At 44.3% G+C, this 71914-nt stretch overlaps 2 protein-coding genes across 2 annotated transcripts in view; one reads left to right on the top strand and one right to left on the bottom strand.

The window, feature by feature from the left end:
• Nucleotides 1–9104: 9104 nt before the first annotated feature.
• LOC139367471 (SRC kinase signaling inhibitor 1-like) lies at nucleotides 9105–51734 on the top strand. The gene is made up of 20 exons (XM_071105688.1): nucleotides 9105–9131; nucleotides 10482–10801; nucleotides 18686–18712; nucleotides 27129–27330; nucleotides 27774–27903; nucleotides 28184–28355; nucleotides 31312–32282; nucleotides 32447–32536; nucleotides 32641–32681; nucleotides 32866–32889; nucleotides 33913–34073; nucleotides 34842–35017; nucleotides 35179–35309; nucleotides 36015–36162; nucleotides 36414–36738; nucleotides 36957–37272; nucleotides 37365–37501; nucleotides 37821–37976; nucleotides 44948–45091; nucleotides 51560–51734. The coding sequence occupies exons 2-20, from the start codon at nucleotides 10505–10507 to the stop codon at nucleotides 51695–51697; spliced, it is 3786 nt and encodes a 1261-aa protein (XP_070961789.1). The 5' UTR covers nucleotides 9105–9131; nucleotides 10482–10504; the 3' UTR covers nucleotides 51698–51734.
• Nucleotides 51735–58356: 6622 nt separating this feature from the next.
• LOC139367472 (formin-like protein 1) overlaps nucleotides 58357–71914 on the bottom strand; it is a 51998-nt gene continuing 38440 nt past the window's right edge. The window contains exons 10-26 of the mRNA XM_071105689.1: nucleotides 69604–69678; nucleotides 68970–69080; nucleotides 68412–68561; nucleotides 67978–68079; nucleotides 64627–64879; nucleotides 64203–64502; nucleotides 63967–64091; nucleotides 63414–63616; nucleotides 62071–62305; nucleotides 61852–61920; nucleotides 61653–61733; nucleotides 60751–61044; nucleotides 60439–60540; nucleotides 60145–60249; nucleotides 59900–60017; nucleotides 59420–59530; nucleotides 58357–59186 (exon numbers count right to left, since the gene is read on the bottom strand). Coding sequence (XP_070961790.1) covers nucleotides 59439–59530; nucleotides 59900–60017; nucleotides 60145–60249; nucleotides 60439–60540; nucleotides 60751–61044; nucleotides 61653–61733; nucleotides 61852–61920; nucleotides 62071–62305; nucleotides 63414–63616; nucleotides 63967–64091; nucleotides 64203–64502; nucleotides 64627–64879; nucleotides 67978–68079; nucleotides 68412–68561; nucleotides 68970–69080; nucleotides 69604–69678 — 2415 coding nt within the window. The 3' untranslated portion in view covers nucleotides 58357–59186; nucleotides 59420–59438. The remainder of the gene's footprint in view (nucleotides 59187–59419; nucleotides 59531–59899; nucleotides 60018–60144; nucleotides 60250–60438; nucleotides 60541–60750; nucleotides 61045–61652; nucleotides 61734–61851; nucleotides 61921–62070; nucleotides 62306–63413; nucleotides 63617–63966; nucleotides 64092–64202; nucleotides 64503–64626; nucleotides 64880–67977; nucleotides 68080–68411; nucleotides 68562–68969; nucleotides 69081–69603; nucleotides 69679–71914) is intronic.

The following is a 71914-nucleotide window of genomic DNA, read 5'->3' on the forward strand; positions in this document are numbered from 1 at the left end:
GAGCCAGGCAGTCAGCTCGGCTGCGGAGCAGACCTTCTTGCAAAGCTGCATGCACCAAGATTATCTGTCTTTTGCATAACCAAGGAGAGCGAGAGGGGCCGGATGCTCAGAGTGTAGTGGAGCCCAAATCCTCTGCCCTGCCGCCCAGGGAGAGAAGTATGCGGCTGCAAGGCACATCAACCTTAAAGGGGAATTGAAACACTTTAGTAACTTCCCTTTTAACGTGGATTGACCTTGAGTAGTTAACGGACTATTAAAAACCATATTGAGCACTAGCCGAGGTCTCACCTTTTTAAATGGCACAGTTAGCCTTCTGCCAGTCCATTTCTCACGTGACTGGGGCAACCATGAATATGGATGAGGTTGTAAGCTAGCAGACATGTCAGGGCAAAATGCAAATAGTATAGGATATATTCATCTTGTGCAATTAGCTCATATTTTGTTGTGATGTCAGAGGATTTGAAAGGGAAAATTAAGACGAGCCTGTTGGATGATGCCTTGCACCCCTCTGGGTTTTGACACTGATTACTTATGATTACTTTGTTTTTTACTTTAGAGTACGTCAGAGGTTTTGCGTCGTATATCGGAAGTAGCTGCAGCTCCGGTGACATATACTCTATTTTCTAATACAGCCGGGAGAGGATTGTTGACTCCGAATCAATGTGATGCTTTTGAAGTTGTGTTGATCAAATTCCACTAATCTACAACTTCAGAATCCCTTTGATGTTCGTTTGATATCAGTTTGTAAATCCCAGGATATCTAGGGCTTTCTTTTCTTGAAAAACGTCTTTCAACGAAGAGGTACTGTACTATTGCAGGAAGAATGTCACCGGTTGAATTTAAAGGGAAGGGGAAAGGGGGGTACCTAGTCAGTTGTACAACTGAATGCCTTCAACTGAAATGTGCCTTCTGCATTCAACCCAACCCCAATTACCGTTTTGTTGTCATTTTTTTGATCCAGCTTACATTTTTTTAAAGAATTGCCTCTATGACATAATGCCATCCATCTCCCAGAGCACTTAATTATGTTTTCACTATGATGGCTTGCTTAATTTCTCTGGAAATGTCTTCATCTATTTTTTTTATAGCCAGCTTTCCATCAGAATACTCAATCATACACTTTAGTTGAGGTCATCTTGACAGACATTGACCCACATTTTGATACAGTCTCAAAGCTGTAATTTCCCTTGTACAAGATGCTGTGTTTTTTTTAAAAAGATGATGAGAGGGAAGAGTGTATATCTGGCTGAGGTGGGGCTGATCTGGTTGTGGTTTGGTTGGGGTATTTCTATAGTCTAGCTATGGTCTGGTTGTGGTCTAGTTGTGGTATTTCTATGGTCTAGCTATGGCCTGGTTGTAGTCAGACTGGTCTGATTGTGGTCTAGTTGTGGTATTTCTATGATCTAGCTATGGTCTGGTTGTAGTCTGACTGGTCTGGTTGTGGTATTTCTATGGTCTAGCTATGGTCTGGTTGTAGTCTGACTGGTCTGGTTGTGGTCTATTTGTGGTATTTCTATGGTCTAGCTATGGTCTGGTTGTAGTCTGACTGGTCTGGTTGTGGTCAAGTTGTGGTATTTCTATGGTCTAGCTATGGTCTTGTTGTAGCCTGACTGGTCTGGTTGTGGTCAGTAGCCGTGGTCTTTAGATTGGCTGTAAGGTCTAACTAACTGTATGTTCTGGTTGTGGTCTGTCATGGTCTGTCTCAATGGTCTTGCTTTGATCAGACTGTGGTCTGTGTCTATGGTCTGGCTGTGGTTGGGCCATGTTATGGTCTGGCTGTGGTAGGGCGGTGTTATGGTCTGGCTGTGGTAGGGCCATATTATGGTCTGGCTGTGGTAGGGCCATGTTATGGTCTGTCTGTGGTAGGGCCATGTTATGGTCTGTCTGTAGTAGGGCCAGGTTATGGTCTGGCTGTGGTAGGGCCATGCTGTGGTCTGGCTGTGGTAGGGCCATGCTGTGGTCTGGCTGTGGTAGGGCCATATTATGGTCTGGCTGTGGTAGGGCCATGTTATGGTCTGTCTGTGGTAGGGCCATCTTATGGTCTGTCTGTAGTAGGGCCATGTTGTGGTCTGGCTGTGGTAGGGCAGTGTTATGGTCTGGCTGTGGTAGGGCCATATTATGGTCTGGCTGTGGTAGGGCCATGTTATGGTCTGTCTGTGGTAGGGCCATGTTATGGTCTGTCTGTAGTAGGGCCAGGTTATGGTCTGGCTGTGGTAGGGCCACGTTATGGTCTGGCTGTGGTAGGGCCATGATATGATATGGTCTGGCTGTGGTAGGGCCATGTTATGGTCTGTCTGTGGTAGGGCCATGTTATTGTCTGGCTGTGGTAGGGCCATGTTATTGTCTGGCTGTGGTAGTGCCATGTTATGGTCTGGCTGTGGTAGGGCCATGTTATTGTCTGGCTGTGGTAGGGCCATGATATGATATGGTCTGGCTGTGGTAGGGCCATGTTATGGTCTGTCTGTGGTTGGGCCATGTTATGGTCTGTCTGTGGTAGGGCCATGTTATTGTCCGGCTGTGGTAGGGCCATGTTATTGTCTGGCTGTGGTAGGGCCATGTTATTGTCTGGCTGTGGTAGTGCCATGTTATGGTCTGGCTGTGGTAGGGCCATGTTATTGTCTGGCTGTGGTAGGGCCATGCTGTGGTCTGGCTGTGGTAGGGCCATGTTATTGTCTGGCTGTGGTAGAGCCATGTTATGGTCTGGCTGTGGTAGGGCCATGTTATTGTCTGGCCGTGGTAGGGCCATGTTATGGTCTGGTTATGGTCTGGCTGTGGTAGGGCCATGCTGTGGTCTGGCTGTGGTAGGGCCATGTTATGGTCTGTCTGTAGTAGGGCCATGTTATGGTCTGGCTGTGGTAGGGCCATGTTATGGTCTGGCTGTGGTAGGGCCATGCTGTGGTCTGGCTGTGGTAGGGCCATGTTATGGTCTGTCTGTAGTAGGGCCATGTTATGGTCTGGCTGTGGTAGGGCCATGTTATGGTCTGGCTGTGGTAGGGCCATGTTATGGTCTGGCTGTGGTAGGGCCATGTTATGGTCTGGCTGTGGTAGGGCCATGTTATGGTCTGGCTGTGGTAGGGCCATTTTATGGTCTGGCTGTGGTAGGGCCATGTTATGGTCTGGCTGTGGTAGGGCCATGCTCTGGTCTGGCTGTGGTAGGGCCATGTTATCGTCTGGCTGTGGTAGGGCCATGTTATGGTCTGGCTGTGGTAGGGCCATGTTATGGTCTGGCTGTGGTAGGGCCATGCTGTGGTCTGGCTGTGGTAGGGCCATGTTATGGTCTGGCTGTGGTAGGGCCATGTTGTGGTCTGGCTGTGGTAGGGCCATGCTGTGGTCTGGCTGTGGTAGGGCCATGCTGTGGTCTGGCTGTGGTAGGGCCATGCTCTGGTCTGGCTGTGGTAGGCCCATGCTGTGGTCTGGCTGTGGTAGGGCCATGCTGTGGTCTGGCTGTGGTAGGGCCATGCTGTGGTCTGGCTGTGGTAGGGCCATGCTGTGGTCTGGCTGTGGTAGGGCCATGCTGTGGTCTGGCTGTGGTAGGGCCATGCTCTGGTCTGGCTGTGGTAGGGCCATGCTCTGGTCTGGCTGTGGTAGGGCCATGCTCTGGTCTGGCTGTGGTATTTTTGCTGACTGACCGTGATGCGACAGCAGGTTGGTTGTGATTGAAACTCTGCCACCCAGAATAGCTGACCCAGCGGCACGCTGCATTACTCACAGCCTCCAGCCCAGTCAGGCCCCATCCTAGCCAACCTCCAGCCCCCAGCCCAGCCAGGCAACCAGCCCAGCCAGGCACCCAGCAGCTACAGAGGGCAGGGGTTAAGAAAACATTTGGACCTGTGGGGACATGGAAGGGAGAGATCAGTGATACCAACAGCATGGGGTGCCAGGCTGTGTCATATAAATGCAAAGGGTAGGATGTTGACGCTGTGCACATGCATCGATACACCTGTCTGACCTCATGCTCAGCAACACATTGTCTTGAAGGTGTGTGTGTGTGTGTGTGTGTGTGTGTGTGTGTGTGTGTGTGTGTGTGTGTGTGTGTGTGTGTGTGTGTGTGTGTGTGTGTGTGTGTGTGTGTGTGTGTGTGTGTGTGTGTGTGTGTGTGGTGTTTTTTCATTATCAGATGAGCTAAGCTTTTAATATTTTGACACACAATACATTGGATCTCTCTCTCTCTCGCATGCATGCAAACACACACACACGCACGCACGCACGCACGCACGCACGCACGCACGCACACGCACACACACACACACACACACACACACACACACACACACACACACACACACACACACACACACTTTTCTATTTAACTGTCTGCTCAACTGAATCAGTTTCCCATTTGCCTTTCTTTTCCTCTGAGCTTCAGTCTTTTTAATTGCTTAGCCTACTTCACTGTCCATGTAGCAGTTGACTTATGACCATTGTAGAATATGTCTGTAAAAAGTTTCCAGTTATGAGTTGCTGGGTGTGTGAATTGCCTCAGCGCGCATCACATTTGCAGTCAAGGCAGATTGGAGATGACGCTTAAGCAAAATTAGTGAATTCAGCAAATTACTAAAGACTAACCAACGATGTGCCGTCGTGCAGTGAGCTTTACAGTACATATGCTATCCGCAGAAAATGTTTCCCTTAGTTGGCATAGTGTAGTGTACTGATGCAGTATGCTTGTCGTATGACTTCAAAACAGGGTTATTCGATCAGGGTACTACATGACTGAAACACCTCTGGTCACTCTCCAGTCTATCCAATCTAATCAATACATGAGTGAATTTTGTAGCTAATCAATACATTCAGTTGATCAATCAACTGCCACGCAGAGAAGACAGCCAGCAATACTTCAGCTCTGCGGGGCCGGTAATTAAATAGCCCATCTGCCCTGAAAGAATGCACCCTCCTAACGCCAAGGATACAGAATAGACCAGGGATCATCAACTGTTTGTTGACGGCAAATTGACCTCAAGAAGCCCAAACAGATATGTTTCACTAAAACATTAATTTCAAACCTTGCTTACATTTATATACGATCACATGTTTCTCTCTATTATGCATGGGAAGACTTGGGAACAGATTTCTTAAATTATTATCACTTGGAGCTGATTTCCTGGTGTTTTTAGTGTATTATTGTCCCGGTCGTCATGGAAATGACCGGACCAAGGTGCAGCGTACATTTTCCTTTATGTATGTAAATGTCGCCAACAAAACAAGAAACAAAGACAGGCTTACTAGGGCTATAGTGCCACTAACAAAGTCAACTACCCACAAAATACAAAGGAAAAAAGGCTGCCTAAGTATGATTCCCAATCAGAGACAACGATAGACAGCTGTCCCTGATTGAGAACCGTACCCGGCCAAAACATAGAAACAGTAAACATAGAAATAAAGAAACTAGAATGCCCACCCTAGTCACACCCTGGCCTACCCAAAATAGAGAATAAAAGCCTCTCTATGGCCAGGGCGTGACAATTATGTCAAACCGCGACCATGTCAAAGTCTTGGTCGCTGACATGGAGCTGCCTGGCTGAATCCCAAGCCCAGTCTTGGTCACTAACATGGAGCTGCCTGGCTGAATCCCAAGCCCAATCTTGGCCACTGATTAGATTTTTAGATCATAGACTCTGACTCAATGTCTGAACCCAGAGGGAGAGAACGTCTCCTCAGCTCCAAGCATAGATCCTGGCCAGGGACAACGTTTGCATTAACATATGACTGTGGTCATGCTAAGCATAGTGTGCATTGTCAAAAAGTTACAGGCACCAGCTGTCATAGTAGGCATGTACTAATGTATACCCGAAAATATATTTTAAAAAACATATTCCAAGGTATAACCATAAACTGAATTGAGCGCCATGCAATATCCAATGGAATTAATCCCTCGATACAAAATTGTAATTATTAAGGGCATTATTACGTAATTACCGTTTCAACATTTCATCTCTATCTTGACTGTTAACTGTGTTTTCTGCGTTATGATGTACACTTTCCTTTGACATGCAAATACTGTCACAACTAATGCCTCAGGCCCTCCCATTGGGACTTCACTGGTGGAGGGAACAAGCTGTTCTTGACTTTAATTCCAGGGTGTCATGTGCTTAGCTCTGTGACAGGCTGGCTGTCAGCTGATGGACCGTGGTAAACTGTGGTACTGTACTGTGAGATATGGGTGGGGTATTTAGTCAAAAAAGCGGTATACGCTATGAATGTACCGTTTGGGCCAGAGGCCATTGGAAGATGTATGATAAGGGAATTCAATTCATATGGGAAGGTTGTATTGAGATGTGTCTTAATAGCATAGTGAGTGGATGGTGGCTTAGCGTGTGAGAGAAGACAATAGAGGGGAATGGAAGGGAGCTGGGTGGTAAGAGATTGTGTGGAGAGAAGGAATAGAGAGGAGGAGAGAGCACAGTAATGAGAATCAGTCGTGTGTGTGTGTGTGTGTGTGTGTGTGTGTGTGTGTGTGTGTGTGTGTGTGTGTGTGTGTGTGTGTGTGTGTGTGTGTATGCTTGTGTGTGTGCGCGGGCATATATCTGTGTGTGCATGCGTTTGACGTGTGCAAGTTTATGTGTGTGTGGAGGACATTGGGTTTTCATGGTGAGATGTTTATCTCTGGCAGAACCAATTCCCCCTGCTTGGAGCACAGGGACCCACTCCAATAATAGATTCATCTTAAAGCACCAATATATTTCAATATTTTGCCATCTTCATTATGCTGAATAATACATGCACACAAACACAACTGTCTTCAATTAATGACAGATTTGTCTCAATATCCTGTGCAATATCCCAGCACCCAAAGCATTTATCATCTAATGGTTAGCATGTCAAACTCTTCACTCCCATTGACTAGAATGAACCAATGGAGACAGTAGAGTTCAAGTCACTTTGTGTTCCGGTGCTTAACAGAGCTGTCTCTCATGCTCTTCCATCGGCCAGTAGCCAAGCTCTTCACAAACCGGATGAGAAGAGCTAACTGTTGGGTGGAAGGAAGCAGTGTTTCCTTAGCCCTGTCCAAGATCTGTTTGTGCTGTCTTGCAAACGTTTGGGATGACAGTGATCATACTGTAGGAGTTGACAGGACAGCGCAGACAGATCTGGGACCAGGTTAGCTTGTCCATGGTTCAGTAAGGCCATTTTCGAGTTGTGAAAGTAATATGACTGACATCAGTGACTGACTGAGAGAGGGAGTAAAGGAAGGATAGGGAGGAAGGTGGTTAGTAGGAAAGGAAGGAAATAAGTTGTGAAGTTAAGGAAGGAAGAAGCTAGGAAATAATTTTAGTAGAACTTGGCCAGAGCACAAACTTGCCATTCCCAGAGCTGAACAGAAATAATCAGGTGTCAGAGATGAAACCATAAAATAAAAAATAAAAAAGGGCCTGTCACACCCCCGTGTCACCGGTGTCCAAGATTGTTTTGTTCGCCCCATAACGAGAAATGTTTGGCCACAGCCTTGAGACAATCCATCTGGAATGTATCCATTCTCCAGGTTGGCTGAAATACAATTCCGCCGGGAAATGTCTATCACTCACAGGTTTTTTAAGTTCTGCTTCAACTCTAATGAACACAACCGCCGATGATGAATCCTCGGTCGCCTCGCAAAAGAGGAGGGAGGAGGGAGGGAGGGAGGGATGAGGGTGAGAAATGGCCTCCTCCTACAGAGACAAAGTTTACATAAAAGACTCTGCAGTGTGAATAGGAAAAAATTAAAAGGATGTTCGTCACCAGCATTAATAGTGTAATTAACTCTCCCATAACGTTTCTAATAATGGGACCTGTGTTAGAGGCGACAGGTCATTAAGAATGCTACTGCTGTGAGTTATACTGCCAGGGTAGAAAAGCATTGGGAGATACTACAGGGTTCCTTGTGTATAGATGGATTCAACTGGTTTCATTGAAAATGTCATTGTTACAGTGATATCATTGAATATCAAATTCAAGTGATACGTCATCTATTTACATGATGTCATCACTTTAGAATATAACATACTATACTGTCCAATCGATGTGTAAACACTCCTTTGGCTTCGCAAATGTTCCATTATAAAACCTTCAGCCCCCGACAGATTTTCTCTGTCTCCTCTAACAGATCTCTGCTGTCATATGGCTGCATCATGGAATCCCTGCATCCCTCCCCAACTCTGAAGTGATATCAAACGCATGATCACCGTTTTTGCTCTCTACTGAAAGAGCTCCATCTGGAAAACTTGACCTCTGACATGTACGATTTTTTGTAGATTTGTGGATTAATGAACAAAATTCTAAAATAGCGTTTTTAAGTGAACTATCCCTTTAAACTGGGTGCAGGGCACTTATCCAGCCCAGACAATGCAGTAACAGTGACTGTATTACCTTGAGAACATCTGTGTCGGTCGGAGAGCTTTAACAACTGTGTGGCTGTGGCTTTCTAACCTCGAGATAATCACACATAGAGCTGCCCATCCACAAACTAAGTAATGGGCCTAAACTGCAGAAAATCAATATGGATCCCTCTATCAGTGCAGCCATAAGACGTGATTTACTGTATGGATTCAATACCGTCAGCTGTTTAACTTCTGTAAGACCTACTTACGGAAACAGAGAGGAGTGCAACAGTGAATGGTCAACAGCTGATGTTGCATTAGGTGTAATGTATGGACCTCTATAGAGAATTTTAAAATAATGCATTGATGCTTGCACGCTTATGGTTCACTATCGTATATGATGCTGACCATTCTCTCCTTTATTTATTAGTTTGCTGTTGGACTGTACTTGGCGACTTCAACCTCCCGACGTTTGCCTCCGATTCATTTCTTTCCAACTCTCTCTTTCCCATCCTTGTCTCTTTTGACCTCACCCTTTCGTCTTCTGTAGCCCTGTACCCTCCGTATACATCCCCTTTTTCATGTGTCTAGAATCAAACCCATGTCTCACAGCCCTTTGTCTCCTGTTTCCAGGCCCACCTCTCTCCCCTGTCTCATCAACGGAAACCGGCATACACGGTGAGGCGTCTCCTGAAGGTTCGACCTCCGGCAGGGGATTCCAATACCTGGTTGACTGGGAGGGTTATGGCCCGGAGGAGAGGTGCTGAGTTCCCGCTAGGGACATCCTGGACCTAGGCCTCATCGCTGAGTTCCAACGCCGGTACCCAGGTCAACCAGGTATGCGCCCAGGTAGGACGCCAGGTGGCGCCCGGAGGGGGGGGGGTTCTATCACACTTGTGTTCTCTGTCTGTTTGTCTGACGCCTGTTCGTTTTGTTCGTCAAGTTCCTGTTTTCTAGTTTCCCGGTTTTGACCATGTCCTGACCCTGAGCCTGCCTGCTGTTCTGTACCTTGTCACACCACCCTGGATTATTGACCTCTGCCTGCCCTTGACCTGTCGTGTTGCCTGCCCCCTGTTCTAGTAATAAACTTTTGTTACTTCGACACTGTCTGCATCTGGGTCTTCTCCTGAAACTTGATACACAGGCTCTCTCTCTCTCTCTCTCTCTCTCTCTCTCTCTCTCTCTCTCTCTCTCTTCCTCTCTCATGATCTGCCCATTCCATTCTCAGAAGACCCCAGGAAAACTGTTTGCTACAGTCTGGTAATGCCTAGCTTGCAGATCTAGTCACTATCGACTTTCTGAAAAGGGGAATTCGCTGGGTTTTTCCTAGGGAGATTATTTAGCTCCTTTAGTGTCAGTCCTTGGTCAATTTATTCAAGTTATCTCCATGGCCACAAGCTTGCGCTATGACCTAGTCCCTAAAGGGGGAACAGCTCACATCCAATCTTGGCTTCTGACACAGAATGGTCCTGACATTCATGAGTGCTGTCATCTCCAAGATTTGGGACTTCACCCTGTGACAATAGTGTCGCCTTGACTGTTGTGGGATTTAGCAAATGCTGCAGCTGTTTGAGGCCATTGATATAAATTGATGGGTGTGTGTGTGGAGGGATGGGGATAAGTGTGTGTGTGTGTGTGTGTGTGTGTGTGTGTGTGTGTGTGTGTGTGTGTGTGTGTGTGTGTGTGTGTGTGTGTGTGTGTGTGTGGAGGGATGGGGATAAGTGTGTGTGTGCGTGTGTGTGTGTGTGTGTGTGTGTGTGTGTGTGTGTGTGTGTGTGTGTGTGTGTGTGTGTGTGTGTGTGTGTGTGTGTGTGTGTGTGGAGGGATGGGGTTAAGTGTGTGTCTTTGTGTGAATGTATGTGTGTGTGTGTGGATGGATGGGGTTAAGTTTGTGTGCGCGCGCGTATCTTAAGGAGAGTGAGACTTACTTGACTCTGGATTGTCATTATATAGAACAGGATCATGTACTCAGGTCATAGTATTAAGATATTCCTGTTTCACCATCTCCTCCCATGAACACATACTGTAACATACACCAATATTGTCAGGAGGCTGTTTAACTTTAGGGAAATCTAATGTCAGAGTCAGAGACCTAGCATTTTTTATTAATTCCCCCGTATAACCTTCACAGCAAATTTTCTTATCTTGACCCCTGACCCCACGTTCCCTCATCTTTGACCCTTCCAGGTCGGGAGAGAAGAAAGGGTCACATGATCTCCACTGGGGATGCAGAGTTCCCGTGTGAGTACCACACCCTGGGCCACGGCGGCACACGCTGCTTCCCTCACAACAACAACAACAACGGCGGGCTGGCGCCAACCTCTGGGAACCACCAACGCCACAACACCCTCGCTGCCAAGAGCCTGGAGGCCCTTACGAACCTTCACAAGGCTGACATAAAGCGCCAGCACGAAGCCTTTATGGACCTCCAGAAAAATCAGAAGTATCCGGCCAGCCCCTGTATGTCTCAGGGCCAGAGATCACCTAACTTTGGCCGCCAACAGCAGGTAACATCTTAATACCCTCAATTACCCATCCCTGGTACAAAAACAGTTGAGAACCACAGGAGTATCCAGGCTACATGTCAATGAATCAGTTTATTATGACATCGTTGGCTGATAGTTATCAGAAGGTGTTAAAGGAAGATGGAAACAGAGATTTGAGATAGGAAGGAAATAGACACATTGATCCATACATGAAAGGTTGACCTCTTCCACCCATCAAATCCCCCTCTCTATCTCTCTCGTTTTCCTCTCATCCACCACATGCTTTGCAGTCAATGCTTGCATGCCAAAGCTGTTAGAGATGCAAAGCACCAGGACTTTGCTGTGTAGACTGTTTATTCTCCCCTACCCTCATCCCTCTATCCTGATCCCTCCGTCCCTCTACCCCAATCACCTGCCTGTGAATACCACCATTCATCAGAGACTCCCGTCTCTCCACACTCTCTCCTCCATCGGCCAAGTATCACTCCATCCCCTCCTCTGTTTCCTCCCTTTTGCTTTAATTTTCCCAGTGTATTTACCCTGGCACAGCCATCTATTTCTGCACACAGAAGTGTGCGAGAGAGAGAAAAAGAGGGAGAGACGGAGGGGCAGATAGAGGGAGAAACAGGTGGAGTCCACGGTTGCCACGGCAACCCCCGCGCTGCCCCCCCCCCATTCCCATATAAGGCAGTCAATGATATCATATGGCTGGCAATGCCTAGGCAAAGAGAGAGAGTGGAGAGGGCGGATGGCAGCAGTAGCAGCAGCAGCGAGAGAGAGAAACAAAGAGGGAGAGATGAGGAGTGAGAGAATGACTGAAACTGCGATTGGGCTGTAACGGTATAGGGACAGAGAGAGAGAGAGGAAGTTCCACTGGTTCTACTTCAGATATCCAGACCAACACCGCCTGGGATTTACTGATTCCTCTGGGCTCGCGGGAGAGCGAGAGGACAGAGCCACCGCAGTCAGAAAATGGAGAGGGGGGAGGAGGAAGGGGAGGGAGGCATGTGGAGCATCATGTGAACCAGCACACCACCAGTCAGCCAGCGGCAGCAGCAGGCTCGTTGAGTAGCAGCAACGGTACCAGTTCTCCTTTTCATTCATTAATCAATGGAGACGTGCAGAATCCTGTGTGTTCTGGTGTTACTGTGGAATAGACGTGTTTCTGCCGCTGCATGTGGGGCAGAGAGAGAGGAGAAAGGGAGAGCGAGAAAGAGAGTGATGTATGCATGTATGGAAGAGAGCTGTTTCTGTACCTGACTGCGTGTGTGCATGTGACTATGACCAGCCAGTGTGTGCTCATTTGTGTGAGTGTGTGTGAGTGTGTAGCTGAGACCAGTGCAGGTAAGACAAGATGCAATGGGTATGCCTCTCCTCTACTCCCTCCTTTCTGCAGGCATAAGAGGAGGGGTGTGTGAGTGTATGTGTGTATGATCTGTGTGTCTGGGCTGGCTCATGCCAGGTTTTACCAGTGTGCAGGTGTTGGCCAGGTGTGGTTGTGGTGCCGCAGTGTCTGAAAGAACAGGAGGGGGTTGGTGTGTGTGTGTGTGTGTGTGTGTGTGTGTGTGTGTGTGTGTGTGTGTGTGTGTGTGTGTGTGTGTGTGTGTGTGTGTGTGTGTGTGTGTGTGTGTGTGTGTGTGTGAGAGAGAGAGAGAGAGAGAGAGAGAGAGGGTGGGTGGGTACAGGGATGACTACTTGGCATGCAGGTCAGGCATCCATTGCTCCACTCCCCTCTCTCTCTCTCTCTCTCTCTCTCTCTCTCTCTCTCTCTCACACTCTCCCTCTTCCTCTCTCTGTACACAGAGGTCCATCGTGGGATTTTCAGCTTGTGTAATTGAGATATATGGCAGGGCATTGAATTCCTTCATGGTGCATAGGGGGACGGTTTATTTTGTGTGGGGCAGGTTTTTATGTTCTGAAACGCCCTCTTGTTAGTGCACATTGGAGGAGAGGTGGGCAGGGGGAAGCTGAAGTAAGCGGAATGAAGAGGGAAAGGTGGATGAATACATGAATAGAGAGCGGGGGGGGGACGTGGGAAAATGTGTTTAATGCATATGCATATGCATAAGTCTACTGGTATGTTAGTGGGTGGAGTTATGCGAGTACAAAATGGATGTGTAGAGGTAGGTGCTAGGACATGCATGTCAGTCTCTCCTGGCTCAAAGTTGAGGAGAGATTGACTGCATCACTATTGGTCTTTGTGCGAGGTGTTGATGTGTTGAAGGTACCGACCTTTACATTTAAGCAGTTGGCACACAGTTTGGACACTCATTGGTACAACACAAGACATACAACCAGAGGTCTCTGCACAGTCCCCAGGTCCAGAACAGAACAGAGGCTGGGAAAGGCACTGTATTAAATACCACCCCAGGTCACTCAAGCTAGGAATAAAACCAGTTTAAAAAAACAGATACAAGAAGACCTTACTGCACAACGGGAACTGTGAAGAGACACAGGCATTTTATATTTCTTGTATTGTCATTTCAACTGCGCTATGTACAGTACCAGTCAAAAGTTTGGACACACCTACAGCGGTTCAAGGGTTTTTCTTAATTTTTACTATTTTCTACATTGTAGAATAATAGTGAAGACATCACAACTATGAAATAACACACATGGAATCATGAAGGAACCAAAAAACTGTTAAACAAAATATATTTTATATTGTCACGTGTGATCCCTCTCCGGCCTCTAAGTCACCAGGCTGCTCAATATTGGCAGATTTATACACCTGTCACCATTGTTACGTGCACCTGCGAGTCGTCAGACTCACCTGGACTTCATCACCTCCCTGATTACCTTCCTTATATATGTCACTCCCTTTGGTTCCTTCCCCAGACATCATTGTTTATGTTTCTTGTCTGTGTGCTGTTTTAGTTTCTTGTTTTGTATTATGTTCCGTTTATTTATGAAAACACTCTGCTCCCTGAACTTGCTTCCCGACTCTCAGCGCACATCGTTACATATATTTTAGATTCTTCAAAGTAACCACCTTTTGCCTTGATGACAACTTTGCACACTCTTGGTATTCTCTCAACCAGCTTCACCTGGAATGCTTTTCCAACAGTCTTGGAGGAGTTCCCACATACGCTGGGCACTTGTTGGCTGCTTTTCCTTATCTCTGCGGTGCAACTCATCCCAAGCCATCTCAATTGGGTTGACGTTGGGTGATTGTGGAGGCCAGGTCATCTGATGCAACACTCCATCACTCTTCTTCTTGGTCAAATAGCCCTTACACAGCCTGGAGGTGTTGGGTCATTGTCCTGTTGAAAAACAAATGATAGTCCCACTAAGCGCAAACCAGATGGAACGGCGTATCGCTGCAGAATGCTGTGGTAACCATGCTGTTTAAGTGTTCCTTGAATTCTAAATATATCACTGACAGTGTCACCAGCAAAGCACCCCCACACCATCACACCTCCTTCTCTGTGCTTCACGGTGGGAACCACATATGCAGAGATCCTCCGTTCACCTACTCTGCATCTCACAAAGACACGGCGGTTGGAACCAGAAATCTCAAATTTGGATTCATCAGACCAAAGGACAGATTTTCACCAGTCTAATGTCCATTGCTCGTGTTTCTTGGCCCAAGCAAGTCTATTCTTATTATTGGTGTCCTTTAGTAGTGGTTTCTTCACAGTAATTTGACCATGTAGGCCTAATTAACGCAGTCTTAGGGTCGATATAGACAGTAGAAGACATACATGACATTTAATACAAATAATATGTGCAACCATTCTCAACGTCATATTTCAATTTAAAGTTAACACATTTGATTATACCCATATGGCGTTCATAGACACTGGTGTACTTTACACACTGTAGGTATAGGCTAACAGCAATAAATGGCTAGGAAAAATGGCTAGGAAAAACTCCCTTGAAAGGCAGGAACCTAGGACGAAACCTAGAGAGGAACCAGGCTCTGAGGGGTGGTCAGTCCTCTTCTGGCTGTGCCGGCTGGAGATTATAACAGTACATGGCCAAGGTGTTCAGACGTCCATAGATGACCAGCAGGGTCAACTAATAATAACCACAGTGGTTGTCGAGGGTGCAACAGCTCAGCACCTCAAGAGTAAATGTCAGTTGGCTTTTCATCGTCGATTATTCAGAGTTAGAGACAGCAGGTGTGGTAGAGAGAGAGAGTTGAAAACAGCAGGTCCGGGACAAGGTAGTACGTCCGACCAGGTGGACTGGGGAGAGCAAGGAGTCATCAGGCCAGGTCCTGAGGCATGGTCCTAGGGCTCAGGTCCTCTGAGAGAAGAGAAGAGAAGAGAAAAGAAAAGAGAAGAGAAGAGAAGAGAAGAGAAGAGGAGAGAGAGAGAGAGAGAGAGAGAGAGAGAGAGAGAGAGAGAGAGAGGAATTAGAGGGAGCATACTTAAATTCACACAGGACAGGAGAAATACTCCAGATATAACAGACTGACCCTAGCCCCACGACACATAAACTATTGCAGCATAATTACTGGGCACTGGGACAGGAGGGGTCCTGAGACACTGTGGCCCCATCCAACTATACCCCCGGACAGGGCCAACCAACCAACCATAGTATCAGTAGTCAAGTCCTAGTTATAGTGAGAAATAACAGTCTTGTGACTGTGTAGAGGCCTGGCCAGTAAAATGTGGTCTGAATGGAGGTAATATGTCATGGGGACTGATTAGTGGTGATATGTCATGGTGTCTGATTGGTGGTAATATGTCATTGGGTCTGATTGGTGGTGATATTGCATGGGGTCTGATTGGTGGTCATATGGCCATGCAGGCAGACACATGATCACTAGCGCTGACTCGGACAGTAGCCTGCAGGACACACAAAGCTCTCTGTATCTGGGTCACAGGAGCCCACAGGCCTCTGTTCTCTTCCTCTCCTGCCTCTGCTCTGTCGTTCTTCATCCAGCTTCTCTCCTCCACATACTCTCTCAACAGAGGGTAGGAACTGATTGAATATTTCCTTTCAAACCAGGGTAGGAATGGAAGGTTATATCTTAACAGAGGGTAGGACTGAACCTTCTGTCTTAAAAGAGGGTAGGAATTGAGAGTGAGGGAGTTAAAAGGTCTAGCTCTGAGCTAATGGAATAGAATATACTATCTGAATGTCGCTGGGTCACTCTTGCATTTGCGTCCCGTGCCATGGCAACCATAAAAAACACTTTAAAATGAAAATAGATATTCGTCATTTGTTTATACTGAAATGGTTATTAATCACAAAACATAATGTAAGTCCTTCATTACTGCAACACTTTGTGGCAGGGATCATCAACTAGACTCAGCCGCGGGCTGATTTCATTCCTTGACCGGATGGTCGGAACACAATTGCTAATAATTTGTAGACTGTAAATTGACTGCAAGAAGCCCAAACAGATATAATATTTGACTCAAACGTAATCATTTCACACCTTGCTTACATTTGTATACAATCATATGCCTCTGTATTATGCGTGGGAATACTTGGGAACAGATTTCCTTCATTAAAATCATTTGGAACTGATTTCCTGGTGTTTTCATTGTCTTTTATGTCCAACAATGAAACTTTAAAAAATGATAAAGAATAAAGTATTCAGGCCCCTTTACTTCTTTCACATTACAGGCTTATTCTAAAATGTATTAAATTGTTTTATTTCCTTATAAATCTGCATACAATACTGCATAATGACAAAGCAAATGCAGGTTTTTAGACATTTTTGTAAATGTTTAAAAAAAGAAAAATAGAAATATCACATTTACATAGGTATTCAGACCCTTTACTCAGTACTTTTTTGAATTACCTTTGGCAGCGATTACAGCCTTGAGTCTTCTTGGGTATGACGCTACAAGTGTGGCACACCTGTATTTGGGGAGTTTCTCCCATTCTTCTCTGCAGATTCTCTCAAGCTCTGTCAGGTTGGATGGGGAGCGTTGCTGCACATTCTCTCCAGACATGTTTGATCGGGTTCAAATCTGGGCTCTGGCTGGGCCACTCAAGGACATTCAGAGACTTGTCCTAAAGCCACTCCTGTGTTGTCTTGGCTGTGTTCTTAGGGTCGTTGTCCTGTTGGAAGGTGAATCTTCGCGCCAGTCTGAGGTCCTCAGTGCTCTGGAGCAGGTTTTCATCAAGGATTTCTCTGTACTTTGCTCAGTTCATCTTTCCCTCAATCCTGACTAGTCTCCCAGTCCCTGTTTTGGTACCCCTCCCCAGATCTGGACCTCGACACAACCCTGTCTCGGAGCTCTATGGACAATTCCTTCGACCTCGTGGCTTGGTTTTTTGCTCTGACATGCCATGTCAACTGTGGGATCTTATATAGATAGGTGTGTGCCTTTGCAAATCATGTCCAATCAATTGAATTCACCACAGGTGGACTCCAATAAAGTTGTAGAAACATCTCAAGGATGATCAATGGAAACAGGTTGCACCTGAGCTTAATTTTGAGTCTCATAGCAAAGGGTCTGAATACTTATGTAAATAAGGTATTTCTGTTTTACATTTTCAATACATTTGCAAAAATGTCTAAAAACCTCTTTTCACTTCGTCATTATGGAGTATTGTTGAAGGCTGAAACGTAACGGAATGTGGAAAAAGTCAAGGGGTCTGAATACTTTTAATATATTGTATCGATCAATAAAAACAAAGAAGGCTATTAAAATAAAACGTTCTTTCAACAATAACACCTTCAATTTGTCATTGGTGTTACTGTCATTGGTGTTACTTCTCCTACTGGTGGCACAACGTTATAATAATGTTAAAAATGATTTCAAGACTGCAATATTAAGTTAATTTAGAATGGGAAGACGTACCCAAAAATACTGAAAATGTTGTTCATTTTCTCCAAAATGCCATGCCCAAATGCCACCACAATTCAAGATCGACCAAGCTGTTTAGGCGTCACATGGCCTTGGGGTTAAGAGTATTGGGTCAGTATTCAAAAGGTCACTGGTTCAAAAATCCCTGAATAATCTGTCAATGTGCCCTTGAGCAAGGCACTTTACCCTAATTTCTCCTGTAAGTCGCTCTGGATAATAGCATCTGTTAAATCACTCATATGTAAATGTTTAGATGAGTGATAAGATAGTCAGGTATCATCCTTAATTTAGATGGAACCAAAATTGAACTGTGCACTTGACACCCCTGGCACAAGTCCTACATAATCTTGCAACAGCGTCTTGGTTATAGCCTACCGTTGTCACTGTGACTCAAGGACACTACACACAGTCACAATAGCCTAACACAACCTAATAGATTTAATGAACTTTGTCCTCTCCATTGGAGGCTGCCCAAATTCCCTTAAAAAGCCAAGCTTCTTTAATCCAGTGTCTGTGTATTGCTTTAATCCACTCCTGAATTTGAGCCAGCTAATTGTGTGAACAGTAGGTGTTCAGTTGGATCGCTAGCTAGCTGGTGTGTGTTTGTCATTAGTATGGATGTAGTGTCTGTAAACATTTGAATCATTGTTGGGAAGCAATTACAGGCAATTAAAAGGCTATTATGATGGCACTGAAGGACATCGGAAGTTAATCTGGTCTATCATCACAATAATTAGCCCCTCACTTTCCGATTGGATCTGACGGAGAGAGAAATATGATGGTCTTATACCCCTCCTTTTTTTGTCTTGGGAAAGTCTTCAACTCATCTCTCTCCTCAGATAAAGTATTCAGATCTTCCCAACTTTATTTGTCACGTCTACATTATCTTACACACGTCTGACTGGAAGCGGATAGATGGATCTTTCTCACTCACATCCCCTTTTCTCCGTTCCCCACACGTCTCTCCATCCATCTCTCTCTCTGACTAGCAGCGGTTGTCAGGGAGAAGACAGTTGTCCGGCTTAAGGGATGGGAACATATCTAACTCCCTATCCTTTCTCTCTCTCTCTCTCTCTCTCTCTCTCTCTCTCTCTCTCTCTCCCTCTTCCCTCTCTCTTTCTCCCCCTAGCAACAGCCAAACTACTGGAGCTTCAAGGTCAGTGCTAAGACTGTTTGTGTTTTAGTGTGAATATGTGTCTCTGTCTCTGTGGATTTGTCTATAATGGGATAAACATGCATAGTGTCTGTGTGTGCATCTGTGTGCTTCTCTACTCCTCATTGTGAGTGTTGCAGTGTTGGCACACACCTCTGAGACTTGTTACTGGTGTAGGAATGCATCTGCTGCTGTATTTTGAGTCCCTCATAGTGGGGCCAAGTCCCAAGTTGAGATCTGTGTGCTGAAATTGGACACGCCTAAGTTATGCCTTGATGTCAATGTGAGATTTGTGCGAGAACGTACTTTGCCTGGATCTCAGGTTAGGATTTGGGCCAAAGAGACTTAAAATATCTGTAACATGTAAATCATTAGCCTGATTCGCAACAGTTGTGGTTTACATTCCGTGTACATGAACCAACACGACTGGAGAACAGTTCTGTCTGCAAGGTTTAGGTACTCTTAGTGGACAAAATAAGCATTCTGGCTCAATATGGCTGCTGTGCATCCCCCATGTGGGCGCTACATATTGGTTCCCACATATTCTGTAATGCCACTATGTAAAGTTGGTACAGAGAATGTAGAATGGAAAGGCTACTGATTCAGTTGAGATGTATTTTTATTTTTTTGCAAAATGCTATATATGCATTGTTTAGCTGGAATGGGATGTTTGCGTCCTTTATATTTGTCTGTGATATGTGTTTGTATCACCTATCTTAAGATGAATGCACTAACTGTAAGTCACTCTGGATAAGGCAATCTGCTAAATGTTCACATACAGATCTCATATTACTCTGTGGAATTTTGTTTTCTAAACATTGATGTCACAAATGTAGAATTTGTACATTACTTCACATTTGACCGTGTAAAACCTAGCAGTGCTACTTATATCTCTGAAACACACCAATTTCTTTCATAATTTCTTTAAACAAATTAAGCTCATTTACCCCCCCCCCCCCCGAAATTAAAATGGATATAAAGCGTTTTGGAATTCAACTCTTCATATGAATAATTCCCTATGACAGAGATCTGACTGTTGTGTGTTGCTGACCAAAGAACAAGGCCGGAGAGGAGAACAGAGGAAGGAACAAAGGATGGAAGGGTGTTTGAAGCTCAAATTTCAAAATTTCAAGGGAAGAGTTGATGCTTTCAGAATGAATAGATGGCCAACAAAAGTCTACAGTGTAGAATGGTAGTGTTAGGTATCTTTGTAGCATCTAGACAGAAGCATCCTACACACAGAGGCATTCCATTAGTGTAGTAATCTCTCCGCTACATTTCCACAGTAAATATACAGAATATTTCATAATTTAGTCACAAATGTACTATTTCCTATTTGGATTTCCAATCCCTGCATTCCTAATTTGTATGTCATATAATACCTCCCTACTAATTACATAACTGGTGGTTTCCTCATATGCCAGCAGTCCATTTCCCTCTTATCTCGTTCAATGTCACACACACAAGCTTTATTGAATCCCCCGTTCGCTGTTGGCTCCCAGTTCTAACGGGATTGCTTATCGCTCGCCCTCTCTTCCTCTCAGGGAGGCTGCTGTTCTCACTATTCTGATGCAAGAGAAATCCCTTCAGCAGTGCTCTTAGTGTGTGTTTGTGTCGGTGTGTGTGTCTGTAACGGCCCCTTGCTAGTTTCTTCTGATGTTTCATTGGCTTGCTAGCACTTTACAAGTGCACGTGCATGCACACGTGCACACTGTAGATTCGCACACAAACACGTCTGCATTTACACGGAAGGTGGTTGATGTAAATGTAAATGCATGCACACAGTCACAAGCTATGCACGTACAGAAACACACACACACACATCCGCACCAGCAAAATCACAAAATCATTTTGAAGACTCGCCTCCTTCTCACATTCTCTCAGATCCTCTGACAAAACGGAGGGATTGTCTGTCTGTTTAAACTACTCTCCGTGGGGAGGCCATAACATGGATTAATATGCTTGCAGTGCTATCTCTTCTCTCTTTCTGACTGCAAAGACTGCTAGGCAACAACAGAGGAACCGAGGACCTCTGCTGTATAATTCCCTCCCTTTTGCGGTTCCCAGCCCCACTAATACAAACATTAATACCACTGTCTGTCCCTCATAGGCCTCGGTCTGTCTGTCTATCTGGAGTGGGAAAGTAATCAGAGTCCATTGTCTCCTCTTCGCCGCCTTACTGTTGAATCAGGCCAGAAAGTCTATACTATAGTTAATGAGTGTTCCAAATGGCACCCTATTCCTTACATAGTGCACGACTTGTAACCAGAGTCCTATGGGCCCGGTCAAAAGTAGTGTACTACGAAGGGAATAGGGTGCCATTTGGAACGTAGCCTTAGAGCCATGTAAAGGCGCTAGCCGTATTCACATTTACAATGAGTCCTTCATCCGATCCAGGTGAAGTCATCATGTCTCCTACAGTGCATGGATTCCTTGGGCTTGACTCCTTTTATTCAGAGATACTCACAACAGAAAATGGATTTTATGCAGGGGCTCTTGTTAGGTGTTCTGTAAGTGGCATAGCAAAAAAAATGCAGCTTGAATGTTCTTTGATTGATTGGTTGGATGATTCATTGGTAGATTGAGTGCTTGATTGATTATTGCACATGATAGGAGGTGAACAGAGGTGACATACAGGTAACTGCTAAAATAAAGGAAGCACCAACATAAAGTGTCAATAGGTGTCACGCCCTGACCTTAGTTATCTATGTTTTATGTATTATTTTGGTCAGGTCAGGGTGTGACGAGGGTGGGCATGTGTGTTTTTGTCCTGTCTAGGGTTTTTGTATATCTATGGGTTTTTTGTATGTCTAGGTAATGTAGGTCTATGGTGGCCTGAATTGGTTCCCAATCAGAGGCAGCTGTTTATCGTTGTCTCTGATTGGGGATCCTATTTAGGTTGCCATTTTCCAGTTTGTTATTGTCTGTGTAGTTGCCTGTCAGCACTTGGTTTATATAGTTTCACGGTCGTTTTGGTAGTTTGTATCTTTCTTTATTAAAAGAAGTATGTATTCATATCACACTGCGCCTTGGTCTCATCAATACGACGAACGTGACAATAGGGCATTGGGCCACCACGAGTGGCCAAAGTCGCCAGGAACAGATTCAACGTGCCTTTGCAATGATGCAAGTGTCTGGAGGGATGTGACAACCTTCTTCTATGAGAAATTCCACATTTGGTGTTTTGAAAACAATGTCTCACACACTGCTCCAGAATCTCCCAAAAGTGTTAAATTGGGTTGAGATCTAGTGACAGACACCCCCCCCCCCCTTTAAACCCCCTATGCTCCATTGAGATCCGTCTTTCAAAGTCACTGAGACCTCTTCTAGTCATGGGAGCCAAAATACTGGTCAACTGGGCATGACCCTAAGCGTGATGGGATATTTTAATTTCTTAATCAACTCAGGACCACATGTGGCAGCACCTATTTTCATTACGCTTTGTGTCCCTCATTTACTCAAGTGTTTCCTTTATTTTGGCAGTTACCTGTATGTGCCAGAGACTGTCGATATACTGTAGAGGACAATGGCACCATAAATAGTATATTCTACAATAAACAAAGCTAAAATCACTATGCTGTTGTTCAGTGTCCTGGTTGAATGCACTGGTAAGTGTTACTGCCAAAAGACTGAAATGTAGAAGCAGCATAGTTAGTATATAGTATTTTGACAAGACATTGAGGGGCTTCAGAAACCCTCGATGTCTAAGTGGGGAATATCTGTGATATATTTTTTTCATTTAGCAGACGTTCTTATCCAGAGTGACTCACAGTAGTAGTTAGTACATACATTTTTACACATACACACACGCACACAAACACACGCACACACACACACACACACACACACACACACACACACACACACACACACACACACACACACACACACACACACACACACACACACACACACACACACACGCACACACACAACATTGTTTACAATAGAGGACATCCCTGGACTTGCCATGACACTTGGGGTCCCAGTTAGCAGGCTCAGTAGCTAAAGCATTTGAACAGCTGCTATTGTTGTCCTTGGCTGTCTGAGTGTTGATATGGTGTTGGGTGGAAAATCACTATTCCCTGATCTGACTCTGAGAATGGCCTGTGTTTTGCAGCCCTAAAAGGCTTAGGATGCCTATGGCGGCTATGTTTCCCCTTGCGACCACCTGCAGGAAATGCAAACGTGTAGTGCAGGGCTCCCCAACTGGCGGTCCGCGGGCCGATATGGCCCGCATATGGTTATATATGGTCCCCCAAGTTTTCTGAACAAAAAATTTACATTTTTAAAAATTCTATATTTTTTTATTGTTGGACATAAAAGGCTGTAAAAACACAAGGAAATCAGCTCCAAGTGATTTTAATTTAAGAAATCTGTTCCCACGCATAATAGAGAGAAACATGTGATCGTACACAAATGTAAGCAAGGTTTGAAATTCTTATGTTTTAGTCAAACATATCTGTTTGTGCTTCTTGCGGACAATTTGCCGTCAACACATTATTTGTAGTTATGTTTCGGCCCCCCGACCGACCATCCGCTCAAGAAAAAATTGGCCCACTGCTGATCATGCTTCGCTATGATCTGCCAAGAGAGAGAGAGGATGTTTGGTGCATAAATGGCTTCTAAAATGTGTAATTTCCACTTTTACATTTCAGACTTCATTTGCCCAAACAAAAAATATATAAACCTATACAAAAATGTCCATTAATTATAATCCACATAATAATTCACATCTCCTGTTGCTGCAGGATTATTTTCCTGCTATAGCAAACTGGCTCAAATTAAGATCCTACATCTGTATGCTGTGGCACGTGGCCAGAATCACTTATCGGCACACTTCGCTATGATCTGCCAAGACAGAGAGAGGATGTTTGATGCATAAATTAATAATAATTTAATGAGGACTTAAGGACTTTCTTTTAAACTGGAGAAGCTAAATTAAAGTCCTTAGAAAAGTTCTCCCAATGCTTCATTATATAATTGTACTTAGACTGAGGTTACATGAGGTGGGATCGGTTTCATGTATACAACTCTCTCACAAGGATTGGATACAAGGACACAACTAGCTTGAGGGTGATTGTCCAAGGGTGGAGGGGGATTGTCCACGATATTCCCACAAAGGATACACTGACTATTATTGTACATTAGATGATTAGAGTATGCTGGTCAAACCTGTGCTCATACTCACATCCTTGAGGTCAAAGGTTCCCCAATTACAGAGCTCACTGGAAAAGTATGCCAGGACTGCAGAGTAGCAATGCCCATGAAATTGCCCGAGATCCACAGGGGGGGGGGGGGGGGGGGGGGGTGAGCAGTAAGATAGCCAGGTGAAGGATGATCAAACAGACCCTCAAAGAACTACACAGCAGTACGTGAGAGAGAGAGAACCTAATTCCATTCTGATAGAGACTTGGGGCAGTAGAGATACAGTACAGAGATTGATAGAGACGAAGGATTGTGAAGAAGTAGTTTGAGACAGTTAACAGTTTGAGACCTGTAGTCATACAGAGACCCCCAGTAAGGGACACAGAGGTAAGAAATGAATGTGCACATGAGTGACACTTTCTCACTGCTTCTAAACGTATCACTAAACGTGTTGCCTGTTATTGGACAAATGATTGACTCCCAGTTATATTGCTTATATGGTTGTCCAGTGTCATAGATTTGATAGTTTGGGTACTTTCTCTTTGTAATGGAAGCTGTGTCTACTGTCTGCATAGTTCCTCTCGTTGACACAGATAACACTGCTCCATGACTGATGTTTTACGCAAAAGACCATGAGATCTCCAGTAAAGATTACCCAGCCTTAGCGAGAGTCAGGTGAGAGAAGCACTGTCATAAACCAAGAGAGAATCTATGAGACAGAATGGCCTTCCAAGACATAAAGGAGGTAATGAGTTCTTCTGCAGCAGAAAAGAATGCCTTCCTAAGCCTTCCTAAGGCTGTTGACATGATGACAAAACACTGTTATAACGGGTCATAAGAATTGACGACAACCAAACGGACTTATAACAGCGTGACAGGCTCAGAAGAAGTTATAGATTATTATTTTTGCTGGGGTCCAATTATCCTCATTGGATGGAGAACTTTATTACAGTATCTATCCAAGTTTAATTGCACAGGCAGAAACATGGTCATGATTATCGAGGGCATAGGTGGAATTGGAAAAATATGCACTCCTGTGAAATGTCCAGGCATTCTGCAAAAAAAATATGTATTTATATTCCCCCCAGAGATTTTCACTTTGGAAACCACATTCCCAGGCGTTCTTCGACAATTCCACCATCTCCTCCCTTGGATTGTGCTATTGAAGAAGATGGAGGTGGGGGAGTTTATTGGGCGTTACCCTAGAGAAAATGTCAGCTCGTAATGTAGACAGACACAGCGGGAATAAAACATGGGCATACAGAACGCAGTCAAGCTTGTCTTCTGGTTCCCAGGAGCGCACGGAGAGGAGCCCTGCCCTCTGAGCCCTGCCCTCTGAGCCCTGCCCTCTGAGCCCTGCCCTCTGAGCCTCTCCACAGCTGCTGCCTGCACACTGAAATGAGAACTAATTAGGAAAGAGCCGACAGGAAGTCAACAATCATGTTGCACTTTACGACTTTTCCTCTCATTCTCTGCTTAAGTCTCTCTCGCTTGGTCTCAGAATCTGTCTTCCTCCTTTTGCCTCTCTCTGTCTCTCCTCTCGCTTTCTCTCTCTTTCTTTCTCTCGCTCTCATCTCTCTCTTTCTCTATTTCTCTATTTCTCTCTTTCTATCTTCCTTTTTTCTTTCTTTCTTTCTTTCTTTCTTTCTTTCTTTCTTTCTTTCTTTCTTTCTTTCTTTCTTTCTTTCTTTCTTTCTCACTCTCTCACTCTCTCTCTCGTTATCTCACTCTCTCTCTCTCTCTCTCTCTCTCTCTCTCTCTCGTTATCTCTCTCTCTCTTTCTCTCTCACACACCTTCTCTCCTGCTCCCTCCATCCTCGCTCTACAGCTGACTAACCACAAACTTTGTAATTCCCTCATGCCACCAACTTCTCTTCTCAACAGCTTGATGCTTGTGGGATGTTAGAAGCAGAAGGTGCACTGCTTCTGGTTGACACACAGTCCATAAATCTCAACACAAATGAGGGGCACCACTCGCAATCCGTCATCCTGCTCAATTCGTGACGAGTGTGTGTGTATGTACATTTTGTGTGTGTGTGTGTGTGTGTGTGTGTGTGTGAGCATACCCCCATGTGCAGTTTGGGTGTGCCTATTGCACGAACAACAAATCAAAGCAATGGTGGCGTTTGGGGAGACAACAGATGCATAACTGAATGTGAGCAGTATTCACAGAGCACTGTGGGAGCTCATTACTGTAGTCTTTGGGCTGGAAAATATCTGTCGGTAGGGATTCATTATAAACAACCTGCTCTAGCAGCTCCTGCCGTGCACAGCTGTAACAAGAGGTCCTCTTCCTCATCCCCACTTTTCCTCACGTCTTCATCATCTTATCTTCTCTCTGTGGTTTAAATTGGGTAGGTGAAGTCTGAAGGCTCAGTGGTCACCTGCATTTCAATGGAAGTCTGTCTAGCTAGTGTTCTGCTAGCTTCGTTTGTTAGCATTAGCATAACTAGAGTTATGTTGGTTCCTCTAATTCTCTGTAGAGTGGATACTGGTGAATCTGGCACTTAACCACCTAAGACCACATAATTTACATAGCATTAATATTAGATAGGCCTATTTATATCGCTCCATTTCTTAATGTAAATTGTTTCTTGGCTAGTGTGCACTCAAAATGAATTCAACAAGTTTAACTCCTCAGCTCACACTTAAATACATTTGTTTGAAGCTTTGTAAAATATGTTTATTACAACAGTTTTGGTGGCTGCGTTGTCATTATGTTTTATGCAGTTGACTCATCCCGAGGAAACAGCTGTGCTGTTGTATCTTTGTCTAGGATTGTTTTAAGAGACAATTTAACACTGGATCATTTATTTTATACAGTTTTTTTCCCACGGTGTATACTTATACTGTAATATGCACACTGCAGTAGTAGATGTGTACGCGACCAATAAACTTTGATTTGATTTTGTTGTCTTCTGGTTTTATCTTGTTTTATGCAATTCTCTTGTTTTGGCTATTATTGTAGTTGTCGTTTTCCAGTGGTTGACTTGTTTTGTCTGAGTTTGTGGTTGTCTTTTTCCAGTGGTTGACTTGTTTTGTCTGTTATTGTAGTTGTCTTTTTCCAGTGGTTGACTTGTTTTGTCTGAGTTTGTGGTTGTCTTTTTGCAGTGGTTGACTTGTTTTGTCTGAGTTTGTGGTTGTCTTTTTGCTTTGGTGGTTGACTATGTTTGTCTGTGTTCATTGTCACAGCAGCTGTGTGTTTTTGCTGTGGTGGTCGGGTGGTTTTAAGTGTTGATTGATACAATCTGTCTCTCCTTCTATCCCATAGGCCCGTACCCCCCGTGTGATCCGACGCAACCCCGACCAGCCGGCTCTAGCCGACCAGGCCAGCAGGGTGTCCTTTGCCTCGGCTGAGAGTCTGGAAACCATGTCTGAGGCCGACGTTCCCCTCGGGTTCAACCGCATGAACCGCCTCCGCCAGAGCCTCCCCCTGGCACGCTCATCCAGCCAGGCCAAGCTCCGTGCGCCAGGTCAGAACATAATGGTCATGTCACGCTCATATCACAGTCTTATTGACCACAATCATAACAACAAGTCATCTGTACCATCTTTGGGGTTGCAGGCAGGTTCACTCTGAAGGAAGTTCTATTCATATAGGAGAATGAGGATCACATTCATGAGGAGGTTTCTCAAGTTTATACTTGATTCTATTTAGAATTCGTCACTGATTGTCCCAAATTAATTTAGAAAATGCCCCAGTAGACAGATGAGATTATTGTGATTGTGCCCTCTCTGCCCTCTGTCGTGTGTGTGTTTGTTGAGGTATTATAGTCAAATGAATCTCAATCCTCTCCTCTCCTCTCCTCTCCTCTCCTCTCCTCTCCTCTCCTCTCCTCTCCTCTCCTCTCCTCTCCTCTCCTCTCCTCTCCTCTCCTCTCCTCTCCTCTCCTCCTTCCTCCCTCCTTCCCCTCAGGCATTCTCTTCCTCCAGCTGGGCGAGGAGACGAGGCGGGTGCACCTGACCCACGAGCTGACCAGTCTGGAGACCCTGAGAGCCCTCATTGTCCACATGTTTCCCCAGAGGCTGACCATGGCAATGTTAAGGTGGCTTTATCACACTTTAGTAGAACGCTTTGTTGTAAAGGCTACATAACACTGTCATAAGAATGACATAACAATGACATAGACGGTGGAATAAACAATCAAGACAACTGGTGTCACATTATGATAGCTGATTTTTAGCTAAGATAACATCTGATTAATTAGCTGGCAAGCTAAAGATGAATTCAATTAAATGAAACAAAAACAATCCTTATTATGTCATTACCAAACAATAAGTGGCCTGTTGAATTGTAAATGCTCGGGTGTCAATGCCCATGTTCAGGTGCCCCAGCACGGCCCTGCTGATTAAGGATGAGGCCCGTAACGTATTCTATGAGCTGGAGGACCCACGAGACGTACAGGACCGCTGTGTCATCAAGATCTACTGTAAGGAGCCTGTCTACGGCACCTACCCCGGACACCACAACCCACATCTGGCCAACGGAGACCTCCGGGTTAGTGTAAAGGGGGAGGTGTGTGTGTGTGTCTGTGTGTGTGTGTGTTTGTGAGTGGGAGTTATTTGTGTGTATCTGTGTCTGTCTCTCTCTCTCCCCCCCTCTTTCTCTCTTGTCTGTCTGTCTGTCTGTCTGTCTGTCTGTCTGTCTGTCTGTCTGTCTGTCTGTCTGTCTGTCTGTCTGTCTGTCTGTCTGTCTGTCTGTCTGTCTCTCTCTCTCTCTCTCTCTCTCTTTCTCTCTCTGTCCATCTGTATGTGTGGGCCTTGCTTGCCATGAGGAATTGTGATCCCTAAAGGTTTAACCGACCTCAGCAAGCTCTCTACCGAATTGAAAGCAAACACTGAGCCCAAGTACTCCTTCACCCCAAATAACATATTTGCAGCTACTCATGCTGTTCTGACAGTGATATTATGTTGTTTAGTAATGGAAAAATGAGTAGCTATTAATCAACCTACTGGAGCACAAATGAAACTCAGCCAGTCTCTATTAAATAAGTCTGCATGAATGAGTAATATGATACTACAACAGTAGAACTGTTTTTGAATCCACACTGACCTGTTTCCCTCCAAGGCAAAAAAAGGCTATTTGCTGACTGATAATGTTGTATAATATTGTACATACACAGTTGTTCTCAAATGGTGTGTCAGCTAGAGACATGGCTTTGTGTATTTCATCAGACACTAAAAAGTGATTTAGACGACAACTCAAACCGTTTGGGAAACGCTGGATTACACCATGGAGAATTGGCGTTGTCACTAGACATACGCAGAAAAGAATGCGATAAAAAGTGAGAATGGAACTTGAAGCTCTTGACCCGCTCCACTACAGCCCCTTTGATGTGTACGGGGGCGTGCTCACACCTCTGTTTCCTGTCGTCCACGATCAGCTCCTTTGTCTTGCTGACGTTGAGGGAGAGGTTGCTGGTCTCTGACCTCCTCCCTGTGGGCTGCCTCATCATCGTCGGTGATCAGTCCTACCACCGTCGTGTCGTCAGCAAACTTGATGATGGTGTTGGAGTCGTGTGTGGCCACATGGTCGTGGGTGAATAGGGAGTACAGGAGGCGACTAAGCAAAACAGCCCATATGTGTTGTTGCCTACCCTCACCACCTGGAAGCGGCCTGTCAGGAAGTCCCGGATCCAGTTGCAGAAGGAGGTGTTCAGTCCCAGGGTCCCGAGCTTAGTCATGGGTTTAGAGAGGACTATGGTGTTGAATGCTAAGCTGTAATCTATAAACAGCATTCTTACATTGGTATTTATTTTGTCCAGGTGGGTGAGGGCGGTGTTGAGTGCAATAGATATGGCATCATCTGTGGATCTGTTGAGGCGGTATGCGAATTGGAGTGGGTCCAGGGTGTTTGTGATGATGCTGTTGATGTGAGCCATGACCAGCCTCTCAAATCATTTCATGGCTATAGATGTGAGTGCTGTGGGACAATAGTCATTTAGACAGGTTATCTTGGCGTTATTCAGCACGAGGACTGTGTTGGTCTGCTTAAAACAAGTTGGTATTACACACCGGGTCCATGGCTTCTGGTTGGGGTATGTACGGTCACTGTGGGGACGACTTCGTCGATGCACTTATTTATTAAGCTGGTGACTGATGTGATAAACTCCTCCATGTTATCGGATTAATCGAAACAGTCCTGTAGCTTAGCATCCGCTTCATTAGACCACTTCCGTATTGGGCGTGTCACTGGTACTTCCTGTTTGAATTTCTGCTTGTAAGCAGGAGGATAGACTTATGGTCTGATTTGCCAGAGGGAGGACCTTGAATGTATTTCTCTGTGTGGTGTAAATGTGATTTAAAGTTTTGTTTCCTCTAGTTGCACAGGTGACATGATGGAAAAAATGAGGTAAAATGGATTTCAGTTTCCCTCTGAATTGTGCATTTTCTTGATTTCGTATGGCCCTATACAGCTCGTTGAGTGCGGCCTTAGTGCCAGTATCAGTTTGCGGTGGTAAATAGACAGCTACGAAAAATATAGATGAAAACTTTCTTGGTAAATAGTATGGTCTGCAGCTTATCATGAGGTATTCTCAGGAGAGCAAAAACTCGAAACGTCCTTAACATTAGAGCTCACTCCGCAGCTGTTGTAAACAAAGAGGAACACCCTTCCTCCCTTCCGGTCTTGACGGCGCATAGAAAAACTAGAAGGATGTATATTTATGTCCTCGTTCAGCCACAACTCTGCGAAACATAGGATATTACATAGGATCCCTCTTATGCCCCAGCAAATAAACCCAAGGTGAAGTGGGCCATACATGAGCCAGCAGAGCAGATTACAGACTGTAAACCATGACGGTACCACCGAGTAGCGCTGCACAGAGACAGGGAGGATATAGAGGGACAAAATGGATTGGATGACAGGGCTTAGCGGAGGTTGATTGGCAGGTTGGTTGGCGCTGAGGAGATGGGTTAGAGTAGTGTGAGGAGATACAGTGAAGCTGTGCTCTGCTGTGGTCTATGACGGGGATTGTGTGACAGTGGGGCTCAGGGATCCTGTCTGAGAAGTCGTGGTTCGCCCCTCGCTAGTCAGTCACAGCTAGTGGGATTATTTTTTGTACGTATGGAGGCACTTGCATCTACAGGCGGTATTGTAGATGGTGGAGATTTAAAAAATAAATAAGTGTTTATTTAACTAGTCTAGTCAGTTAAGAACAAAGGTGCCCCAGTCATTTCTCCAGTGTGTGTAGAGCACATGGGGCTCTAAGGTGCCACTGACCTCCTGTGGCGTAGCATCCATGGGGGGCTGCTATTGTCTTGTCAGGAAGGCTATTATATTTAAAGAGCCCAGGGGGTCATTAACTCAGGTTGGTTTTCAAGCTGCATCCAATTATGTGCAATTTTCTTTTGAATCACCAGTAATATTGTATAGCATTGTAAGGTATTTTATTCAACTTCACACTTCTTCTATTCTGAGTATGTCTATCGTTCCTCTCTTCCTCCAATGACAGAGGGAGATGGTGTACACGCCCCAGCAGGATTCTCCGTCCAACCGTCGCCTCAGCAATGCCCCCGCCTCCTCCTCCGCCTCGACCCCCTCCAGCTCCCCGTCCCGCGTCCGTCTCCTCTACAGTGGCGGTGGCCGTCCATCCTCCTATGCCGGGCAACCTCACCTCCAGCATCACCCCCACACCCACTCCCTCCCCCACCCCCACCACCTCTTGCCCGGGGGCCAGATGGCGGCCCACCACCACCCGCAGCAGCATCACCCCCAGCAGCTCCAACCCCAGCACCACCATCTCCAGCACCATGCCCAGGCTAGCTTCTCCCCCAGTGCCATCCTGGAGCGGAGGGACGTGAAGCCCGATGAGGAGGTCCACGGTATTGGCTCCAGAAGCATGGTGCTCCTGCGGGGCGATGGAGGGGGGATCTATGCCGACCCCTATTCCCTGGGCCAGGAAGGGGGTCGGCTTAGTCTGGCTGGCCCCCACTCTCCCCTACCCCCGAGGGGGGATCCCTATGGCTCTCTCTACCGGCGAGGAGGAGGTGGTGGTGGAGCGTTGGGACCCGGCTCTGTGCGCTCCCTCACTTCCTACTCGGCGGCGGCTCTGCAGGGAGAGCTGATGGACAGCGGCATCCTATACAGGCCTGGAGGCCCGCTGTATAATGATGCTGCCTACGCCGCGTCCATGTTGGCCATGGGTTTCCGGGTGCCACCCCCATCGTCCCCGCAGAAGATCCCTGACATGAGGGACTCGTATTCGGGCACCATGCCCGGCCGGGGCTCCCCTGGGAGGCAGACCCTGCGGAGGGACTCGGTGTCTTCCTCCGTGTTTGGGGAAAGTGCCAAAGCTAGGGGTCAGGGGTCAGGGTTGGGGTCAGATCAGCTGTGTCTGATGGCTGGACCTGGAGGGGAGGGTGGTGGTTTCAGTTCAGCACCAGGTTTTAGTTCACCTCTACCAGGCAACGAGACCGAGACCAGGTGAGAGAGAGAGTGTGTGTGTGTGTGTGTGTGTGTGTGTGTGTGTGTGTGTGTGTGTGTGTGTGTGTGTGTGTGTGTGTGTGTGTGTGTATGTTTCGTGTGTCTGTGATGGGTATTTTGTGTGTTTCTGAACTTACTCATACCCTATGTGTTTCACTGCTAAGGGGGCGCATGGAGGTCATGGAGAAACAGATAGCCAGTCTGACTGGTCTACTGCAGACTGTTCTGACCAGGGGACCAGAGGCAGATAGCCCGTAAGGCACACACACACACACACACACACACACACACACACACACAAACACACACACAACATTCACACAGAGTGGGGACCTTTAACTTATTTAGTCTTTTTCAGGGATAAGATCGAGACGTCCAGTGACTGCTCGGGAACAGACAGTAAGTATCAACTGAAAACAGAACAAATATACATTCACTTTCCCTCTGTCCCATTGACGTGGCAATATAAAGGGTAAGGGTGGCAGAGCATCGTAAATGTTCTGTAGCTGAACTGCTCATGTGACTAAAGTGTGTATTGGTTTTTGTTAGTAATGTGTGCCGTGCTTCTTGTGCCTTATTTTAGCTGGACGGTTTAAAAAAAAGAAAGGTATCTTCTTGTCCAAAGTCCTTGTCTTTTCCCTCCCTCTGTGTCTCTATGACAAATTCCTTCCTTTACAGTTGATGTCTCTCGTGTGATGCACTTTGAGTTTTGTGAGGATTCTGTTTTGATTCTCTTATTCTTTATGCCTGTGTTCAGTGTCTGGATTCTGAACTGGGCTCAACATGTGTTTCCCACTCCCTACTGTTCCTGCTGGAGTGTCATTTAGATTGACTTGTCATCATCAGTAGTGGTGTGGTCAGGTTTCTTTGTATGCATAGTTGGTGCTTTGGGTAGATCAATATGTATTTCTACTCCTGATACCATTCACACAGACCTGCAAAAATATGGTTAATTGCTGGAAGTCGTCTGTGTAAAGGGGATTTTATGTTGTCGGATAAAAGTAGGCCTTTACCTTTTTGATCCAGACAGGTATTAAAAGGCAAGCTTTTAGTTAGACAATGCCCTTAGACACACACTGGAACTGTGACAAGCCCTCCCCCAAAACAAGGCTTTCTTCAAGAATTAGTTGTGCCAAGCTAGTTCACCTAAATTACAAAACATATTTGCCTGGGAAGTTATCAATGCTAATGGTCTTATTTGGACTATTTACAAAGCAATTTGATTATTTTCTATGTAAAGCAATATGTGATTTTGTATTTTGGGTGAACTCTAAGTTTGTGTGTACCTTAGTCTTATCAAACCAGTCCCTTTGTTTTGTTATGCCTGAGAAAATGCCATATAAACAAAGCCATTTATTCATTGTCATTTCAATGGCCCCTTGTGTCATTTCAACTTAAGCGTCAAAGACTTGCTTGCTCCGGGCTTGCTGTTGTTACCCCTGAAATCTAGATGTATGCAAAGAATTCCAGCTTTGTGTGTCCTTAAAACCTTCCCCACTCTGTCAATCATCATTACACCTATGTATAATCGTGTAAATCCTCCCCCCTGTTACGATGGATTATATAATTGGCTTCCGTGACAGCTGAATGCACATTCACGAGACCCTAATCCTGCTTTCTGATTGGCCAGCTCTGACGCCATCGGCTCCGTTGGCCCTGATGCCGCCCCCGCCCACAGGGTCTGCCCAGTCACTGACGGTGTCGCGGCTGCAGATGCAGAACCACCTGCTTGGCCTGCAGCAGAACACCAGCAAGCTGCGCATACAGCTGTCCCAGCTGCGCGACATCCAGGTGAGCTCCAGAGAACGGTATGGCCGTACACACACACACACACACACACACACACACACACACACACACACATTCCTCAAGGCTCTAGTTGTTTTTAGATGTGTTTATATATCAATGTGTAGATTGTGTGTGTTTTGTGTTTTTGTTTAACTCTCCTTGTGGGTACCTCAACAGGATTGTAAAACAAGGACTATTCGGACAAGTGGGGACATTTTTCCGTTTGCCACAAGGAAAAATGCTATTTTTGGCTTAAGGGTTAGGTTAGGTTTAGGGTTAGGAGTTAGGGTTAGGTGTAGTTTTAGGGTTAAGGTTAAGGGTTTGGGGTTAGGGTTAAGGTTAGGGATTTGGGGTTAAGGTTAGGTTTAGGGTTAAGGTTAGGGGTTTGGGGTTAAGGTTAAGGTTAAGTTTAGGGTTAAGGTTAGGGGTTTGGGGTTAAGGTTAGGTTTAGGTTTAGGTTTAGGGTTATGGATAAGGGTTAAGGTTAGGTTTAGGGTTTGATTTAGGGTTAAGGGTTAGGGAAAATAAGATGTTGTATGGGAATCAATTATTTGGTCCCCACAATGATAGCAATACAAAACTGTGTGTGTGTGTAATTTTGCATTCGGCCTGCCTTTTGGTCTGTGTGTGTGTCTCATGTTGTGTGTGTGTTGACTTGTCGTTTTGTGTGTGTTGACTGGTCGTTGTGCATGGTTGACTTATGCTTGTTTGACGTATTGTGTGTGCGTCCAAATAACATGTCTTTGTGTCTGTCCATGCCTCGCCTCTCAGTTGGAGAACCAGGACTCAGTGCAGTCCCTGCTGAGGCAGACGGAGTCGGAGCTGAGCCTGATGATGCTGGATGCCATGCGGACCCAGGAGGACCCTCTGCAGAGGCAGCGTCTCTTAGTGGAGGAGGAGAGACTCAAGTACCTCAACCAGGAAGAGCTGCTCATCCAGCAGCTGCAGTGAGTTCAGCCTTTAAGTCAGGCTCAAGCTAGGGTCTGTGTGAATGGAGAAATAATGCAGACTGATTCAGATAGTAGAAAGCTGAATGGTACATTTACACCATGCAGTGCCTGCATAACATGGCTATAAGACAAGTGGCAACTGATTTTGGTCTTCACAGTGATCTGGAGAAGTCAGTGGAGGAACTCCAGAGGAACTCGTCAGTCAACCATGGCCTGGTGACAGAGAAGGACGTGGAGCAGAAGAGCATGGAGCTCAGGTCTTTGGGAGAGACGCTCACAGAGCTCAAGAGTAAGGATATCAATAGGGGATAATGATACAGGAAGATACAACAGTAAGGCAATGTTTGGATGGAATAAAATTAACCCCTCATATTACTATATAATTGCCACAAGGACCAAATCTGTTGCATTGACAGTAATTAGGCAGGTGTACGTGCCTAATATGAGTGTGTATCGCAGCAGGTAGCCTAGTGGTTAGAGCGTTGGGCCAGTAACCGAAAGGCTGCTGGATCGAATCCCCGAGCTGACAAGGTAAACATCTGTCGTTCTGCCTCTGAACAAGGCAGTTAATCCACTGTTTCCAGGGAGGCCGTCATTGTCAATAAGAACTTGTTCTTAACTGACTTGCCTAGTTAAATAAAGGTTCAATTAAAAATAAAATCAAAAAATGATTAAGGAAGAGGTGCTAAACATGCATATGTTGTCCCGTCTGGCATCATAGAACAAAATCACACAGTGGAACGAGAGGCTTGTTTACCAACTTGTGATACCAGACTGGTTATGCGCCTAAATACCCTGAAATCTTTCTCCATGTGGTAGCAGAACCACAGGGGACAGAAAGTACAGTAAGCCCCGGCAGGGAACGAGACACAAAGACACTACATGCATGTTTTACACACAAGCATAGATATACAATATACACCTTCCCTCTCTCATTGAGTTAATGGTGCTTCAGTCTCTGTATCTGTCTATCTCTGTCTCTCCCTCCCTCCAGACCAGTTCCCCAGTCTGCAGAGTAAGATGCGGGTGGTGTTGAGGGTGGAGGTGGAGGCTGTCAAGTTCCTGAAGGAGGAACCACACAGACTGGACACACTGCTGAAACGCTGTAACACTATGACCGACACACTGACCACACTACGGAGGTACGGTTCAACACAACAACTGTGTTACATAAACATGTTGTTGTAGCATCATTGTTACGAGGGTTCCATTCAACTGGTGACTTGGTTTTCAAGATAAGTAAAAATTATACTCTTTCAGTACAAGGAGAAAGCACAGTTCATAACACAAACCTTTTGGAGCAGATGAAAAATATATATTTTTGACTCATCCCAGAAAGCTGGTCACTAGCTTTGATGCAATAGGGCCCTGACAATGCTGTGTGTGTTGTTAGTGTATTGTATACCACCTGTACGTACAGAAAAGTGACCGAGGGCCTGTGGAAGGGCCAGGACGACATCTGCAGCCAGTCAGCCAAGCGAACTGAGGACACAGGAAAGAACTCGGACCTCGACATCCTGACCAGTCCACCGCTCAGCCTCAATGACCTGGGTGGAAGTGCCAGCCTTGCCAACTGGATGCCCATATCAGGCAGTGACCCGGACACCTCGGGGCCTGAGCAGGATCCCCACCCTACAGCCAGCTACAGAAGCCGGGTCCTGGATGAGCTGCCGAGCCGCCGCGGTGCTGACAAATCAGTGTCCGTGGAGGTCAGACTGGTGCGGAACATTCCTCCTGGGGTTTATTCATATAAACTCCTCCTCACACTGCTAAATGTACACATTTACAGGGGAATCTGTACATTTACCAGTGTGAACATTTTCTAGAAAATGTATAGATGTATAGTATATGTATAGTATATCTGTGTACATGAAAGCCGCAATATATTTCCAATACACAATAATATTTGGGTTGACAAATATGTGTGTTGGCATAGGCTGCAGAGCGGGACTGGGAGGAGAAGCGGGCCAGTCTGACCCAGTTCAGTGCCCAGGACATCAACCGTCTGCTGGAGGAGACGCAAGCTGAGCTGATGAAGGCCATTCCAGACCTGGACTTCGCTGCCAGGCAGATCAACAAGCCTGTGGTGCCCCCCAAACCCCACCCCAAACCTCAGTTTACCACCCCTATCACTACCTCCACCAGCGCCTTCACCACCTCTAGTACCCTCACTACTACCAGTACTGAGCACCAGCCCAACAAGGTCCAGATCACTGCCCTGAAGCTGGAAGGGGGCTCACGTCGCGGATCTGGTGAGACTGAATACCACATCAACGTTGTTATATTTGTGATTGAGTTATGACTGAGCTGTCCTATAAAGATATGATGCCATTGTGTGTTGTAGCGGAGATGACCGTAACCAGGTATCGCACTGAGAAACCCTCTAAGTCGCCGCCTCCACCCCCTCCTCGCCGCAGCTTCCCATCAGCCCATGGGCTCACCACCAATCGCACTGGAGAAGTGACCGTCACCACCAAGAAGGTACAGTAAGAGAGAGATGGCTGTGAAAGATATACCTGCAAACCGCAGGAGGATGCTGAGGGGAGGACGGCTCATGATAATGGCTGGAACGAAGTGAACAGAATTTTATCAAACACATACATTCCATGTATTCTGTTCCAGCCATTACTATGAGCCCGTCCTCCCCAATTAAGGTGTCACCGGCCACCTGTGGTTCAAAGTATGAAAATGCACATTCTGAATGTTTCTGAAGATACTTTGAGTTAGGCTATTGGATGTACTGTACGGATGTTGTGAAGATGCGTCACATAAGACGCCAACCCTGTTTTGTTTTTCTAAGAAGCTGGAGCCAGAAGACGGAGAGGCCCCGAAGACTCTAGTCAAGCTGAGAAGGACACCGTCTGACACACCTCGCCCCGCCTCTACTCCCCCCGTCATCGCCGCCTCAGCGATTAAAGATGAAGACCATGACGAGCGGATCATTGCTGAACTAGAGGTAGGAGTCCTTTCATTTGCAGTGAGTTACACTGCTGCAAAATGGTTTACCTGCCTTCTACCACACATCACCTGCGAGATATTTCAGCTCAGATATTTCAGCGAACCCCTGTCAAAGTGTCCCCACTGCCCAGCAAACTACCGAGGCCAACCCCTGCAGCCCTTACCCTTCCTTGCACCTCAGGCTCCTTGGGAAGAAAGGGAAACCTTAAGCCCCCCCATAAGGCCCTCTCATTTTGCAATGTCTGCGACCTTCTAAGTCTGCCTCCTGTCCGGTCCCCCTCCTTCAGTCACTGCTGTTTCCTAGAGGGCCACTAACATCCCTGTTCATCATGGAGAGTCCCCTCTAATTCTGCTTGATACAGCAATTCTTTGAGCTGAAAACATGACAGAACGAAGTGCTTCTCTTGTCGAATTCAACCATCAACCATCTACAGTAATGTCTAATCTAACTGCCCTGTCTGACCTAGCTAATTACTTCTTCCCTTGCTAATTCTACTGAATGCGTTCTACACTCTGATCTGCATCCCGTAAATCCAAGATGGCACAGCATATATTTCATATATATTTTATTATATTTTTAACCTAAATTTCAACCATACTCTCCTGCAATCCGCCTCACCCAATGTGGTATGGATCTACTATTTTCTATACTTTAGAACCCGAACCCCTAACAGAAGCTAGCCAGCTAACTAGCTACTAGCTAGTATTCAGTTAGCCACTGCTAGCGGTCATCAGCTAACTTTAGCCTGGTCAACTCCTGCCAGTCTGCACAGCGCGATTCAACCCAGAGAACACCGGACTGCTTTTTCTCCACCAAATCTCCACATCTCCAGATTCCTATCGCAAGCTCTGAACCTTTTCACCTGGATCATCGCAGCTAGCTAGCTGCTATCTGAGTGGCTACTCCTGGCTAACATCTCTGTCCCGAAGCAAGCACCAGTTAGCCTGGCACTAGCCTTGTGCTAGGCCCATCTCCCGGCTAGCTGAAGAGGTCCATCAGTCACTCCTTGGGCTACAATACCTATTTTGCCAATTGGCCTGGACCCATTTTACTGCCGACACGGAGCCCCCCCGATACATCACGACTGGTCTACCGACATAATCCGCCCAAGGGGGTTTCAACAGGCTCCTCCGTCACGACGTCCCCTGAAGGCCCATCCACTAGCCTGCTAGCTGCGGCCCGCTAGCTGTCTAGAGCATATCGGACTGTTAGCTGAAGAGGTCCATCAGCCATTTTCTTGGGCTACAATACCTATTTTGCCAATTGGCCTGGACTGGTCTGCCAATGTAACCGTCCGAGGGGGCTACAACAGACTCTTCCATCGCGAAGTCCCCCTAAGGCCCTTCTGCTAGCCTGCTATCCCCGGCCCGCTAGCTGTCGGAATCACCGTGTCTCCAGCTCGCCTAGCTACTCACTGGTCCCTATGATCACTCGGCTACGCATGCCTCTCCCTAATGTCAATATGCCTTGTCCTTTCCTGTTTTGGTTAGTGATTATTGTCTTATTTCACTGTCTAGCCTCCAGCCCTGCTCAATATGCCTTAGCTAGCTTTTTTGTTCCACCTCCCACACATGCGGTGACTTCACCTGATTTAAATGGTGTCTCTAGAGACAAAACCTCTCTCATCGTCACTCAATGCCTAGGTTTACCTCCACTGAATTCACATCCTACCATATCCTTGTCTGTACATTATCCCTTGAATCTATTCTTCCGCGCCCAGAAACCTGGTCCTTTTACTTTCTGTTCCGAATGCATTAGACGGCCGACCAGTTCTTATAGCCTTTAGCCGTACCCTTCTCCTACTCCTCCTCTGTACCTCTGGTGATGTAGAGGTTAATCCAGGCCCTGCAGTGCCTAGCTCCACTCCCATTCCCCAAGCACTCTCATTTGTTGACTTCTGTAACCGTAAAAGCCTTGGTTTCATACATGTTAACATTAGAAGCCTCCTTCCTAAGTTTGTTTTATTTACTGTTTTAGCACACTCTGCCAACCCAGATGTCCTAGCCGTGTCTGAATCCTGGTTTAAGAAGGCCACCAAAAATCCTGAAATTTCCATCCCTAACTATAACATTTTCCGTCAAGATAGAACTGCCAAAGGGGGCGGAGTTGCAATCTACTGCAGAGATAGCCTGCAGAGTTCTGTCATATTATCCAGGTCTGTACACAAACAATTCGAGCTTCTACTTCTAAAAATGCACTTTTCCAGAAACAAGTCTCTCACCGTTGCCGCTTGTTATAGACCACCTTCAGCCCCCAGCTCTGCCCTGGACACGGTATGTGAATTGATTGCCCCCCATCTATCTTCAGAGCTCAAACTGTTAGGTGACCTAAACTGGGACATGCTTAACACCCCGGCCGTCCTACAATCTAAGCTAGATGCCCTCAATTGCACATAAATTATCAATGAACCTACCAGGTACATCCCCAAATCCATAAACACGGGCACCCTCATAGATATCATCCTGACCAACCTGCCCTCTAAATACACCTCTACTGTCTTCAACCAGGATCTCAGGATCTCTGCCTCATTGCCTGCGTCCGTAATGGGTCTGCGGTCAAACAACCACTCCTCATCACTGTCAAACGCTCCCTTAAACAATTCAGCAAGCAGGCCTTTCTAATCGGCCTGGCCTGGGTATCCTGGAAGGATATTGACCTCATTTCGTCAGTAGAGGATGCCTGGTTGTTCTTTAAAAGTAATTTCCTCACCATCTTAAATAAGCATGCCCCATTCAAGAAATGTAGAACCAGGAATAGATATAGCCCTTCGTTCACTCCAGACCTGACTGCCCTTTCCCAGCACAAAAACATCCTGTGGCGTACTGTATTAGCATTGAATAGCCCCTGCGATATGCAACTTTTAAGGGAAGTTAGGAACCAGAATACACAGGCAGTTAGGAAAGCATAGGCTAGCTTTTTCAAACAGAAACTTGCATCCTGTAGCACTAACTTCAAAAAGTTTTGGGATATTGTAAAGTCCATGGATAATAAGAGCACCTCCTCCCAGCTGCCCACTGCACGGATGCCAGGAAACACTGTCACCACCGATAAATCCACGACAATGTAGAATTTCAATAAGCATTTTTCTACGGCTGGCCATGCTTTCCACCTGGCTTCCCCTACGCCGTTCAACAGCCGTGCACCCCCCACAGCAACTTGCCCAAGACTCCCCATTTCTCCTCCACCCAAACCCAGACAGCTGATGTTCTGAAAGAGTTGCAAAATCTGGACCCCTACAAATCAGCTGGGCTAGACAATCTGGACCCTCTCTTTCTAAAATTATCTGCCACAATTGTTGCAACCCCTATTATTAGCCTGTTCAACCTCTCTTTCCTATTGTCTGAGATCCCCAAAGATTGGAAAGTTGCCACGGTCATCCCCCTCTTCAAAGCGGGAGACACTCTAGACCCAAACTGTTGCAGACCTAGATTTGTCCTACCCTGCCTTTCTAAGGTCTTCGAAAGCCAAGTTAACAAACAGATCACCGTTCATTTCGAATCCCACTGTACCTTCTCCACTATGCAATCTGGTTTCCGAGCTGGTCATGGGTGCACCTCAGTCATGCTCAAGGTAAACAATATCATAACCGCCATCAATAAAATACAGTACTGTGCAGCCGTATTCATCAAATGGCCAAGGCTTTCGATTCTGTCAATCCCCACATTCTTATCGGCAGACTCAAAAGCCTTTGTTTCTCAAATGACTGCCTCGCCTGGTTCACCAACTACTTCTCAGACAGAGTTCAGTATGTCAAATCACAGGGCCTGTTGTCTGGACCTCTGGCAGTCTCTATGGGGTTGCCACAGGGTTACATTTTTGGGACATCTCTTTTATCTGTATACATCAATGATGTCGATCTTGCTGCTGTTGATTCTCTGATCCACCTCTCGCAGACGACACCATTCTGTATACTTCTTGCCCTTCTTCGGACACTGTGTTAACTAATCTCCAGACGAGCTTCAATGCCATACAACTCTCCTTCCATGGCCACCAACTGCTCTTAAATGCAAGTAAAACTAAATGCATGCTCTTTAACTGATCGCTGCCTGCACCTGCTCGCCCGTCCAGCATCACTACTCTGGACGGTTCTGACTTAGAATATGTGGACAACTACAAATACCTAGGTGTCTGGTTAGACTGTAAACTCTCCTTCCAGACTCACACTAAGCATCTCCCATCGAAAATTAAATCTAGAATCAGCTTCCTATTTTGTAACAAAGCATCCTTCACTCATGCTGCCAAACATACCCTCGTAAAACTGACTATCCTACTGAACCTTGACTCCTTGGCGATGCCATTTACAAAATAGCCTCCAACACTCTGCTCAGAAAATTGGATGCAGTCTATCACAGTGCCATCCGTTTTGTCACCAAAGCCCCATATACTACCCACCACTGCGACCTGTATGCTCTCGTTGGCTGGTCCTCGCTTCATATTCGTCGCCAAACCCACTGGCTCCAGGTCATCTATAAGTCTTTGCTAGGTAAAGCCCCATCTTATCACAGCTCACTGGTTACCATAGCAGCACCCACCCGTAGCATGCGCTCCAGCAGGTATATTTCAGTGGTCACCCCCAAAGACAATTCCTCCTTTGGCTGCCTTTCCTTCCAGTTCTCTGCTGCCAATATCTGGAACAAACTGCAAAATCACTGAAGCTGGAGACTCATTATGCCATTTGCACACAATGTATATATACTTTTCTATTGTGTTATTGACTGTACGTTTGTTTATTCCATGTATAACTCTGTGTTGTTGTTTGTGTCACACTGCTTACTTTATCTTGGCCAGGTCGCAGTTGTAAATGAGGACTTGTCTCAACTGGCCTACCTGGTTGAATAAAGCTGAAATAATAAAATGTTTGAATATCTCCCTCACTAACTTTAAGCATCAGCTGTTAGAGCAGCTCACAGATCATTGCACCTATACATAGCCCATCTGTAAATAGCCCATCCAACTACCTCATCCCCATATGGTTCTTTTTTTTGCTCCTTTGCACCCCAGTATCTCTACTTGCACATTCATATTCTGCGCATCTATCACTTCAGTGTTTATTTGCTCAATTGTAATTACTTCACCACTACGGCCTATTTATTGCCTTACCTCCCTAATCTTACCTCATTTGCACACACTGTCTATAGATATTTTATATTGTGCTATTGACTGTATGTTTGTTTATTCCATGTGTAACTCTGTTGTTGTTTGTGTCGCACTGCTTTGCTTTATCTTGGCCAGGTCGCAGTTGTAAATGAGAACTTGTTCTCAACTGGCCTACCTGGTTAAATAAATTATGAAATTATTTTTTTTATAAAATAAAAATCTGTATTCTAACTAAGCTGTGCTCTAATTCTCTAACAAACTAACTGTTATGACAACTGACAGTTCTATTTTCTGGAGTGCATATTGGAAGTAAATGTATACTGCATGGAGTGTGTTAAGGTGGAATAATGTACAGATGTCGGATCTTAATTTGATCACTCTTTTCCCTGCGCAACATGGAATTCAAAATAGCTATAAAAAATGTAGTTCTCTTTCTCTCCATGTGGGGACAATCGAGTCATTCGGACCAGTGCCAGCTATCAGAATTCTCCTGTCTCTCTCGCTCGCTCAAAGGCTATGTCCTACTGCTACTATAGGCTTCTAGGTCCTGTTACTGCAACATTCAAATGTACAAATGTAGCCGAAATGCAGCTGTGTAACTGAAATGCAGCCGCGCAGCAGGCTACAACTAAACTATAGCCTACTGTACAATCTTATAAAAAAGGTGCTATCTAGAACCTAAAAGGGTTATTCAGCTGTCCCTATAGGAGAACCCTTTGAATAACCCTTTTTGGTTCCAGGTAGAACCCTTTTGAGTTCAATGTAGAACCCTTTACACAGGGGGTTCTTCATGGGACCAAAAAGGCTTCTACCTAGAACCAAAAAGTGTTCTCCTATTGGGACAGTCGAAGAACCCTTTTAGAACCCTTTTTACTAAACGTGTAGCCTATCAAAACTAATCACATATAGGCCTATAATATCAGATTTAAAGACAAGGTGACATTGAGAATAGTGAGGTAGAAAACCAGCCCATTATTTTTTTTATCTACAGTGTATATTATCAAAAAAGATGGCATCTTAAGGTTTCTAGCAAACCTGAGGTTAAGAATTAACTGTCAAAATTGAGTTCAATCGTGGCTTGGGGTGGTCTAGTGGTTAGGGCAGTTGCCTTCTGCGTGCACAAATAGGCCTAGCGTGTCATTGTGGGTTCAATTCTGGCCCAAGCCCTTCTGGCACAAATAACTAAATCCCCCAATTGACTTGATTTAGTTACACATTTCAAATCGGGACAGTCCAGGGATATTATACCCCTGATCTTGATAATAAATGACAATACCCAACACTTATGTCCATTTATTATAATCCAAATAAAAATTCACACGAGACGCAATGCAACCTGCACATAGCCTACATAGGCTACTTGAACTGGTATCCAGTGGACCTGCAGTCTAAGGTACAATGTAGGCACAGTACTGCATTGTATACAAACAAATCTTCCTGCAGGATTATTTTCATCCTGCGCCGAAACGGGTCAAATTAAGATCCAACATCTGTACTTCAATTCAAGGTTCGCTGACAGACTAAGAAAAATGTCAGAACACTCTTACTGCTCATGTGACACATTTAGCTCTGTCAAAGGTCTTGTTTTATTGCTCCCAAATCAAAACAAGTCTCAGCTCACTAGGGAAGCTGTCAAAAGAGCTGTGGTAGAGCCGGTTTCAGGTTAACAACTCTGCACTACTGACAGAAATGACAAAACTGATCAGGACGTAGGGATAGCTCTAGTGAGACTGTCTGCACCCAAAATGTCCATCCTATTCCCTATATTGTGCACTGCTTAAGGCTCTAACCAAAAATAACTGCACTATATAGGGAATTGCGTGTCATCTCAGATGGCTCAAATAAGACTTCATGCTTTTGTCTTCCCATAGAATGCCAGCAACTCACCAGGGGCATCCAAGGGACCTCAGTCGACTGTAGCGGCCAGACTGAAGCACCTCCAGCAGGGCAGCCTGGAGAGGCCCAAGACCAGGAAGCAGAGAGAGGACTTCCCCAAGATCCAGGGCCAACAGCAGGTATTCCACTTCTAGATGGCCCCTCCTCAGAGGAGTTTTCCTCCTTAGAACAGCTCTGGTGGCCTCCTGTGACATTGACAACTACCCCCTCTCACAGCTGTCTGGGGCAACTACTGGGCTATTTCAAGACTATATTGGGATACAATATGTTATCAGTGGACACTGTAAGGTGATGAAAAAAGGGGTGGGCTCATCTGAAATGTTTTGACTTTGAGCTGTGCCAAGTGGTTGGATTCTAAGTGGATTGTGTACAGAGCGTGCTCTTTCCCTTTGGCTGACATTGATGTTTTCCAGGAGACTAAGGTGGTGGGGATATTGTACCCTGAATGAGCTGAGTGACACCTAAAACTGTACTCCTTGATAATGCCACGGAATAGTTTTACATCTCAATGTTGAACAGTGTTAATCTTGTCAGCTATTTTAGATGTAGTTTTCATCTTATATTGGTCTTTTGACTAAAATACCCTTTTATTTGTAATCCCATTTTAGTTATTTCATCCTTCGTAGTTTTAGTTATTAACAGTCGACAAAAACTCTGGAAATGTTTTGTCTAGTTTTAGTCACTGTCATTTTAGTCACATTTTAATCTGTGATTTTTTTTTCTCCATGAAATCATTAATATTTACCTCCAACATTCATGTCCATATTCAGATAGCCTTGTCCAACTAGACTTACTGTCCCCTCATATTGCTGGCAACATTGCTATTGTGGCAGATTGTAACCAAGCCATGGTTTACCATATAGGCAACAGAGCCTTGGCTTCAGGTTAAACAATTTAGACCTACAACTCTAATTTTCTCCCCGTCATAATGTTCTGAAGGGGAAACAACAGTGATTCTCATAAAACAGGAATCTGAACTTTCCGACAATGCCAGAATTATTACTGTGCTCCTAATATTCAGAAAATCGCATTAGTAGTTCCAGTTGGGAAAGAGCAACGGCATTTGCCGATCGCGAGAGTGGCAACATAGATTAATAACAGATAACATGGTACTAGAGCTTCTGATGTGATCAAAGCAAACATATCCTATATGAAAGTAAGAGAGAGTAAACATTCTGGGTGCAATTGAAGTGTTCTGGCTATGCATCAGTTCAGAAGATAGATGCGTGACTGAAGTGACCGCCTGGTAGCTGTGTGTGGGAGAGCAGGGCAGATCAACTCAACCAGCCAGCACAACTGAAAGATCAATGAGAGGATTGCATTAAATTCTGCAAAGACATGCATGCTTATTATTGGACAAAGCAGATTAAAGGGAGATCAAAGAAGCCTTCGTGTCAAATTGAAAGTCCATTAGTCTGATGTGGAATTCTCATCTCGTACATTATCTTCAACCTATATGAAAAGTCATTTGTGACAGTTATCTGGGTTTTTCAGTACATCTCCTTTCGTTATCGTCATTGGTTTTTCGTCCGGAAAAATAGGTTGTTGACTAACATTTTTTGTCATAGTTATTTATTGCGGATGAAGTTAACCCTGACGTCGAACCACTGACCTTTCTCCGAGCACATTATGATCCACTGTTCTCTAGCGCTGCTTCCTTTCCTCAAATCACTGAATCATTCTGTCTCCAGCTGAGTCATTTAAAACCACAGTCCAAAAGCGAGAGGGTCAGGAAATGAAAAAATAGTTATTTTCAGAATATTTGCCCTTGTTTCTCAGTGGAGATGAGAATGTGGAAAAGGTAGGATAAGAAAAGAAAGAAAGACAGAGAGAAAGACGAATGGAAAGAGAAAGACAGACAGAGGGAAGAAGCACACCGCCAATGCTTCTCTGGAGCAAATAAGACTGAAGCCCTCCTTTCTGAAGCCCCAGTCGTATCTGGTTCAGCAGGCACTCCAACCCAGTAGGCTAAGCTGAGTGGCCCTGTCCCACCTCAGCCCACACTGTCCCTCTCAAAGGACCTTCAGGCAGCTCTCAAAGTCAGGTAGAGATAACACAGCCAGCCACTTCGTCCCAGCTCGCACCCGTCCTGAGCCAGTCACCCCAATCCTCTCATTACCCTAACGGTGATAATCCACACTCCATTAGCTAACTCCAAGATAGAGGCCACTTCATTAACTCTAAGAAACAGGGCCCTTCATGTGGTGCTCTTTAGGCCTTAGGGGGGTCTATTCACAGGTTATTGAAGTTCAAAAGGCTGACTTTCAGAGTGAAAAACACCCAGATTTTGCCATGGTTCAACTGGGCTGGATTGATGCACCTGCACATGCATCTTTGATCAGATCTTGAAGTTTTGTACCTTATGTGGGGAGAATGCATCTCATCCACCACCAAAGCTGTAATAGCATCCATTTTGGTGAAGCACAATGTTTTAGCCAGAGCACAAACCATACCTCACTGTTTGGGGTGAAGGCGAAAGGAGTCAGACACCATTTGGTTATCATACAAGTACAGAAGATGACATCCCAGAGAGGTCAGTGCTCTTCACAACAAGGCCCATTCGCGAATAGAGTAGTTAGCACACGGCTAACAGGGGTGACCACATTTAAAATACCCAAATGTGGGACAACAAGACTATTTTGTGGGACATTTGCGTGACAGTGTAGCCCCCCCACAGAAATCCCCTTCCCGCTCATGCTGTAGTTCACATTTTTTACAAATATTGTCACAAGAATATTTGATATTTTTAAAACCCTCAAACACTAAGTTAGGCATACCTAATTTAGACATGCCTAATTTCAAAATAGGCCATGGCATCATCACTGTCAATCATGAATGATAATTCTTCACGTTTTACTATTGAAATGTCCAGACTGTGTCTGCATGCCAATCATTTGATCTCAATCAGTTTAATGGGAATATGGATTTCGATCTTCTTGAATTACTGTTTCGTGAGCAAATTAGAGCAGAAGGTGTTAACAAACTATATAGCATTCCTGTATTTTGTTTCAATCAAAGCACATTCTGCCTAGTGGCGATCGCTGTTGAGTTTTGACCGCGTGATAACATTTGTTTTGCTATTTAGCTAGCCATCCTAAAATCTCATAAGAAATGAGGTGGTGTTTTTGGTGTAAACAGTAACGTTATACTTAAGTCATAATGCCCGAGAAACAGATGTTTGGAGGATATATTGGCACTTGTGTTGTCGAGGGCCGGCAAACCGTGTCAATATCAAATCACATTTTATTGGTCACATACACATATTTAGCAAATGTTATATCTAATCATATCTAACAATTCACAACAATACACACAAATCTAAAAGTAAAATAATGGAATTAAGACATATTTAGATATTAGGACGAGCAACGTCGGAGTGGCATTGACTAAATTAGAGTAGAATAGAATACAGTATATACACATATGAAATGAGTAAAGCAGTATGTAAACATTATTAAATTGATATGTACTCCAAACACCTACTTCGAGAGCATTATCACTTTTATATAACAGGTTACCAACATATTCAAATAATGATTGACATATTTTCATTAAAAACGTTATTTATTCATACTATTTCATCCTTCCATGAGATATAGTCCCAACACAAATCCAGGGTTGCTACGAAAACCGGATGGTCGTTCGTTCTATCGGTTCGGTTGCAAGAGACCCCGACCTAGTTGTTAAGTCTTTTTGTTCTAAATCTATGGACACGACCCAGTCTTCGTTCTAAATGGTATGTTGCCATGATGCTGGATACGTTCTTATCTCTTGCTTGCAAGCTAGCCATCTTTGGCTAACACAGTCATGTCAAACAGTGCAGCCAGAATAACAGCAAAGTAGCTGCATTTGCGTTTGTTTAAACGTTTTTCTCGTGATTAAAAAAAAACATCCATTACAATGAGCGAATGATGTGCAATTGCACCTGGCATAGAACATTTGCTCTCTCGCCAGGCCACTGTTCAGAAGAGATAGCCAATTACACAGCTAACACAATCACTTAAAACCGAAGCTGGAATGACAGCAAACTAGCTTTATTTCATGTTTTTCTATTGACATTTCTTTGAATTATTATGCTGATTCATGATTTTGACTGGCTGAGAAAAGCTGCTAGCCTATCTGTCTTGTCCCATCTCCCGACACGTTCATTGCCATCGGACAGCTGGAGATCGAATTTCAATATTAAAACAATTGCTGTTATTCTGGCTGCACTGTTTGACGTGGCTGTGTTAGCCAAAGTTGACTAGCTAGCAAGCAAGGGATAAGAACATTGCTAGCCATCATGGCAACAGAACATTTAGAACGAACGTCGCGTCCATAGGGTCGCGTCCATAGATCTAGAACAAAACGATTTAATGACTAGGTCGACTGGCAACACAAATGTTTATTCTTTAACTAGGCAAGTCAGTTAAGAACAAATTCTTATTTTCAATGACAGTCCAACACTCTAACCACTAGGCTACCCTGCCACCCCATAAGTGATAAATGATAGAATGAACAACCAGCTGGCTTGGGTACCAATCCTAGATTTGTGTCGGGACTATATCTCGTGGAAGGATGAAATAGTATGAACACATTTTTCAAAATAAAGTTTTTAATGAATATATGTGAATCATTATTTGAATTTGTTGGTAATCCGGTTGTATAAAAGTAGCAATACCCTCAAAGCCCGTGTTTGGAGGTTATATTGGCACGGGTTACAACATCTGTGCCAATATATCCTCCAGACATCGGCACCTCTGGCATTATCACTTAACTAAACAGGCACTAATGTGGGAAGTGTCAGTAACACTACCCCCCTGCAGTCCTCGCATCGAATGAGCAATTGAAACGTACCTAACCTACTCAATTGCCTGCGCAACATTTTGTGATGCAGAAACGAGAGACCACAAAATCTGCAAATATGTGTCCATGGAAACATTTCTGGTTGGTCTCAGGGAATGTAAAACAGTTAGAATGGGAGACTTTTAAAACGAGATTGAGTGGAATAGCAGCAAATATGTTGAATGAGCAAATCGCCAAAATGCGGGACTGTCCCGCACAATCCGGGATATGTGGTCACTCTAATGTCAACCTCTATTTGACACAGTGGAGCAATCTGGGCAGTGTATGGTACTTCCTGGAGAAATACAACCCAAGTATTCATGTCTAGTTTTGCTGTTTGCTGGAAACCACTCAATTGTGTGAGATTGCGTATGCCTCCAAGTGCGCCTTCCTTCCGCATCTTCCTTTTGTCATGACCAGATACGCCCTCTGAGTCTGCGGATGCCGTTAATTAGTATCATTACACTATGCATTCAAATCCTCACAGTTAACTTTATGATTATTATTATTATTTTTTTTTTTACAGATTACACTCATTACAAGAGTGAGTCCTCTCATGGTGCTGATGATGTATTATATTAAATGTCTGACCTGACATTTAATTCAATGTATGGGGTTTGTAGTATACAGTAAAAAATATATATATTTACAGTACCAGTCAAAAGTTTGGACACACCTAATCAATCAAGGGTTTTTCTTAATTTAAATTTTTACTACATTGTAGAATAATAGTAAAGACATCAAAACTATGAAATAACACATATGGAATCATGTTGTAAGCAAAAAAATATATTTTACATTTGAGATTCTTCAAAGTTGCCTTGATGAAAGCTTTGCACACTCTTGGCATTCTGTCAACCAGCTTCATGAGTTAGTCAACTGGAATGCATTTAAATTAACAGGTGTGCCTTGTTACAAGTTTATTGTGTAATTTCTTTCTTTCTAAATGCATTTGAGCCAATCAGTTGTGTAGTGACAATGTAGGGGTGGTATACAGAAGATAGCTGTTATTTGGTAAAATACTAATTCCAAATTATGACAAGAACAGCTCAAACAAGCAAAGAGAAACAACAGTCCATCATTACTTTAGGACATGAAGGTCAGTCAATATGGAAAATGTCAAGAACTTTTAAAGTTTCTTCAAGTGCAGTCGCAAAAAACATCAAGCGCTATGATGAAACTGGCTCTCATGAGGACCGCCACAGGAAAGGAAGACCCAGAGTTACCTCTGCTACAGAGGATACGTTCACTAGAGTTAACTGCACATCAGACTGAAGCCCAAATAAATGCTTCACAGAGTTCAAGTAACAGACACATCTCAACATCAACTGTTCAGAGGAGACTGCGTGAATCAGGCAATCATGGTTGAATTGCTGCAAAGAAACCACTACTAAAGGACACCAATAATAAGAAGAGACTTGCTTAAACCAAGAAACACGAGCAATAGACATTAGAATGGTGGAAATCTGTCCTTTGGTCTGATGAGTCCAAATTTGAGATTTTTAGTTCCAACCGCCGTGTCTTTGTGAGACGCAGAGGAATGTATGAGACGTAGGTGAATGGATGATCTCTGCATGTGTGATTCCCACTGTGAAGCATGGAGGAGGAGGTGTGATGGTGTGGGGTGCTTTGCTGGTGACACTGTCAGTGATTTATTTAGAATTCAAGGCACACTTAAAGAGCATGGCTTCCACAGAATTCTGCAGCGATATGCCATCCCATCTAGTTTGCACTTAGTGGGACTATCATTTGTTTTTCAACAGGACAATGACCCAAAACACACCTCCAGGCTGTGTAAGGGCTATTTGACCAAGAAGGAGAGTGATGGTGCTGCATCAGATGACCTGGTCTCCACAATCCACAATCACAATGGTAAAAATATAGAAAAACCCTTGGAATAGGGGGTGTGTCCAAACTTTTGACTGGTACTTTCTCTCTCCCTTTCGCTCTCTCGCTCTCTCGCTCTCTCGCTCTATATATATATAGTTTATATATATATATATACTCTACCATTCAAAAGTTTGGGGTCACTTAGAAATGTCCTTGTTTTTGAAAGAAAAGCACATTTTTTGTCCATTTAAATAACATCAAATTGATCAGACACAATGTAGACATGGTTAATGTTGTAAATGACTATTGTAGCTGGAAACGGCAGATTTAAAAAAAATGGAATATCTTCATAGGTTTACAGAGGCCCATTATCAGCAACCATCACTCCTGTGTTCCAATGGCACGTTGTGTTAGCTAATCCAAGTTTATCATTTTAAAAGGCTAATTCATCATTAGAAAACCATTTTGCAATTATGTTTGCACAGCTGAAAACTGTTGTTCTGATTAAAGAAGCAATAAAACTGGCCTTCTTTAGACTAGTTGAGTATCTGGAGCATCAGCATTTGTGGGTTCGATTACAGGCTCCAAATGGCCAGAAACAAATAACTTCCCTCTGAAACTCATCAGTCTATTCTTGTTCTGAGAAATTAAGGCTATTCCATGCGAGAAATTGCCAAGAAACTGAAGTGTCTAGTTTGAGAAACAGACGCCTCACAAGTCCTCAACTGGCAGCTTCATTAAATAGTACCCGCAAAACATCAGTCTCAACGTCAACAGTGAAGAGGCAACTCCGGGACTCTGAGTTGTAAAGAAAAAGCCATATCTCAGACTGACCAATAAAAAGAAAAGATTCAGATGGGCAAAAGAACACAGACACTGGACAGAGGAGCTCTGCCTAGAAGGCCAGCATCCCAGAGTTGCCTCTTCACTGTTGACATTGAGACTGGTGTTTTGCGGGTACTATTTAATGAAGCTGCCAGTTGAGGACTTGTGAGGCGTCTGTTTCTCAAACTAGACACTTCAGTTTCTTGGCAATTTCTCTAATGTACTTGTCCTCTTGCTCAGTTGTGCACCGAGGCCTCCCACTCCTCTTTCTATTCTGGTTAGAGACCGTTTCCGCTGTTCTGTGAAGGGAGTAGTACACAGCGTTGTACGAGATCTTCAGTTTCTTGGCAATTTCTCGCATGGAATATCCTTAATTTCTCAGAACAAGAATAGACTGACGAGTTTCAGAATAAAGTTCTTTGTTTCTGGCCGTTTGGAGCCTGTAATCGAACCCACAAATGCTGATGCTCCAGATACTCATCTAGTCTAAAGAAGGCCAGTTTTATTGCTTCTTTAATCAGAACAACAGTTTTCAGCTATGCTAACATAAATGCAAACGGAATTTCTAATCATCAATTAGCCTTTTAAAATGATAAACTTGTATTAGCTAACACAACGTGCAATTGGAACGCAGGAGTGATGGTTGCTGATAATGGGCCTCTGTACGCCTATGTAGATATTCCATAAAAAACAGCCGTTTCCAGCTACAATAGTCATTTACAACATTATCAATGTCTACACTGTATTTCTGATCAATCTGATGTTATTTTAATGGGCAAAATATGTGCTTTTCTTTCAAAAACAAGGACATTTATAAGTGACCCCAAACTTTTGAACGGTAGTATATACAGTGGGGCAAAAAAGTATTTAGTCAGCCACCAATTGTGCACTTTCTCCCACTTAAAAAGATGAGAGAGGCCTGTAATTTTCATCATAGGTACACTTCAACTATGACAGACAAAATAAAAAATTAATGGCACCTGTTTGAACTTGTTATCAGTATAAAAGACACCTGTCCACAACCTCAAACAGTCACACTCCAAACTCCACTATGGCCAAGAGGAAAGAGCTGTCAAAGGACACCAGAAACAAAATTGTAGACCTGCACCAGGCTGGGAAGACTGAATCTGCAATAGGTAAGCAGCTTGGTTTGAAGAAATCAACTGTGGGAGCAATTATTATTAAATGGAAGACAGTTTGGAGTGTGACTGTTTGAGGTTGTGGACAGGTGTCTTTTATACTGATAACAAGTTCAAACAGGTGCCATTAATACAAGTAACGAGTGGAGGACAGAGGAGCCTCTTGAAGAAGAAGTTACAGGTCTGTGAGAGCCAGAAATCTTGCTTGTTTGTAGGTGACCAAATACTTATTTTCCACCATAATTTGCAAATAAATTCATAAAAAATCCTACAATGTGATTTTCTGGATTTTTTTTTTCATTTTGTCTGTCATAGTTGAAGTGTACCTATGATGAAAATTACAGGCCTCTCTCATCTTTTTAAGTGGGAGAACTTGCACAATTGGTGGCTGACTAAATACTTTTTTGCCCCACTGTATATATATATAAATAAATATATATATAAATAAATATATATATATATATAAATAGGCAACTAGGTATATATATATAAATAAATAGGCAACTAGGTCAGTGAAATGTAGTGAACTGTCTGTGATCAAACAAACAAAAGACCTGTTCAACTGTATGTTTAACATATGCAAATAATATTAATAAATATATGTTGGAGTCAGCTGAATATATTGGACAAACATGCATCTACTATATGTGACCTGTATGTACAGTGTGGGTAAAATAAAACCACATGCGTAGGCTATTTTGTGTACTGTATTGCATCATGTTAGGTTCATTCTTTCAACAATACATGACTGCTTCAGACATGAACCAACGAGGTCATTTTGAACCAATAGGATTTAACCAAGACTGTACCACAATGTAAACATGTTTTTTCCCCTTCATTTTATCCTGAGGGGAGAATATGCACAAGCTGAAAAATTGGCAATGTTAAAATCAACAGAAGTGAAGTTTGTGTGTGCACAACATATGAATGCCTAGGGGTTATCTGATCAAAAAGGCTTAGTTGGCATTATACTATTTGATACATCAGGACATTGTGTGGACATGCACACTACACAGCGCTAGCTACATTCACTGTTCCAATAGCTGTCCAGAAAGACTGCCAACAGGCAATGACTATCCTCTTTATCTAGCTTGAACAGGTGGACTTTTTGTGTGTCCCTGAATGGATGATTTTGGCGTTAATGCGCATTATCTGGGGAATGGAGGCTCTCGTGGGAGATTCCCTCAATCTCTTGAGAGCCTATGGCACACATGTCTCTTCCTTTCCTTGTACAGGCTATTCGTGATACAGCCCCCAAGAGCTACAGATGTCCTGGTGTCCCTTGAGGCAAAGATGAGGATCATGTCCCTATTGATTTGACACAAGCTGATGTCAACGATACTTTCCCATACCTTTTTCAGACTACAAAGATTGCCAAAATTGCTGTACCAATTTTTGTCTCTATCTCTCCTTTCACAATTACCAATTGCCCCTCCCTTTCCCCACCTGAATGTACAGCCTGTATCTATGAAATGCCATCCCCCATGTAGACCAAAGCTGGTGTAGTATTCCACTGCTCTTCATCCCACCCAGTCTATCTCACTGTGAGAAATGGACCTCCCAAGGACATATGAGGAAAACATAGCCAGACAGGGCTGACATTGATCTAAATCAACATCAACGCAACCAGCTCTCTTGGCATCTTTAATGGCATGCCTCCCCTCTCCTCTTCTCTTCTCTCTTCTCCTACCTCCCTTTGTACATGGTCTCGGCTTAATAGGAGGTCTTCGTTGTTAATCTTGGGCGTTTGTCTTGTTTGTCCCCCTAATCCTTTTGCCCCGTTGAATGGTTGGATGTGTAAACGAATGTGGCAGCTGTGTGGGGGCCCATAGACATCTAACCGGAGGGGGAAACCTCTTGTTCGCTAAAGGTAATGGTAATTCATTAGTGTTGGCATCAAATCAAGCTTGATGAGTCAGCGAGACAGGCTCAGCGCCATCTTCCCTCTCCTGGGGTTTGTTTGGGTCTCCATAGCTCTATGGAGAAACCCCTGTAGGTGCCAATAAGATCAGTCCATTTAGTCTGGCAGGCAGCCCACTGTCTGGACAGTGTTTCTGAAACAGTGTAACTGTTTCAGACAGGATGAATTCACTGAAAATGTGTGTTGTTTCGGAGTGAGCATTGCTTGGTTGATGCTAACGGCCAATCATAGCTTTTGATTTTAGCCCCCTTTATGTATCCAAACTAGCCAGCAGCCGAGGGCAGAAGTACAAACAAAAATGTAATCGACCAATCGCAGAGCAAGAAAGTATGCCTAGGGTTAACCAGGGTGAAAGTAGAGTTCAACCTTCACTTATAAAGATCATATTATATTGGAACGCCTATTATCCTCTGCTACATTTTTTTATAGGTATAGCATGCACTCTATTACATAGTTCTCCATTATAGCTCCCCTGTTGCCTAGTCCATATTCCTATCCTCCTCTACGTCTTCCTCTCTTCTTCTCATCTCTCAATCCTTATTTCCTTTCCTCTTCTTCACCCCTTCCTTTCCTCTCCCCTCCCAACTCCCCTTCCTCTCCTCCCCACTGTGAGGAAGCTAAATCAAGACAGATTGCCCGTCCTCAAGCCCTGACAGCAGTGCCGTACTGATCACAGCATCACTTCTCCAGCTCTGCCTACGCTCAGCTTAGTGACAGCCACAATGCTCTGATCTCGACACGAGCCTGACGACTGATGCGCTGAACACAGTGTCCCCTGTGGCCAATCGGGGGAAATACAGAGGGCCGCAGCACTGGCTGTAGCATAGCACCCCATGTGGCCAAATAGATGCATATGGAAGCTGGAAGATAATCAATGACTAAGACAGTAGCTCTTGACTCGTCTATCTGTATCTGAAAGTGGTCACCAGATAAGTGCAAAGAACTGGGAAACTAAATGTGATCTTAAAACACTGTTAGAACCCTTTAAAAATGAGAGAATACAAAGGAATAACCTGCCGACTGCCTTTTCACAGCCTCCCTATTGCATTAGGCTATGTTTGGAGCTGAGATGGAGATCATTTGAGTAAAATTTGGTATTTTTCCAGTTCCGAGGGGAACTGCTTTTATCCTTTGCTATCATGGTCAGTTTAAGTACTGGGATAAACACTGAAGCTAATATGGGTGACAACAAGATTCAGCACAGGATCTCACTTCTGACACCCAAATGTTGTAAATTGAATACATATTTATCCTGGAATGTCACAGTAAACATTAGCACAGTTTTATACACTAGCCAGCTTGTCATCATTGTCACTGCATTATGAAGATTGACACAAAAAACAATGAAGGGTTATCTGCTGTCTGACGTATTGCTTGAGGAAAGTGTCGACGTTTTGCCACGGAAAGACTCTGTGCACTAATATATAGCACTGGCACAAATATACATTACTGGACATGATACAATGTTAAATCATAGACATTAATATAATGTATTATTTATCTTAAATATAGAAATGAGAGCTAATGAAAATGAAGACCATGTAATTAACCTCAGAATAATCTAAATCATATCAGATATACAGTATATTGTGAGAAAATAGTACACTACCTGATAGCTATTGTTTGCAGAGATCATATCATGTACAAAATCAAATCGTCATCTATGTTTTATATAATCAAGAATTTTTGTATTTTTATACTTGAAAAGAGGCTTCATAACCACATTTTAGATACATGTATTCTGTAAATTAGTTTATGAATGTGTGTTTAGTTATTTCTTGTCATTGTTTTGGTTCCTGACTAACTACTTAGACCATTGAACACATTGTTACTATAATTTCTTGTCATAGATTCATTTGATTCATGGCAGGATTACAAAGAAATACATGCAGTGAAAAAAAAAATCTGAAACTTTTGGGAGTCTTGTTTGGGAAACGACAGACTCTCCCAATAGAAATAAATGAGGAAGGGTTGTCATCTACTCACAGTAGTATTTCACCCAACTGGCACGGATAGAGGGAGAGGGGAAGAAAGAAATAGAGAGCACATTTCCTCATCCCTCTTTACAAGTACTCACTGACGACTACCCACAACTCTCTTCTTCTATTGTAATTAAAGTTTAAAAAAAGACTACGTCCAATATGGTTTCATGATGAATGTATGGTTGTTGGAGGTCGTCTGTGGGTGTTATAAATCATGTACATAGACAGAAAATATGTTACCTCTATGGATTTGTATGTGAATTTATTTTTTTGTTTTTTTTGAGAGGAATGTAATCCAAACAGCATGCACATACTGTACATTCCTGGAATTTGCACGCTGGGATGACGAAAGGTTCTGTTACTTCTGTGAATAACTCTACTGTATAACTCTCAGTGTATGTTAGATCAAACACGGTACAGGACAATAGATTTTGTATCATGTGCAACAAGGTCGGTCAAGACCCATTTTACTGTCAACGTTAGTGTAAAGAAAAAGAGGTTCAAATATTGAAGCGCAACTACTGTTATTCTGAGAGTGATGCTTGCTGTGTGAGATAAGTGTTGTTTGTGAGTACTGAAGAAGAATGGTGAAGTAACATAGTATGAATGTTAAAGACCAACTAACAGTGCAAATGCTATGCCAATTCTATGTATTGAAAGAACCGTTGCTGCTTGTTGTGAGAAAGTCAACTATGGTACTTAACAGACCGCTGCTTTTGTACCTTCCTGTTGTGTTTTTGTGAGAATAAAAGTGATCCTCTTGTACACGAAAGGACTCGATTCAAATTCATTCAGTGTCTGTAGAACTCTAAACCAACTTCATGTCTCATGACTTCTGATGTCATAAATAAAGTAGCAGACAATTGCTGTATAAAATATTTATTAGTCCAAACCCAAAATAGTGAAACAAAGAAAAAGGTTATCCATACACTTCTATATTAAAAAATAATTTAAATATAGTACAAATCTTGTTCTAAGCTCCGCCCTGAGCTGTTGTAATCCTACTAGCGCTAGGACAAAAGGACAGGTCATCATGCTTTTACACCCGATGCGGCAGTTATTGGGATTGACAGTTTGCAGCCGTCTGAGTACCACAAATAGAATAAGCTATTAATATGACAAACAAATGTAGGGTCTTGTCTAGCTTTTACTAATGGTTATATACACAGTCCCAGTGTTCAATCTGCTTTAAACATGTCCAAAACCTCTAATGAAGATAGTAGAGAATGAGGGTGATTCTCATTGAAATCATGCCGTTGAACTGTAGTCCATCCATGGCCAAGCCCTTACTCCTTTAGCAGTATGTAGAAAGAGGATGTGTTTACAGGGAAATAGAGTGTGTTTACTGTAGGTGTTTTGTTGGGGATCAGAGAAGTATTAGGAAACAGCACCTCACAATCTAATATACCTGAAGCTGTACTTAGAGAGCAGGCAGTCAACAGTGAGGTTTGTTGTGGGCTGAACCACAGGTAGAACCAATCACCTGCAGTGCTGGGTTAAGTCTAGGGGAGATATTTCAAGTTTGTGTGCACTCTATATCCATGAAATGAAATGAGAGTGATTGTTTGAATGGAGCGCGAGTGTGTGTGCTTTCACAGGGAAATATCGGAGGAGACTTGGAGCTTTTGCCCGGGCTTCCACTTGGCGCTGACTCGGGACCCGTCTGTCCGCCTGTACGGCTGGTTCCTCAGGTCTAGCATGAGAGATGATGGATGGCAACAACACTGTGAGATCACAACCTGGAACAGGACTGGTCTAAGCATGCTTTGGTACTGACACCTGCCCACCACCACAAACAGACCAACACAGACAGACCAACACAGACCGACAACTGCACCAAGAGACATAGAGAAACAGAGATATCCACAGACAGGGAAAGTGCTGCACAGGAGTCATAGACACCTCCAGAGAGAGCGAAAGACAGACCTACACACTTCCGACTGGATTATGTGGGGCTCTCATCACTGAAGCCAGAGTCGCAGAAGAGGCGAGAGGAGCGCTTGCCAGAGCGAGCCGTGAAGGGCACAGCCTTTAGAGCTGAAAACCCCAGAGAAAGAGAGAGATAAAGAAAGAGAGAAGAGGGTGAAGGAGAGACATATGCCCATGGGAATGAGTGGGAACGACATGAAAAAGGGAATGAACGGATAAGGTGAAAGGGTATGAGAAGACGTGGTAGTGGACATTGCATGATGATAGTTATAATGTATTTGTGAAAATGGAGGATGGCGAAAAATGGCATAAAAAATTGTGCAGAAAAACAAGCATTATCATACTGTACATTTCTACAAGTGTATACCACAGCTACCGCGTTAGTTTAATTTCAGAATTGTATATTCATTATATTACACATACACAGCAGACATACACTGTACGGGAGACCTTGACCCCTGACCCCACAAGGCCCACCTGTGATGATGTCCTCGATGGCTCCATCCTTGCCCTCCCGGACCAGGGGGATCACCTGCCGCCTCTTCAGCTCTGCTATCAGGTCCATCTGGGGCAGCTTGGGCATCATAGGTACCTGCTGGGGTCAAAGGGCAGCCAAAAGGAGTTGGGGGTCAAAATCAAAATGATACATGTTTTGAGGGTAAACGAAGTAGGTCAACTCTCTTTGTGTTCTATTGCGTGGTTGCTAATGTGTCACCGACTACCTTCTGTGCTATTTCAGGCTTGGCTGATGTCGACGGTGGCCCTGTTCTCCCTTCTCTGGACAACACATCCTGCTTTTTCCTCTGCTCATTCTCCTGCTCTGCTTGCTGCCGGAACCAGAAAAATAACATTTATGTATGGTACACTGTCACACTAGTACAACAGTTACTGTTTGATGTGTAGCAAAGAGCTCAGCACCGTCTACTATGTCGATACATGAACTTTTTTTTTTAATGTCGGCTATATGAATACATTTAATCAATCAATACATGTAATTAATCAATGTGGTGGCTAACCTTATAGGCCTTGATGAACCTCACGAAGACAGGGAAGAACATGGAGGGAGGTGTGGTTTTAGAGTTCTCTCCAAAGTACTCCACTGTTGATTCATACACATCCTAACAGGAGAAGAAAAATGATCAGACCTTCATTATACTGTACATCATTGTTTTCTGTAGCAGTAGTACTCATGTTATACAAATATTATCACCCTCTCCTAAATTCATTTATTCTAGCGTCATTAAACCATTACTAAGTTTATTTAGTAGGCTGTACATTTTGACATTTTTTCATTCTACAATATTCTATATTTAGTAGGGAGAATTGACCTGGGCAGTCTTGCCATCTTCTACTACAGAGTCCAGCAGGTCATTGTTGCTGGTGAGGAAATCTTGCAGCACAGGGTTGTCTTCCTGTACGGCAAACTCTTTCCTGGTCACCTCCATGCCCCTCTCCAGGGCACACACGTCCTGCAGAATACTATCCAGGGACACCAGAGCAGCCTTGTCCATGAAGTGCAGCTCGCTGTGGAAGGCTTGGAGCTCAGGGTATTTCTCCTGGATGATGCTCACTATGAAGTGCAGCAGAGTCTGTTTCCGGTCTGTGGACTTAGTGTCTAAGAGCTAGATTGAACCAGAGCCATATATTTAGAGGCAACCAATGGAGAAAAGGATACAATGTGAAAAGGTTAGCCTGATCCCAGACCTGTATTTTCTTTATGACAGTGGTAGTCAGTGGTAGTTGGCGAAAGCACATACAGATCTGGGATCAGATAATGAAAATCAGGGGATACAGTACTCCATGCAAATTTGAAATAAGATGTGACCCATCCGGATGATGCAGTCTCCAATGGAATCAATTTTGAAGTTAATTGATGATTTGGGTAACTCTGCCTGTCATTAATTATCTTCAGCAATAATTTGAGTTAAGAGGCATACTCCCCAGCTCCACCTTAGTGTTCTAGTCATTCAGTCACTGTGGCTGATTCAGAGAAGGCCTGTCAAAATCGGTTATCTCTGGATCTCTCACTGAGGTGGAGTCTCATTTGAATAATTACTGTAGATAATACATTTGATGCTGTGCTAAAACGACATTCTGATAACCCAAGTGATTTTTATGGACTTGGGTTGGAGTACCAGAGCAATGTGCCTTGTCGTGGGAAAAGGAACACAAAATGTGCCTCTAAGATTTGGTTGATAAATACAGTATGTCTGCTTGAAGTCTTTCCCACCAAGTCGAGACTCTGCAGGCGGAACCCATAGGCTGCTCCTCTCTTGCTGCTGTTCATGTAGTTTCCAAAGGCTAGGATGATCTTAGGAACAGAAGAGACATACCAAACTGACACACCAATGCTGTGTAAACATACAAAACTAACCAATTGAACACAAACCATCCATGCAGTATATCAAAAGCGCTGTCTCCTACAGTACCTCAAGGATCTTCTTCAGCTTGCTAGAGGACTTGATTGACATTGAGGCAGCGATGATTGCATTGAGTTGCTATTGGAGAGATGGGAACGAACGTACATTATTATTGAATTATGATATTATGGTGAACCTTTGCGCACCCAACTACTGTCCATGACAAAAACATTGAAATAACATTGAAACCATTTTTAAACAACATTGTTTTTAGTGTTTTCTACTGACCGGCTGGATGAGGTGGATGCTCTCGGGGAAGTTGCCCATGAAGGTGAGTGTGCTGATGCGCTGGGCTAGCCGTGGGATCTTGCCAAAGCGCACCATAAAGCGGTCCTCCTCGGGGAGCTCGTCTAGGGGCCTCCCGTCTCGCTCGTAGTTCTGGATGAGCTTGACTTCGTACTCTGAGGGGATGAAACGCTCCAGCAGCTCCAGGAAGTCCAGGCTCAGAGCTTCCTGGTTATACCTGTGTGTGTGTGGGTGGGAGGGGGGGGGGTCAAGGGTTATGTACAACAGTGGAGGTTTCTTAGAAAAGGAAGGGGAGGACCATCCTCCTCATTGACTTTCAGAAGGGGAAAAAAAAGGGAAAACGTAAAAAAATAGATAAAACTAAACTAAATATAATCACCAAATAATTGATTAAAACACAATGAAGGTCTACAGTAGCCTCAACAGCACTCTGTAGGGTATCACCATGGTGTAGCCGGAGGACAGCTAGCTTCCGTCCTCCTCTGGGTACATTGGTTTCAATACAAAACCTAGGAGGCTTAGGATTCTGTTTATGCGTGATCAGGGGTGGATTCATTCCGCCGATTTATGTTCAAAATGTTTCCTACACGGAACAAAACGGGGATAAACATATCTGAATTTGTCCAATAGAAACTTTTGTTTGCAACTGTTGGACTAATGACTACATCCTATATCAGCTAAATGCAGACAAGAGTGTGCAAGACGGTATTGAATGTATCACTGTCTGTCCATGTGTCACTGTCTGTCTCCTCAAATTGTTCTCTCTGCATCTACGTTGTAAACTTTCATTCATAGGCTAGGTTGTAGCAACCTCATGATGGGTATAGGGAAAATTTGAGTATCATGTAATAGCCTACACCTATCGCTGTTACATTGAACTGGGTGAATGGAATATGAATGACAGTCATCCAATATGCTCTAATAGAAATAAGGCCATGCTCACAAAGAAAAAAAAATATCCTCCCTCATCTTTAACAACACTGACCACCACTGATGTACAACTACTACTTACTACAGAGACTGTTCATATTCTGAGATTACTGTATACTGACAACAGAAGTGAGTTATGAGTGTAATGAGTCTTCACACATTTCACATTGGTTATAAGTTGATCAGTTACTATCAAATGCTTAGTAAAACCATAGACAACCATATGTTTCTCTCTTTGTGTATACACAGTCATAATACAAAAAGTACTACATATCACATTTGGTCATCCAGAGCGACTTACAGTCAGGGCATTCAACCAACCCTCTTACTATATCTAATCTTATGTACAAATGACGTGGTATTTTTCTTATAACAACTTGATAACAGACACATACGTCTCTATAGCGGTGCAGATGTCCGAGGTGGCCATGCCTCCCTTACGCAGGGTGATGGCCAGGTTCTTGGCCCTGTTGGACTCCAGTAGGGACACTTTGCTGTGGATCTTCTGGGCCACCTTCGCTCTCAGAGTCCCCACGTCAGCCGGGGCTGTCTGTGCCTTGGTCTTAAACTGCTCCTCAAAGGCGTCCATGTTCAACTCCTAGGACATGGAGGGGAGAGGTGGATAACTAATTCATGAGCTTTTGGTAATGGCCAAACTCAGTGAGAACGATTTACAGTTAAACATCATCGAGACTGGCCGTTGATACCGCAGGCTATTTTGTCATATGGCGGGAGACAGATCAGATAGCGAGAGAAAGAGAACTACATAGGATTTCAGGATTACAGAAGAAAGAGAAACTAGAGAGCGGCTGAAACAGAGAGGAAGAGGGATTGGGAAGACTGGAATGAGTAGAAACAGAAACAGCAGCTGCAGACAGATGAGGACATATTGAGTTGGACAAGAATACAGATTGTAAGAAGATAGCTAGCAGGGTACTGGGGTCTCACCCCCAAAACATTCTCATCATCCAGCTCATTGAAGATGGTTCCAGCCACCTGGTTGGGTTTGAGGGCCTGCCAGTTGAATGAAGGCATACGGTACTTAGTCTGAATGGCCTTCTTGTTTCTGTTACCTGTCCAGAATAGGCACACATTAGTTTTGGTGGGGATCAATGAAGTGAACGTTTCGTCTTTAGAGCCACGACTGACAGAACTATCTTGACCTATATCGCGTGTTAGCTTACCAGTGTGTCCATCATGCTTACCCCCAAATGGTGGGGCCATTCCAATGCTTGGAGGTATTGGGGGGAGGGCTATACCACGCCCTGGAAGAGGGGGGGGCAGAGGTGGTGTTGCCGTCGAGCATGGAGGAGGAGGAGGAGGAGGAGGAGGAGGTGGAGGAGGAGGTGGAGGAGGAGGAGGAGGAGGAGGAGGAGGAGCTTGTGCCGTGACCTCTGTTGCACCAGGTAATGGAGGAGCAGGGGGTGGGGGCAGGACTAAAGATGTGGGAGGGGCCACAGGGCCATCGACAGTCGTGATTTGTTCTGTGGAAGCAGGGAAATATGAAAAAAGGCAACATTTTTGGTGATGAATTTGATTCCATAAACCAAAATAAATGTATATTTCTGACATGGTTTCTGAGCCCATGTGTGTGGCTTGCAAGCCCACCTGTTTCAGCATGGATGGAAACAGGAAGGATGAAAGGGACGACATGGAGGTCCAGGTGTCCCGAGGACGAGCGCTCCATTCGAATCAGCTGCTGGTCCACAAGCCCCTGAACTTTCTCCTCCAGCTCCGCCAAGGCCTGGGCCGAACGATCTCTATCCCTCTGCCTCTCTCTTTCCCTCTCTCGTTCTATCTCTCTCTCTATCTCCCTCTGTTGTAGAATGGTCACTTGGGAACAGGACTCCCGCAGACTCTCCTGTTACACAGACACACATGTCCATGTGTTAGCCCTCTGAGCTACAGCCTAGGCATTAGCTCAGAAACTAACGCAAGTCTTCTTTGTGAATGTCATGGATGTCATGGACTGTAGTTGATACTGTCGCAAAGCTAACTAAAAAGCAGCATTCCCCAAGTGAGGATGGCTTTCACTTCAGCAGTAATACATTCATGAACTTCTTTGAGGAAAAGATCATGATTATTAGAAAGCAAATTACGGACTCCTCATTAAATCTGCGTATTCCTTCAAAGCTCAGTTGTCCTGAGTCTGCACAACTCTGCCAGGATCAAGAGAGACACTCAAGTGTTTTAGTATTATATCTCTTGACACAATGATGAAAATAATCATGGCCTCTAAACCTTCAAGCTGCATACTGGACCCTATTCCAACTAAACTACTGAAAGAGCTGCTTCCAGTGCTTGGCCCTCCTATGTTGAACATAATAAATGGCTCTCTATCCACCGGATGTGTACCAAACTCACTAAAAGTGGCAGTAATAATGCCTCTCTTGAAAAAGCCAAACTTTGACCCAGAAAATATAAAAAACTATCGGCCTATATCGAATCTTCCATTCCTCTCAAAAATGTTAGAAAAAGCTGTAACTCACTGCCTTCCTGAAGATAAACAATGTATACGAAATGCTTCAGTCTGGTTTTAGACCCCATCATAGCACTGAGACTGCACTTGTGAAGGTGGTAAATTACCTTTTAATGGCATCAGACCGAGGTTCTGCATCTGTCCTCGTGCTCCTAGCACTTAGTGCTGCTTTTGATACCATCGATCACCACATTCTTTTGGAGAAATTGGAAACCCAAATTGGTCTACACGGACAAGTTCTGGCCTGGTTTAGATCTTATCTGTCGGAAAGATATCAGTTTGTCTCTGTGAATGGTTTGTCCTCTGACAAATCAACTGTAAATTTCGGTGTTCCTCAAGGTTCCGTTTTAGGACAGCTATTGTTTTCACTATATATTTTACCTCTTGGGGATGTCATTCGAAAACATAATGTTAATTTTCACTGCTATGTGGATGACACACAGCTGTACATTTCAATGAAACATGGTGAAGCCCCAAAATTGCCCTTGCTAGAAGCCTGTGTTTCAGACATAAGGAAGTGGATGGCTGCAAACTTTCTACTTTTAAACTCGGCCAAAACAGAAATGCTTGTTCTAAGTCCCAAGAAACAAAGAGATCTTCTGCTGAATCTGACAATTAATCTTAATGGTTGTTCAGCCGTCTCAAATAAAACTGTGAAGGACCTCGGCGTTACTCTGGACTCTGATCTCTCTTTTGACGAACATATCAAGACTGTTTCAAGGACAGCTTTTTTCCATCTACGTAACATTGCAAAAATCTGAAACTTTCTGTCCAAAAGTGATGCAGAAAAATGTATCCATGCTTCTGTTACTTCTAGGTTAGACTACTGCAATGCTCTACTTTCCGGCTACCCGGATAAAGCACTAAATAAACTTCAGTTAGTGCTAAATACGGCTGCTAGAATCCTGACTAGAACCAAAAAATGTGATCATATTACTCCTGTGCTAGCCTCCCTACACTGGCTTCCTGTTAAGGCAAGGGCTGATTTCAAGGTTTTACTGCTAACCTACAAAGCATTACATGGGCTTGCTCCTACCTATCGCTCTGATTTGGTCCTGCCGTACATACCTACACGTACGCTACGGTCACAAGACGCAGGCCTCCTAATTGTCCCTAGAATTTCTAAGCAAACAGCTGGAGGCAGGGCTTTCTCCTATAGAGCTCCATTTTTATGGAATGGTCTGCCTACCCATGTGAGAGACCCAGACTCGGTCTCAAACTTTAAGTCTTTACTGAAGACTCATCTCTTCAGTGGGTCATATGATTAAGTGTAGTCTGGCCCAGGAGTGTGAAGGTGAACGGAAAGGCTCTGGAGCAACGAACCGCCCTTGCTGTCTCTGCCTGGCCGGTTCCCCTCTTTCCCCTGGGATTCTCTGCCTCTAACCCTATTACAGTGGCTGAGTCACTGGCTTACTGGTGCTCTTTCATGCCGTCCCTAGGAGGGGTGTGTCACTTGTGTGGGTTGAGTCACTGATGTGATCTTCCTGTCTGGGTTGGCGCCCCCCCTTGGGTTGTGCCGTGGCGGAGATCTTTGTGGGCTATACTTGGCCTTGTCTCAGGATGGTAGGTTGGTGGTTGAAGATATCCCTCTAGTGGTGTGGGGGCTTGCTTTGGCAAAGTGGGTGGGCTATATCCTTCCTGTTTGGCCCTGTCCGGGGGTATCATCGGATGGGGCCACAGTGTCTCCTGACCCCTCCTGTCTCAGCCTCCAGTATTTATGCCGCAGTAGTTTATGTGTCGGTGGGCTAGGGTCAGTTTGTTATATATGGAGTACTTATCCTGTCTTATCCGGTGTCCTGTGTGAATTTAAGAATGCTCTTTCTAATTCTCTCTTTCTTTCTTTCTTTCTTTCTTTCTTTCTTTCTTTCTTTCTTTCTTTCTTTCTTTCTTTCTTTCTCTTGGAGGACCTGAGCCCTAGGACCATGCCTCAGGACTACCTGGCATGATGACTCCTTGCTGTCCCCAGTCCACCTGGCCGTGCTGCGGCCCCAGTTTCAACTGTTCTGCCTGCGGCTATGGAATCCTGACCTGTTCACCGGGCGTGCTACCTGTCCCAGACCTGCTGTTTTCAACTCTCTAGAGACAGCAGGAGTGGTAGAGATACTCTTAATGATCGGCTATGAAAAGCCAACTGACATTTACTCCTGAGGTGCTGACTTGCTGCACCCTCGACAACTACTGTGATTATTATTATTTGACCATGCTGGTCATTTATGAACATTTGAACATCTTGGCCATGTTATGTTATAATCTCCACCCGGCTCAGCCAGAAGAGGACTGGCCACCCCTGGTTCCTCTCTAGGTTTCTTTCTAGGTTTTGGCCTTTCTAGGGAGTTTTTCCTGGCCACCGTGCTTCTACACCTGCATTGCGTGCTCTTTGGGGTTTTAAGCTGGGTTTCTGTACAGCACTTTGAGATATCAACTGATGTACGAAGGGCTATATAAATAAATTTGATTTGATTTGATTAGTTAGATGATACCTTTAGGAGCTCAACCTCTTTGGTGGTCTGGATGAGATGTTTCTCCAACTCTGACACTGTCTCCAACGCCTCCCTCTCACTCTCTTGCAATCTGCTGCTTATCTATAACACACACACACACACACACACACACACACACACACACACACACACACACACACACACACACACACACACACACACACACACACACACACACACACACACACACACACACACACACACACACACACATTTATATAGAGTTGTACAGATGGGTAAAAAAAACACAGTACATACAATCTTCTTATTATAAACCTTCAAACACAATGTCATTCAAACACAACAAAAGCATGAACAAGTTCGTCCAGGTGCAACACATCAATATAAAGTTGACATAGCAGATGTGTGCTCTTGTACACATTCTTGTTTGTACACAATGGCCACATGATCACCTGTGCATTGTGGTCCTGCAGCTCCTCCATGTGCTCCAACAGGGCGTTCTTGGTCTCCGCATCCTCCAGCAGAGCCCCCACATCAAACACGTTGTCCAGGTAGGCCTGGATCTGCACCAGCAGCCTGTCACTCTCCGTGAACTTTAACCTCTGCACATGACAGAGGAACACAGACACACATATACATAGACAAACACAGAGATACATTACTATTTTTCTATGTAATTATGTGCTCACACATGCATTTGTTAACCTTCAAATCTTGTCTCCCATGACAACAGAAACATAAAACAACAGAATTATGTGTCTTTTGGTTTTTGGTTCTGATAAGGAAAGACAGTTGTACTAATGCAATCTCATAAGGTATTTATGAGGTATTATAAGACACATTATTCACAAATCAGTGAATAAATTTGGATATTTTCTGAAAACCACTGACCATAATTCACGGTAAAAGTCTACACCTGTTGCATTCAGCCGGCGCATGTGACAAATACAATTTGATTTGACGTATCAGTGGTAAGGGGCAACTTCTCTCCGTGATTCAGTATCACTCACCTGGAGGTAGTCATCCAGGCCATGGTGGCTAAACTCATACTGCAGATGGACCCTGAAGTTCATGTTCTCAACGGAGTGGACCATGATGTTGATGAACTGCATGCACGCCACCTGGTGGATATAAACAGTAGGAGACGGCGTGGTACACTCCCTCCCCTCCTCTTGTAGGCCGCAGACCAATTTCACGACAAATATATATATAAATTAGGAACTCAGTCAGGGTCTCAACTTACTTTTGATAATAATAGAATATAGAATAGAATTTCAAAATGTCCGCTAAATGTTTTTAGATTGGGAAGTTAGTCGAGTGGCGAGCTATCCATACTTATAGTAAGCATGGTCAAATTACCGACCGGGGTGGGGCCCATTGATCATCAGTTATTATATTAAAAATGGCAAACATTTTCCTCCATCTTACAGCTAAATATGTAGAATGGCAAGAAATGTGTTGTAAAACTGCACATTTTTCTCTCCGCCCAATGGCAAAATACGCAGAGCAGACCCGTGATACGGCCCCTCATGATGAATTCAATATTTTTGTGGCCCCCACCCCATCAGCATTTTTTCTTCTGTGCATCAAGAGAAGGAGATGGACCTAATAAACATGAATTGTGCAATTCGGAGTTAGACTCACCATGAAGTCAATGTTGCTGTCTTCATTGGAGAAATACTCCATGAGCTTCTCGAATCGGCTCCTCTCTCCACATACCTTATGAACGACATGGATTGAAGGGGAAAAGGTTTACCACTATGCACATAATTCTGCACTGCAACACCACAAATATGCATAGGGTGGCAGTGTATCCTTAAATACAGCTTCCTGTACCCCACGCAACCCATATTTCACTTTGTATGCTTTTCTCCCGTCCTCTTTACCCCAGGCTATCGCAAATTACTTCTAAAAGGGAAGTTAACTTACTTCAATAATGAAAGCTATAATGTCAGCATCACTCGGCCATACAAAGGTGGGTTCAGAACACTCTCATAAACAGTAAAATGCATCAGTTAGACTGTTCTATCCTGTGATATCCAATAGCTGTTTTGAACATGCAGTGATATGTCTTTAAGGGTTAAAGCGCCTCCCCCCAGCCCACTCATGTCCACTAAACAATACAAGCCTGCTCTTCAACCTGCCAGCCTGTACCCAAACAATGCCCACGCTCTGCCACTGTGGGCAACAAGAGCCAGCCTGGTACTCCGTCTTTCCGCCTCCACTTCTACACTCCTCCACCATGTGCTATCTATCATCTCTCGCTCCCTCCCTCCATCTATCTCTCACCCACACGGTTTGTCCGTGCTATACCAACATGACTGTCACTTTTGATGCCAGAACTGCAGCTGATGCAAGGTCACTACTCTAAGGTATTGCTTAAGCAGTGTGCGTCATTAGGATATGAGAAGGCGAGAGCTCTGGATACTACAGTTATGGACTTTTATCAGGCTCATTTGAAAGTGTTGAAAGGTCAATCAATATTTCACAACTTTGTGAGCATTGTTTGAGCGATGCCTATCGCTGAGTGGCACATTATAGGGTTTTAAATAGATGGACTGTAAGCAGTGACTACCCATCATTCAGGGGAGGCGGAGCAGTAGCTGTTGCCTGTTTTGAATGTTATTTTGGCATTAATTCGTGTCACATATCAGTTTGCAAACAATGTAAAAACACATTTGTTGAGTGAATAAAGCCGCATACAAACATTGTCTCTTTCTTAAGGCAGCTCCAAAATGCAGGTGTTTCAGCCTAGCTCAGTGCTTTCTGTGGTGGAGGGGCAGTCAACGGAAAATACAGAGCGTGTGCGTTGATTGGCTCGGTGTTCTGCCACTCAAGGGGAAACTACGTCAACGCAGAAGCTAGGCAGTTCAATCCCCCTTGGGTGCTGTCATAGATTTACATTGGAAGTGCCCATTCAAGAAGGCTCAAGGTCATTGGCCACAGATAAAATGGCTTCAAATCACGTTATATCTACCATGGCTTTGATTGGACTGATCTTGTCAACGTCATACTTTCACAATCTTAGCTAGCAAGCTAGACAAGCAGTCATCGTCATGAATCACGTCGGCAATCTTCTGCCAAATCCTTTTCAAACCTTGTCATATGAAGAGAAATGATAGATAAAACGTATCGGTGCTCATCACCCATTGGACATAAACATTACACAACAAGTCGGAATTGCAAATTCAATAATGAGTGGTTTGAAAGGAATCAGTGAATAACTGCAAGCGTTGCAAAGCAATCGCTATTTTGCTTCCCCTACCTGCTATTCGGTGGAGAGGGTCTGTGGCCCACGTCTGGGTTTAAGGATTTAAAACATCTGTCTGAAAGGGTCTCTTTTCCAAGTTTAAAAGGATAAACATTGTCCATGGGCCAGAAAAGGTTGAAGACATTGGCCATGCTGTCAATGCAGCATGATGTCTTCCATGTTCAAAACAACTGGCAACTTGGAACTGGGAAATCTCAGACTTCAGAGAGTTCAAGACAAGTGGGAAATACGTTCTGAACGGTCATCCAACTTGGAACTCTTTCTAGAGCTCCAACCTGAAGATGTTGGATGTCATGATTCGGCCTTGTTTTTTCAGAGTTCCCAGTTGTCTTGAAAGCACCATAAATCTAGAGAATGCCAGACTTTGATGAGACATTCTTATGACAAAATGTGCCCACAAGAAGAACCGCCGCGCCGCCTTCCTGTTCAAGTGAGCACAGCACCACCACAACGAGTCCAAAAATGTAATGTATACTGCTGCATAAATTATGTAATATGCCAGGGAGATGTGTATACTGTAGCTAAGAAAGTAATCCTATATTGTGTAGTAAGCTGTTCGTAGCCCATGTGCCTCACCTTAATAATTTGGTACCTTTCCCCCTCAGCCTACTGTTCTGAATTGCTGGTGCACATGTAGCCTATAGCCTGTTTTAGAGAAATGTCATCATCGAATATTGTAAGACC

This window comes from Oncorhynchus clarkii, chromosome 16, assembly GCF_045791955.1.
Source record: "Oncorhynchus clarkii lewisi isolate Uvic-CL-2024 chromosome 16, UVic_Ocla_1.0, whole genome shotgun sequence".
In the NCBI taxonomy this organism is placed as follows: Eukaryota; Metazoa; Chordata; class Actinopteri; order Salmoniformes; family Salmonidae; genus Oncorhynchus; species Oncorhynchus clarkii.

Coding starts and splice junctions, on each gene's coding strand:
- LOC139367471 (XM_071105688.1), top strand. CDS start 10,505: ATGATCTCCACTGGGGATGCAGAGTTCCCGTGTGAGTACCACACCCTG. Junction 32,537..32,640: donor GGACCAGAGGCAGATAGCCC/GTAAGGCACACA, acceptor AGTCTTTTTCAG/GGATAAGATCGAGACGTCCA. Junction 32,890..33,912: donor ACGGTTTAAAAAAAAGAAAG/GTATCTTCTTGT, acceptor CTGATTGGCCAG/CTCTGACGCCATCGGCTCCG.